The sequence below is a fragment of the Rousettus aegyptiacus genome, unplaced genomic scaffold (genome assembly GCF_014176215.1).
Source record: "Rousettus aegyptiacus isolate mRouAeg1 unplaced genomic scaffold, mRouAeg1.p scaffold_m13_p_3, whole genome shotgun sequence".
NCBI classification, from domain to species: Eukaryota; Metazoa; Chordata; class Mammalia; order Chiroptera; family Pteropodidae; genus Rousettus; species Rousettus aegyptiacus.
Window position 1 is genome coordinate 159368304 of NW_023416306.1, and position 72089 is coordinate 159440392.

The 72089-nt window shown below is 33.8% G+C and overlaps 2 pseudogenes; one reads left to right on the top strand and one right to left on the bottom strand.

Annotated features, from left to right (window-relative positions):
• Positions 1 to 25242: 25242 nt before the first annotated feature.
• On the bottom strand, positions 25243 to 37621 carry LOC107519038 (annotated as a pseudogene).
• A 12406-nt stretch (positions 37622 to 50027) lies between these two features.
• On the top strand, positions 50028 to 50144 carry LOC118600810 (annotated as a pseudogene).
• The last annotated feature ends 21945 nt before the right edge of the window (positions 50145 to 72089 follow it).

Consider the following 72089-nt stretch of genomic DNA (forward strand, 5'->3'; position numbering starts at 1 on the left):
TTTCAGGAATGATGGCATTTTAATTGAAAAAAAAAAAAAAACAACTCAACCTTCATTCAATTTCACCAAGCCACATGATACCACATCCCTCAAAAGATTTCAGCATTTTTATGCTTTTATATTGCATTTCACTTTTTCAACCCAAGAAATCAGAAACTTGTTTTGAAAACAAACCATTTATTACTTGATATGTGGCAATTTATTACTCCTTAGTTATGTTTTGCAGTCATGTAATAGAAATGGCAGTTAACAGATCATTTCTCTAGCAATCTAGGAATGAATTGTAATACCATTGAAAATAGAATGACAGAAAAATAATTAATGGTTTCTAAAAGTATGTTAGTAAATCTGCACTGGAAATAGAGACATATCTATAACTATATTAGATATATTGTATGTGTTACCCATATTTTTCCCAAAAGACATCTGCCAAGCATGTATAAAGTAATGAGATGTGAAAAGAAGTTTAACTGAGCCAGTGTTCTCGTCTTACATGCATATAATGGCATCCTATGGGTTCCAGAGGGTATGATGGGAAGAAACTATGCCAGGTTAGGGATATTAAAGTATGCATGCCAATAATAGTCCCGGTTAGGTAAGGCTTTCTGTAGATCCTGGCCATCTTGAAGTGACTGTGAAGAAAAAAAGGTAAACCATGATTATCTCCCAAGAGGAGATGGATAATCAGTTCTAGTTCTTACATTTTTTCCTGATCTCTTAAGCGGTAAGTAGTTGCTAAGCAGACAATGTTGAATGGAAAAGGAGGTAGAGAGAGTGATGTATATTTATAGGATGGTTTTAAGGACCTACCTTGTCTTCCAGTGGAGGGTATTAAAGCTACTGAACTGAGTGATCTTTCCAAAAGCACTGAAATGCTTCTTACAATTGAGAAGGAAAAATTATATTCTAAAATATGCTTTAATGACTGTGGCAAAGAGTTTTTCTTTTACCCTGCCCTTTCACAACTTTCTTTTTTCATTTTTGGTAGGAAGAGTGATTTTTAGTGTAAATGTTCCTTGAAATGGTGATACGAGAGCAGTATATATTAGTTAAGGAACTGTTTTTTTGGGGCTGCTTCATCCTGAGACATGGAAAAGATATGTGTCCTCTTTCAGATTTTATGGACCCATATACCACTGAGATCCAATGGAGACCTCTCAAAATGTACCCAGGAATATACTCTAAGGCTTTTGTCTCTCAAATATAGAATAGGTGGTTGTAAACCACTTGACAAAGGAACGTCTTGTGTACAAAGGACAATGTATTTCATTATTCCTGGATCATATAGTAGGATAGAGAATTGCGAGATGTAGGATAAGGTGGTAGGCAGAAATGTGCTAATCAAAGATCTGGACCCTATTCCATAAGTGAAAAGGAAAAGCTAGTTGTTTTTAAGGAGAGTAATAATAGTCTCTTGGTGACTAAATAGAAGCTTATACAGAAGGAGGAAAAGTAATACATGAAATAAAATTAGGGAGCATTTGCAGTAGTTTGGTAAGAGCTTTTAAAGACATGAACAGAGATGTGTAGTTGAATACCAATATGGGAGATACTTAGAAGATTGAGTTAGCAGGAACTGATGTTAGATTAAGAATGGCATAGTGGGTTACAAGGAAGGAAAGAATACTTTCAAGTCTTCTGGAGGAAGTTACTGTCATAAATGGTTGCTAGAATCTGAAATAGAGAATACAGAGGAGGATGAAGAAAAGGGATTGATTTTACTTAAGAGTGAAGAGTCTTAGTGGTCTTCCAGCAAAAATAGATATGCAGATGTAGAGTTTATTTGAAATGCCTTGCCCCAAGGTCAAGAGTGACAAGTTAAAACAATGAAACTAGATGCATAACTAAGGAAAAGTGTGTAAAATTATGGCAGTATTTAGATGTAAACAGAGCCATATAAAACGCAACATCAGAATATCCTCCGAACTAAAAAGGTACCAAGCTGAAAAACATTTCAATATACTAGAGATTGAAGGAATGATATATAATATAAAATCCAAAAATCCAAAACAAAAAACATTCTACTATTAATGTAAGGAATAAGGTAAGGAGGATAAAAGTATTTATGAGTAAGAAAATAAATCAAAGTGTTTTTTACTGTGTACCATTGTCATTAGGACGAAGGTAGTAAAATTAAAATCATAAATGTGAATGAAATACATAATCAAAGACTATTCATCTAAAAAGAGAGCATATGCCAATTTTTGTCTTTGCTTCGCTCTGCTTGATATTCTTCAAGAATAATTGAGGGCACAACCTAAGACATCATTCTCATATATTTTTTGATTAAATCACCTTGAGAAGATTATATGATACTTATTACAACAGGATTAAAGTATGAGTATGACTTTATCATCTTGATAAAAAGTAGAAAATCAAAATTGAAGTATTTCAACACGGATATATATATATGTAAAAATTAATGACTGAATATGCAAAATATTCTGGAAAATCACTTACCACTAGTCTATGTGCTTTTAAATATTGTCTTCACAATGCCATCAGGATTGTTTGTTACACATTTCTTTCTTTTCTTTGCTTTTTTCATTCTTCTGCGTCCTCCAAAGAGATTGTGACTGTTTCCTCCATCATGTTATTTTTCCTCATCAGTGACTTTACCTATTTTGCTTTCAAGAGAAAAAGATTGGAGTTAACAACTACTGAGCTCACTGTGTCACTAATTTCCATAGCTAATACCACATAAATTTTAGAAAATGTATTTTACTTCAGAAATATATTGGATTCATCTTCTCTATCTCCTTTTTACTGATGTTACTTTGGATGCACCCTTTATTTTCTTCACAAAGTTATCCTAACTTTTCTGTCCATATTTCTGTACTCATGAAGTATAAATCATGTGTCTAGGGCATGGTTGCCTATATAATTTTAATAAGACATTATTCCTACTCTTAATAAGTTTATAGTCTAGTGTGTAAAATGGATAAGAATCTTCATTAAATTTGTTTTTCTTGTGTTTTTACTTATGCCATCATCCTAGAGACTCTCCTTATTTACTCTCTGATTATATAAATTAACCTTCAAAATATGACTCTTCTGAGGGTGAAAGGTAGCACTAATAATGATTACTCAGGGAAGTGGACATAAACCAGAACTGGCCTGGGAGACTAGGAGAAGTGTTCATCCTACACAGGACACCTCTTCCATGCTTAGTTACCTCCCCAAAATCTAGTACTAATGATTCCATTTTCCTGTCCAAATATATTCGATGGCTTCTCTTCTAAAATATTTCAATCTAAACTACTGACATAGAGTTGTAGAATGAAGTACTGGGCATTTTCATTTATTTAATTTCTGTCTCTAAATCACATAGAAATAGCTTCAGTAAATAAAAAGAAATATAAATTAAAATGGAATAATAAATTTGAGTCACAGAAACCATAGATGCATATCAGCAGTAGGCATGAGAAGGAAGTTACAGTGGGGAAGGATCATACCTCATAACAGAGCTCTAGGGAGGCCCTGAGCCCAGAGTTGGTAAGTACAGAAAGAAGAGAGGGTTCTGGACCAGAACACATGATTAAAGCACTACTTCAGAAGAGACAGATCAGTTCTTCTATCTGCAGCAAATTTTCTCCAAGGACAAAACCAAAACTCTTCTTGCTAAATGAATGAAGTAGTTATTCTAAAGAAGACAGAACTTTCTAGAACCAAGATAGGTGCCTCAGAGTAACACCTTCCTCATTCAGGAATTTGAGGTGGGCAGACTTGGCACAAGTGTTATAAAAATAAAAGCATGGACCCAGAATTTTTTTCAAATATAGATATGTCATTTATTCAATAGTTGCATGCGGGAAGAAATGAGAGGGATTAACCACAGGCCTCATCTGTTAAACATCAGTTTTAGTGGTTTCCTTTTGTATATATGTGGAAACCAAGATCTCTCTTCTCCTTATCTTCCTTATTTTTCAAGAATTCTTTTGCTGCCCTCTGCTTATCTACAAACTATCATCTAAAACTGACATCATACCTCTGAAAAGCAAATTATTATGCTTTTGAAAACAAGGATAAAAATAAATAAGATAAAATAAACATTTGACGAGAAGTTAAAATATACTTTGTGAAAAAGTAGAATTGGTAAACAAGGTAAAATATACAAAAGAAAGATTTAAATTGTCATTTTGAAAAAGGAATCACAGTATTACATTAGAAGAGCAAAGGAGAGTATGTAATTGATGGACAGACGTGTTGTGGATTGCTTTTTAGTAGGATGATATTTTAACTTTTAAATTTCTGACATAAGTTATTTTCATCATGAAGGATCCAATACTGTAATTATATAAACATTTTAAAGCAAATATCAGTAGCCAGACCTTGCTCAAGTACGCAGTGCGGTATGTCGTCTTCCCAGAAAGATTTTTAGGAAAAAGAGACTCACTTGTCAGGAAACTTATAAAATGAATTATCAAATTTAATCCTTATTATTCAGCATAGTCCTTCATCTATAAACATAAACATAAAGCCAAGAATCAACATAAACAATAAAAAGGAAGAACCAAGGTGAACAGGTGGCCCTCGAGATTGACAAAGCATATTTCTGGGACAAAAAGAAACTAAAATGGCTTTTCATAACAGAGAGATAAAAGGACAGATTCTTATGAAAAGGAGGAATCCAAAAACAAAAGGATGAATCTAAACAAACTAATGTGATGCTCACCTCCTTTCACTATATCCCACCTGCAAAAGAAAAAATCAAAAAACAGGATAGAGTAGAAGAAAATCATAGCATTGAGCATATATGCAACTGTATAACTGTATATAATATATACATATTTGCCAAAGCTGAGAGCACACATAAAGGATTGCACAACCATACCATTGAAAAATGTATTTTAATATTTATCCCAAGAGAAAAATAAAAAAGGGAAATTATTCATAATCCCAAATGTGAAAACACATGAAATATAGTGTATTCAATAAATACTTTTAAAAGATAACTGAGTAAACGATTTCATAAATTTCTGCATCTTAATACAATGTTTTTATGGTTAAAGTCCTTTCTGGCTTTTCTTCATTATCTTTATTTCTAATTATGGGTATGACACATTTTACAATAGTTTCTCTTATTTAAAAACAGATTTCCTCATATTTCTATACAACATTCATTATATACTTCTAAAGTGCAGCATCATATAAATTTTCAAGATTCACTTATTCACACTTATTCAGCCTTACAGAACTGTGTCTTGTAGCATATAACTACATTTCACATAAGTTTAAGGCATCATCCTACTTTAGGCTTTTCTTGAAGGAAATTTCAATGATTATTTTACAACTCCAATCTCATCCCAGGAAACATTCTGTCCCTGCACTATGCAAAGTTAAGTGATGCTAATAACAAAGAGGAAAGTTTGTAATCCCGAATTGCCCAGAGCTTTGTCTTGGTTTTGGAAATTCTAAGTTAAAAAATCAGCACATATTATCAGAATTAATTCCTATCAAAAAAATGCAGGAAATCATATTGATATTTTGATTCAATTAGTTGATGTAAATAGAAAAAAACATAAACAAGAAAGTCATTATAAAAATATCTGACCTATCTGTGATATTCCCAGAAAGAAATATCATATGATTTAGAAGTAAAAAGACTGAAATGTTACCTGCTCCTTTGCATTTGTTTTTTCAATCTTTAATATTACAAGTAGAGATACTGTTTGTTATAAACCATGACTTTTTTCATTTATATTAATCTCTATGTTAATTTATTTAACTCTACTTTTTAGTTACAATAAGGAATTATAAGATTTTAAATTATTTTTACATAATGCTGAACTTAACATTTCAGTTCATGTAATTTTTTTTGCTTAAGTTTTATTTGGGAGAGATTTTTATAAAATAACACATGGATAAAGATCTTTTATGATTTAAATTAATTGACTTTTCTATCTCCAGAATTTCATTTGTAGAGACTGACTACTTCTTGGTATCAAGCTTTTATATGATTTTTAAATTCAAGGTCAGTAAATTAATATTTCAATGTTGTTTAAAATTATTTTTATTTATGTTCAATCTTTATACACTACTTCAATTACAAGTGTATTGATTATTAATAATCTTTATCTTTGCCTGGATTAGAGATTTTTAAAACTTTTTAATAATGTTTTAATATAAAATAGCAAAATTATTCAATAAAAATTTTAAGTTCATAACTACTAGTTTTACAAGATCAATAACAATCATGTGAACATTGTACAGATATGGAAAACCACAAAGTAGTAAGTCCATCCAACTCTATAAACATGAGCTTTTCTCTTTTTTTTTTTTTCATTTCTTTATTTCTTAAATTTAAAAACGTTAGACACCTATACAATCCGTAAAGTGATTGTCACGATTACCCTAGCACCCATCCGGCACTGCACATGACCATTACAGTAATATTGACTATATAATCTATGCTGCACTCTATAAATCCCTGTGACTGGTTTGTAACTACTATTTGCAGTTCTTTATCCTTTCACCTTTTTCACCCATGAGCTTTTCTCAAAGGATGAATCCTCTCTTTTTTAGGACAACATAATACAGATATTAGTATCTATTTTTTATTTATTTTTTATTTATTTATAAATATTTTCTCAGTACATGACTTTCCTTTTTATGCATTTTTATTATACTAAAGAAAGTTTATATTTTAAACGTAGTATTACATTTTGTTTTCATCGTAATACTTTTTACATCTTAAATAAGGATATAATTCTTCACACATATTTTTAATACTTTGTTTCCACTAATTTTCATGAATGTTTAACTGGTTAATTTTGTTGGCATAATTTCAAACTGGTGTCTTTCGTTTTCTAACTGAAGACAAAGTAAACTGAGTGATGTTTTAGCAAAGTTTTAGTGTCAGATGTGTGTGTGTGTGTGTGTGTGTGTGTGTGCATGGTATGTGTGTATTCAAACTCTTTAGAATTATTCTACCTAGATATCAAGCTCAACTTATGTCAAGACTGAGTATGGCAGAATTTGAGTGTGTGTATGTGTATGTGTGCTTTGATTGTCATTAGATGTATGTGAGTTAGTGAAAAAAAGGTAAGATTGGGTGACGAAATTGTGTCTGACAGGCACGGAAACTGCTTCCACAACTACCTAACTTGTCATCCTCCCACTCTCAGCCATCTGCAAACAATCATTTGTTTGTCTGATTTCGACAATGGCAGCAAAATCTACTAAAAGTGAAATCAATAATTATCTCCAGAAATCTAAAGATGGGTGGTCCAAGTCCCAACTGTCCTCTTCTCCAAGACTCCTCAGTACTGCTGACTATACTTGTGACATTTCTTCATTTCTAAGTTAAATAATTGTCATGATGAATCAGAATACATATATTCAACAACTTTACTTTAAACAAAATTGCATGTCAGGAAGTTACTTTCCTATGGGCAGTACTGAGTGCTTCCATCTCATAAATTTAAGCTTGATGTTTTAATTTTATTTATCATTCTGACCATTTAGAACTATCCTCACTATTTATGTGGCATGAGATATATCCTACTCAACAAACATCTATAAATTTTGACCTATGACTACCACTTCTAGAAATATATTTTTAAAAAATAACTGAACAAGTGCAGAGTGATATGCATGATATTTTTCAATGCATTGTTTATATTAGTGAAAAACTGAAAATGATATAAATGTAAAATAGTAGTTGTTAGGTCAAGTAAGTTAAGGAATGAAATGATACATACAGACTAAAAGTGATGACTAAAATTTTTCTTTTGCATGTGTTAGCTTTCATAATACATCATTATGTTAATAAAGGTTACAGATAATATGTAGAAATGAACTATTTTTGTAATATATCACACAGGTATTTCATGCATATATTTTTGATAAATGTATAGAGATTTATTTTTTTTGTTTGTTGGTATAGTAACACAAGTTATTACATTTTCTTTTGGGTATACTATTTTTCTCTATAACTGTAATAAACATACAATATATATTAAAAAGAATGTACTTTACAATACTTTTTTGCCTCTACAATCCATGAATAGGCCAGTGTTCTTTATTACACAATATAATAGAGTTGTCATAGTTAAGCACATTCAAGAGGTTAAAGGACATGCTCATAGTAGATAACGGTTAAGGATAAAAATAAAATGCAAAAACATGAAGAATTTTAGACAAAGATGGCCTAATGATATAATTTTAGTTTAGACTACCAGGAATATCACTTCAACTTTGAGTGATGTCTTATGATGTTTAATGGCCACAGGTCACCAGAAACTTGTATGGAATAATAAAGAAATGCATTTCTAAGGAGTTTTTAGTAGGCATTTAATTTTTCATTCAAATTCATCTGTCTACAATTAGCTATAGGAGCAGAAATTAACCTGTAAGTAATTGCACTTGTAATGGGTTTCTTGAGTAATAACTTTGTTACCTGTTCCGTAAAAAGAACGTACTTCTCTCCAATTGTACGTGCAATTACCTCATTACAAGGTCCATTATTTTCAGCCTCAATTTGGCAGGTGCAAAAGATTTTAGGGTCAAAATGGTGAATGTGTAAAGGGCAAACTCTAAGAATGTACTCATTCTAGTTATCTATTGCTGCTGCAATACAAGCTATACAAACTTAGGAACTTAAACAACTGTTTACTGAATGTTATGACTGTGTGGCTCCGGAATTGGCGGTGAATCAGCTGTTCAATTCTACTCCACAGAGCAATAATGATGGTTACTTGGTTTTACCTAATTTGTGAATGTGTTGACCATGCTTTATTTGCATATCTAGCACTTTGATGAAGATGGCTGAATAGTGTTGACACTCATATAAGACCGTCAACCAAAGCAGTAGTATGGTCAAGGTAGTTGGAATTCCCACCTGGAGGTTTACAAAATCAAGATAAAATTTTCCAGAGAACAAGAATGGAGCTGCATATACGTTTGGTTCAGTTTTGAAGGTCCTTAGCATCATTTTTGTAATGTTTTAGTTGAAGTATTTACAAGCCTTCTCAGATTTAAGAGAAGGATAGCATATCAAAGAATTAGTAGCTATGTCTTAAAACTGGCAAAATAACCTAAGAAAGTTGGGAAATACAGTAGAGGAAATATAATTTATAAGCAAGTGCTAAGTGAGGAACTAAATTCTACTTATTAGAGATTAAATGCCAAAATTAAAAATAGCATAAACTACTTATTATAAATACATGTGCAATATCTTTATCATGTAGAAAATATGGGTGCAGAAATAAAAACTGCAAAGAAGTAAAATATCCTCCTATCTCAAAAGTCGAAGATGCTTTTCTAAGTTTTCGGTTTTTTTTTTAATCATGATAGCTACAATTTATATATCGTAGGCTCTATGTTAGTCATGGTATTAGGTGCTTTGAATCATTATCACATCTTATTCTTGAAACAATGTAATGGAAGTTCATTTTAATCTCCATTTTATCATTTAGAAAACTAACATTTGAAGAAATTAAGTCCCACACCAAAAATCATATAACTTGTTAATGGAAACAACCACAGTGCAACCCCAGGTCATTGGACTACACAACATTTTTTTTAACCATGACATTGTGCTACAATTATTAGCTTAAAATAACTTTTAGGTAAATATATTTTCAAGTTAAGTTTTTAATTTTTTTCAAATATGGTTACCAAAGTGTCAAAGAAAAGTGACTAAAATTATGCTCTGAGTTATAGGAAAGAAAACCCCACATTTTATATGTTCGTTTATGCTAGTATTTTTGTAAAGAAGCTACAAATGTCAAATAATAAAAATTCAGAGATGAAGGGAATATAGAAGCAATCTAGTCAAGTACCCTAATTTTATAGTCTGTATAGTTGCAAAGTCACGAAAAAATTTTGAAATGGTACCTTGTAGGGAATAATACAGAATATTGAAGTTTTCATTAGACATTATGTCTTTTTCCAACTCCACCCAGGAGCTTCCATTTCCTAAAATATTTGTGTCTTTCAAGGTCTCTTTCAGTTTGTCCTCAAAAAAAAAAAAAAACAAAAAAACAAAGATGTTCATCAACAATGTTCCTGAAGAAAGCTATTTTCCAGGGACCCTGATAAAATATCGATCCCTTTTCTTAATACACCCTGAAAATGTTTTGGTTACAAAAGGCTAAATACAGTACTAATTATAAGATATGAGGCATATTCAGAAGTAATTTGAACCAGACATGATAAATCTAAGTGATTTTCCTTAAGAAGGAAAAATTACAGTTTGTCATCTGAAATTGTTGAAAACTAAAACCATTTAACCAGGACAGAAAGATATTCCACAATACACACAGCATGACAAAGCTTTGTTTTTATAGTTCAGAAGAAACCCAAGTTCATCGTGGAATGAAACAGGACCTAAAAACTGGTTTAGAGTTTTCATTCTGCAATATTATTTTTATAAATATTTTATAACTCCAATATTTACATATCTACATCTAATTATGTTATATCTTGATAATATAAGAAATATAATTTCCCAGTTTTTCAGTACACCATTCTAAGCTCTTCCTGGAGTAGTATTTAGTATTTTGTTCCCCAAAGCAGGGATCCTCACATACCCATGTAAGGCCACAAAGTTTCACCTTTAATAAATTCACTGAGTATTCTGAAACTTTTGTTCAATCTGAACCATCACATCATGTAGTATCTTATATATATGAACTATAACATGAGCCATCAGTCCAGTAGAACCATATTATCTATTTGCCTATGGGAGACTCGATTCTCTTTATAGGATCATCTAAAAAGAATCTCTTTCCTCCTAAACTCTTTTCTCATATTCTCTTTTAATAAAACTACTTCTTTCTTTATATATTAGCATTGTCTTTTTACAGATCCTTCAGCAAGCTTTGAACTCACTGAAGGAGGGGCAGAGTCTCCCTCATCTTGTATCCAGCAAGGTACTTGGCATTATGTATTACTATGTATTGCTCATCATAGATTCTCAATAAGTTTCTATTGAGGCAGATAAAAGAGAGAAAGGATCAGAAAAAGAGGAGAAAAAGAAAGTGTAAACATAAAATGAAGAATGAGAAATAAGTTCTAAAATTAGAGCTTATTGATACTAGTTTTAGTATCAAACATAGTTCATGTTATGTATAGGGCTGACAGCAATAAAGTTCTCAGACTGTGAGTACCAGGACAAGTATAATGTCTCTCTTGCTCAGAATGTTTTCCCAAGTTCCTGGAAGATGACATAGTAACAAAATTGAGGAGACCTGAAATCTGCAGTAAGCAAGTTGGAGACTCGGGAGACTCTGGACTGTGTTAGTTCCAGTCCAGAAGCTAACAGGCTCCAGACCCAAGAAGAGCCAATGGTTTAGATTTGATTCCAAAGACAGGAAAAGAAACAACTGTCTCAACTCAGCAGTCAGGTAGAAGGAATTCTCTCTTTCTCTTAGGACGATTAGCCTTTTTTTCTATTCAGGCCTTCAACTGATTAGAAGAGGTCCACCCATATTAGGGAGGGTGATCAGATTTACTGTCTAATTACTCAAGATTAATCTCTTACAAAAACATGCTCATAGAAATACTCAGAATGTGTTACCAAATATCTGGGTACACCATGTCCCAGACAAGTTGACTCAAAATTAACAATCATAAATCTACCTCTCATCAACTTGCCCATATACATCTCCTCAAACCACACTTAGTCTTCAAGTAAATATAATAACAAGGTTATAATTCCACCTAATATAATACAACTATCCTGTGTACAACTGGAAATTCACTAAACTCTTGCCCAGAAAATGAGGTAATTCTTAAATTATATTTACTCTTTTCTTTGATATCGTGTAACTTAAATACTACTATGTGCCATGCACACATGCACGCACACACAAACATGTTCATAACAAAATGAATAGAAAATACTCAAAGTAATCATAGTCTTTTAACTAGTCACATGATCATAGCTGGTAATTATAGTTGCCTTCTTCCAATATCCATTAAATATTTCCTTTGGGTTCAGCAAATACCTCAACTAGTTGTGTTTCTTTACTTGGTGGTGTGTTGCACATCTCAATTCCTGAAGGATCTGCATGATTAGTAGTTCTGTCTCATTTAGGTTATTATAGTTTTTCATTGAACTTAATTACAGGGCATGGTGATTCTAACAAACAACCTAAGGGATCCTGTATACCAGGTGTACTCTTCTTTACCTTAGTTGTGGAGGAGTAGTCCAATTTCCCTTTGGTGATCAGGATCAATCATCCTAGCCAGTACATTAACTCCCTTCTTTGTCTGTTGATTCAGAGACATAAGAAGCTCAAAATGGCTGGGTGGCAGTCTTAACTTCCAGTTCAATGTAACCATTGTTGTGTCTCTTAGTGAAAGCATTGCATATACACAGCTTGGATACAGAAGGAAAAATCTGGATCCAAGTAAATGTCTATTCCACCGAGAACAAACATTGACTCTTCCTTGATGGAAACTCTCTATTGTATCAACCTGGCACCAGCTAATGGTTGACCACCCCATAGAATAATACCATATAGGTCTCAATGCAAGTCTCTGCTACTGGTAGACTGGGTTACTGGGAGAATGTAGCCAGGTTGGCTTTGATGAGTGGAAGTCTATGTTGCTGAGTTCATAAATAACCTCCATCCCTAATGCCATGGCCACTTAGTTCATGAGCCTAAAGTGTACTGACAGAAGTGACTCAGATAAGAGGCTGACAAGTATACATGGAATGAATCATTAAATGTACTTTATTGTTAAAATCTTTCCCTGCTGAGGTCTGGTCAGTGAGCATTCAAATGGAACCCAAATATCTTCACACTTTTTGCCCATTCAGAGAGGCTGATTCACATATCTCTTCCCCAAATTTCCTTGTCATTAATTTTTCAATCATCTTCCTTCCAAGTCCCTGATTATCTAGCCAAACCATTGGCTACAGCCCATGAATCAGTATATAATTATATATTTGGCCAGTTCTCCTTACAAACAAAGTAAACAACCATGTGCCCTGCTCAAAATTCTGCCACTGGGAGAATTTTTCTTCATCCTTTCCAGGGATGTCTCAGAAAGGGACTAGAGTGTTGCAGCTGTCCACTTTTGAAGGGTTCCTGCATATCTTGCAGAACACCTGTAAAATAAGTCTGAGTCTTCTGTTCCTTTGCCAAGTTATCATAGGAAACTCCCTAAGAGACCATAGGTAAATGCTGAGAGGGAGAAGACAGTGTAGCAGGAGTGGGAACAATGGACATTTGGACCACTTGTTCATGTAACTCACTTGTACCTTCGGAGCCTACTAAGGCTTGATCATGTAAATACCACTTCCATTTGATGATAGAATGCTGCTGTGTGCCCAACTTTATGGCTTGGTGGATCAGATAACACCCAGTTCATGATAAACAACTCATAACATGAGAACTGGATGGTTTGTGGTTAAATGTTCAGATGCTAATAAGTCACAGAAGCAGGCCAAGAACTGTTTCTCAAAAGAGAAGTTGTAATCTGCAGAAAATGACAGAGCTTTGCTCTAAAATCGTAAGAACCTGTGCTCCAGTTTGCATATAAGGACCTACTAAAGGCTCCAAACAACATTCCTGTCTGCCACTTTAAGTACTGCTGGATATGCTCGATTATGTGGCCCAAATGGCAGAGCAACTCACAGAGCAGCCTGGACCAATTGCAGAGCCTACTGTTGTTCTGGGCCCCATTAAAACTAGTAGCTTTTCAGGTCACCTTGTAAATAGGCCAGAGAACACACCCAAATAAGGAACATGTTGCCTTCAATATCCAGAGGCCCACTGGATATAAATGGGGCCAGATGAAATAACTTATCTTTCACTTTAGAAGGGGTATTTCGACATGCCACTGGGTAGAAGTCCTCTGAATTATAGTCAAGTTTATTTCCCACCCTCTGACACAGAAATGTCTTACCAATAAGTCTAGAATAGTTGTCATTCTTTGATCGCTAGGTCCAATCAGCATAATGCTGTCAATATAATGGACCAGTGCAATATACTGCATAAAAGGCAAACAGGATTCCCGTGAACTAAATTAGGACATAAGGATGGAAGTCAATATACACTTGAGATAGGACAATGAAGGTATATTCTTGGCCTTTCCAGCTCAAAGCAAACTACTTGTGGTGGTCTTTATCAACAGGGATGAAAAAAATGGCAGTGGTCAGATCAATAATTGCATACCAGATACTAGGGAAGGTGTTAATTTGCTCAAGCAATAAAATCACATTGGATTCAACAACTGCAATTGGAGCCATCCCTTGGTTAAGCTTACAGTAATCTACTGTTATTCTCTAAGATATATCTTTCTTCTGTACAGGACAAATAGGCAGATTGAAAGGGGATATGGTTGGAATCACTTGCCCTTACATCTTCAAAGTTCATCAGGTGACATTAATCTCTATAATAACTCCAGTAATGTTATATTTTTTTGGTTTATGATTTTCCTAGGGAGAGTTAGTTCTAGCGTCTATAGTTTGACCTTTCTTAACATAATAGCCTTCACTCTACAGGTCATGGAACCAATGTTTCAGCTGCTGATTTATGTTTGCTCTGATTATGCATTCCAGAACTGGGGAAATAACCACAGGATGGATTCAGGGACTCATTGAGTTCACTATGAGATGACCTGAGCCAAAACTCCATTGATCACCTGACCTTCATAAGCCCCTACTTTGACTGGTGGACCACAGTGACATGTCAGTGCCATTTCTGAACCAGTGTCCAGTAATCCAAATTCTGATTGTGTCCTCTCCCTGAATGCATAGTTACACTACTAAAAGACTATAGGTCTTTTTGAGGAAGGATGGGAGAACTCTTAACCATAAATTTTAAGCAGTATACTGGGATTTTTCCTCCTGAGGGACTAGTCTCTACTTTTTCAGGTGATTCTGCATCTGTAAACTAGCTAATTGGGGAACTGATTGAGGGGTCATGACTATATCTATGATTCATACAGGCTTTTGTTCACTTACTCTAGAATTTTCCACTTATACAGATCAAGCGAGACTTTAATAGACTTCCTATTTCTCTTCTGGGAACACTATGATTAGCTGGCCAAAGTCATAGGTTTGCAAGAAGAGGATGTTCTGATTACTGCTTTGACGCTGCTGCCCATTATGGTAAACCTTGCCCACCTTGCCTTTGGTCATTGAGTGCCTTCACTTGGCCCCTCCTACCCCAAGAGCTAATTACTCCTATTCCATCTAGATTACTCAATTCGGTGACTACAGTCCCACTGTATGGTCTGGCTTATAGAAAAAGAGTGATCTCAGAGCTTCTCAAGAATGTTGTGGCTCTTTCACACATTTATTTCTCACAGTGGTAAAAGGTATGTCTTCTGGGCTCTTCTAGTGTAGATAAAATAGATCTTAAATGACAAATCCTCTCAAACATTCCTGTTTCCTTAAACCTTTGTTTCTCTTATGCTACTTTAAACCATGATAGATCTAGCATTTCCAACTCACTAATATAGGCCAATTTTTGGCTATGTTTCAGCCAAACGACCAATTTTATGTTTCTTCTACCATGATGGTTCTGTTTTACTTATTTAGAAGTAAACCATGCTATATTAATGTTACTACTCCTCATTGGACCTAACCCTGGGTCTAAGATATTAAAGGCACTTAGTAGATATCTATTGATAGAGAAATTAATGAATGAAGGGTTTATGAGTGTTTTTTTAAAATTTTAAGCAGAGGTACTTATTGTGACCAAGAGTTGAGTTACTGCTTCTATTACTAGAATAGGAATGTGTAGGTGAAGTAACAAAACATAAGATGTGACTAAAATTTGCCAGTTCAAGAAAGGTAGGTGTTTGAGAAAGTTAACTCAGACAGGTTAGATGTGACTGGTTCCTTGGCTGCCATTTGTAGTGGGAAGTGGTGATTTAAGACTTGGATTAAATGGCAGCAAGCTAGAGAAAGGTCAAAATTTAAAAACTGACTTTGTGGTCTGAAGGTAGGAGTAAGATTAGGGACTAGGTTCACTCTGTAATTAACCTCTTGTCTAGAGAAATCAAAGGTAGATGCAGCAAGGAAAATAATACAGAAACAGAAAAAGTCTAGGGCAGCTTATCTCTTTAGCCTTAGAACCCAATCTCTTCTATCTTGAGTGTTATTCAGGAGAAAGAAACAGTCCCTTAGTTTCTGTTTTTCATTTTCTATTTTTTGTTGTTGTATGTTTAATAATTGTATTTTTTTACAAGTTCAGAACAATCAAGTTCAGAACAAAGAAAAGAGGCAATTTTGCCCTTGATAAAGAAAAAAAGTGGTGGGGCATCAGCAGCCCGTTTCTCACGGCACATTTTTTTCTGGGGACGGAGTCTACCAAATGAATGTAGACAACTTTGGGCTCTGTGCTGATTTTCTCCAGGTTGAAACTTTATTGATTTTTGGCTGCAGCAATTAGTCGAATAGGTGGCAGCAGGCACAAAGGATGACAGGAAGGCGAAGGAACAATGTTCATCCTGTGGCCCAGAGTCTGGAGGCATCACAGCTTCAACTCGGAGAGAAAAACCCCCAAGGCAGTCCAAAACTCTTTAGTGGAGAAGAACAAAATGTTTTAAAGCATGTTTTCTCAACCACAACGCTGTTGACATTTTGAGCCCAGTAATTCTTTGTTGTGGGACCTCTCCTGTGCATGATAGGATGTTGAACCATCCCTGGCCTCTACCCAATAGCTCTCCCCCACCCCCAAGTCTTTATAAGCATAAGCTTATGTAGATCGCCAACAGTACCCAGGGGATCAAATCATCTCCTCCACCCCCACCCAACAACTGCTTACGTATTAGAAGAAACACAGAGTATTGGACTCAAAAAGTGATAGGACAATCTATATCCTCAAATAAGAGAAATAAATTTTCAATGTAAAGTTTAGTCAGTCATAAAGTTAACATTAGTAATTCATTCATTCATTCATTCATTTATTCTACCAACTTTTTTGTGTGCTAACTAAATGTCAAACCTGTGTACGGATCTGGAGAGTTTAGTCTGATGAGACGGAGAATAAATAAGGGACAATTTTAAAGCAAAGTACAAACAGGGTATTACAGAACCTCTGTGTTCTGAATAGAAGCAGCTTTCTAATTATTTCACTCTATAAAATCTCTTGAAATATTTCTCCTCAAACATGGCAGTTTTGTTCCAGTAACCCATTAACACTCTATTCTCCTCACACCACAGACACCCTTTTTATTATTTTCTTGGTGTCACAATGGAGTTAAAAATAAATCAGATTCATTCCTTGGCATTAGCAGCATAAGGCCTCGTGTGGTTGCAGCTGGAGCCTCTGGAAACGTGGTCTCCCTGAGAGCAGTAGCAAAGGATCAGCTGACTTTTAGGCAGAATCGTATTTGCAAGTGGCCAACAGGTCGGAATGTAACAACAGCCAGCAGATACTTCACAGGGTTTTCTCAATCGAAGCTGGGACACTTCTGTCATACACACACCATTGTTAAGCGAACAAAGTTCATCTCAGGGGAGGCCCTTTACCCATCGCCATCAGGCCTGTTCTCTAGACTAGTTGAAAGAGGAAGGGAAAGCCATATGGATTAAAAGACAAAGATGAATTTAATGTTTGGGACAAATTGCAAGTTTTCCAGACATTTTTCAAAAATAGATGCACTTGACTGTCCTGCCTCAATCTCTGTTTTTTACTTCGTCCCTCTCATTTAGTACACCTAAGAGATTTTGTTTAAAAGGAACGACCAGGTGACATTCTGACTCCACTTTTTGTGGTATCGTTTTTTCTTTTCTTTTTAGAATGTGGCTGGGGTGAAGGGATTGTGTCTGCATTATGTTCTCATAACCGGTTCGTCACTTATGGAATTGATACAGGGAAGAGGCATGAGAACTACACAAATTGATAAGTTGTATTCAAAACTTGCAATGTGCCGTCAAACCTCAGGAAGATTCCAGAACAAAGGAAGAGTCCTGCTGGAATTGCTAACAAACAATCTAATCATACCATGAAAGGAAAACAGGAAAACAAAGTCTTTAAATTGCACCCTACACAAAATACACCAAACCATTCATTACCTATGGCCAAACCATGGGGAACCTATAGAACAAAGGCTGAGATCACTAGCATGCCTTTCATGCTGCATGCCCACCACTTTCAAGTTGTATACCCATACCATCAAAGAAAAATAGGGAAACAAAGTCTTTAAACTGTCATTCATAGAAACTAAAAATGCCTTATAAATTGAATTCCTGGAACACTCAGTCCCTCTCAATCCCTCTGTCTGTCTCTCTCATTCTCATTTTTCCGTTTTTGAGAGGAGACCATGCCCTGTGTATGGAGCATTGTCCCTTCTCTAATAAACTTCCATTTTGTCTCTAACTCTGGCGTGTGCTTGAATTTTTTCCTGTGCACACTCAAGTGCAGGACTTGAGTCCCTACTCAGGGAGATTCACTCATCCCATATCAGAATGAATTCTAGTATTTTAAAATATAAACATGATTTAAGACAATATTTACTTATTTTTAGTCTTACTTACTTCCCTAAATTTTCAATGTTAGGGAATTCCTCTAAGTTAAAATATTTCAGAATATTAAATTGAATATGATGAATGTTAAACATGTTCAAATGAAGATTTAAAAGATAAATAAATAATTCATTTAGATTAAAATAAGCCATCCACTGTATGAAGCCAATCTCACCAAAATGACTTGGTAAGGACTGTGGATGATTTTGTGGATAGTAGAGTAGCCCTGGGTCGAGAAGGCTAAAATAGAGCTGCTAGTGTTTATAGGCATTTTTATTTTTTGAAAATGCACGCTAATTTTATAATTGACAACTATTTTCAAAGAAGAAGCAGTTCTTATATAAGACTGCTCCAGACCCATAATCATTATGAAAACAAAACAAAACAAAAAACAAAACAAAACAAAACAAAAAAACGTTGACCAAGGTAAAGATAAATGTTTACTTCTGAAGTACAAAGTAGAACTTAGACATTTTTAACTTATTTTTAAATGATGTTTCTACCTCCGCTTCTAGTAAAATAAATCTTTTTTTATTGCAAATAAAATGGCATAAATGTAATTTACTTTCCTGACATTTATGTGTTTGTTTTCGTTCCCCATTTAACTTTATAGGAACCACAAAACTGAATTACTTAGAAAACCACGCCTGTGTTTAAAACTGTTTTCTGTGTAATTGTATATTTTACTGATATGAGATCATCATTAATAATAATATTAGTAGATGTAGACCAACATTTATATTTAGCAAAGTTTGAATATCTGAGACAGAGCTATCTCAGAGCTTGTGTAGGTCTGAACCACAGACATCCAATAGTTTTACAGTATAACATTGTATCATTGGCTGACTGGCCAGGGAATGATGGCTACATATGTGGATCCTTATTAAAAGTTTTTAAAAAGATGTGTTATATATGATAAACATTATATATTACAGACCGAAGAACAAAAGAGACTATGGATTACAACTTCCAGAGGAAAATTGTTCTTCGATTTAAATTATTTAAACAAATCATCTAATGTAGTTTAACGTAAACTACTCTGTGAAAATTATTTATTAAATGCCTACACTATCGTGTCCGAATTTAAAAAATAAAAATAAAAATGCAAATCAAACAGCATATGGTATTGAGAAAGTAGAACATCTTTCCAAAAAGCTTATATTATTGAAAGATTAGCTCCGTCTACTTTAGACTATAGACTGGGCCTAGTAAAGGTTATGTACATGCATGAGTGTGCACACCCACCCACGCGCACACACACACACACACACACACACACGCACACACACTCAGCAAGCATGCATGGAAGGAAAAGAATTATAGTTGTTTAACAGAAAGAAATTTTCTGATGGGTCATTTTTGTTGTGGAACTTTCAGTGCACAACTGGGATGAAATAGAGAAGACGAAGCAAGAGCTAAATTGCTATATGAAATAAAATGGAAAGTAGAGATTTTCTGAAGAGAAATGCGAATGAAGGAGGGAGGCATTTAGAAAGAATTTTGAGTAATAGAGGCATATCATAATAGGGAGTAAATATAGTGTAGGCAGAAAATCTGCCCATTTTTCATCAGGTGTTGAGTACGTACCATGTGCTAAGCACAACTTTCAACACTTAGCAGAACTGAACAAAATATATAATGTTTCTTATCACTTACTGATGAGAAAGTCTGAGAGTTGGTTATTAAGTTATAGGTCTCCTATGAAAGGGTCTCCTCTGTAGAATATCTGCTTAGACACCTCTCCTCCTTGATATGGTTTCTCTCATGCTCAGAATCTCTTCTTTCCTGTTATTCTGTACTGGTCTGTTGCTTTCAGAGCCAGTCTTTAGTAACATTTAACCATGTTAGTTTTGTGAGTAATATCTTGGGAAAAAAATAATAAGTGCACTAGGCTATAGTTTTAGATCTCACAAGGAAGTATAAAAGGAAGAAGACAAATTAGAATTTGAAAAAAGATTTAGTGAAAATAGAAAATCATAGCAAAGATGATCATGAGAATTTAAGCCCTAGTTACAGAAATATTGGGAAAAACAATGACATTTTGTCAGTAAGTAAAATCGAATATGAGCATTTTTTTTTTTCAAAGGGGCAAATGCTTCAGGTGATATCTGGGTTCAAATACCTCAAAGGGTTGTAGTTAAGATGAAATAATAAAGTATAATAAAGCAGCTTTGTAGGTCACCAAAAAAGGCAAAGTCTCTTCCACTGTATCTTTTCTCAAGTAACTGGTAATGGGCCACAATGATGATGAAAACCCAGAGGTAATAGTCCTAATGTCTCAAAGTGAATGGATTTGAGTATCTACTTGTAACTAGTTCTGCCATAATAATGCAGATATAACATAAGTGTTCACAAGAGTATTACGGGAAAAAAAAAAAGCTTATATGAGATTTTTAGAGAAAAGACTATCACTTAACATTTCTATTAAATATTTTTCAGTCTGTAGTCTCATAATTGCAGTTCTCGAGAGCATACAAAATTAAAGCTTTCATAAGCCTTGATAAGGACAAGTGTGATAGATATGTCTGGGGGATCTTGCACAGATGTACACATCTAATTGTGCAATGTGACTAGAATGCACACAGCTCACTAATAATAATGATAACTCTGGAAATAACAAGTGGCAAGTTTTAAAATATGTCCAACGTGCTTCATTTGGTGATCAAGTTTGGAGGAAGCCACCCTTCACTTTAAGGTTAAATAATATATACAATTCATCATGAAAATTATCATAGAGACTATGTCCTAAGAAATTTCCTAATGTTGATGTATAAACTCATCACACACACATGCATACATGCGAACATAATATGTAAAACAAACTCTAATGTATAAAATTTAGAATATTTAGGTATACTGAATGGGTGGGGACTTTCATATAAAACATTTGTCCTCTCTCTGATTTGGGGTTTAGAATTTTGCCTAGAGAAATAAAACAAAACAGAAATCCTAAAATCAGAACAAAATGGATTATGAAAAGCTAAAAAGAGATCTTCTATTTCTGAGGTGATTATTTGACAGACAGTAGAAGAAAAATGAAAGCAGAGTGAGTGTGAATCCAGAGTAATATTCACAAAGGTTGAAATAAGGTCTTTCCTAAGACTGTATTGATTATATTATTTTTTGAAAAAAGAAATTATGTTCAATATCCTCAGTGGGTTATTATTAGTGAAAATTAAAGTAACAAAATTTCAATGAGCATAGGTTTATATATTTATACTATCTGTTTAGATTTAAGCTTTCATATTAACTATCGTTTTTGTATGTTTTAATTAAGATGTAGGCCACATCATCAAGTATTTATTAATAGTCGCTGAAAAAATAATGTTCAAATATCTCCTAAAAGATGGTCTTTTGGGACTGAAATTAGTCTATATATCAAGAAATACTTGAATTGTATTTTTTTCAAGGACTTTAAAATGATTTAAATATATTGGAATTTTAAAATACATTTAGATATTTAAAAATTAAAATTGATCTCTAAGGGTAGTTAGATCTGAAAGTAGCCACAAGACAGCTATCCTATATGTATATCATCTACAAGACTCTCTTAATATTTAATGACTGGAAAAATATGTAGTCCATGATGAACACTTGATATGTATTTGTTAAAATAAATATTGAATCTCTGTGTTTGTACTAGGAAACTGAGGCTTGGAAGCTTAAATAACTTATCTTAGGGATTCAAACCCATTTCTTTCTGATTCCAAATTTAGATCTTATAACCACAGACAATTTGGGTTAGCAGGGTTGCTACTTCAGATCACAAATAATCTATAAATGCAAGATTGTTTTTCCTTCTATGTCTGAGCATCCTGGATTTAACAGATGGATGAATCTCTAGATTTGCCTTAGTTGGTTTAGTCTGCTGAAAGCCTACACATGTGCCATTCTTAATAAAAAGAGTACAAATGATAAATATTTGCATATTTTCATCTAAATAATGTGACTCACTTGTTAAATATTCACTAAACCAATAGTCTTAGAAACTGCCTATTAATTCTTCAGACATTTTATAATTTAAGAAATAAGAATTAGGCAAACTACTTAAATTCTTATTTTGTCTGATATAAAAATAAAATAAATGCAGGTTTAAGTTTTGGCATTGAAAATATTGGTATCCTCTAAAACTCTGTAAAGTTAGTTTTACATTTTTGCAAATGTACTTATTAGAGATTGTGTCTGCAGGGCTCCAAGACCAACCCTCAGAATCAATGGTTTGCTAGAAAAACTCAAAGAAAAGTTGTTATACTTACAGATATAGTTTATTGCAGCAAAAAAAAAAAAAAGGGATACGGATTAAAACCAGCAAAGTTAAAAGATGGGTAGGGCTTAGTCCAGGGGAGACCAGGCTTACAGGAGCTTCTAGTTGTCTCTCCCAGAAGGGTCATATAAATAATCCCTAATTCTTCCAGCAATGATATAAGACAACATACATGAAGTATTACCAACCAAAGAAGCCACATTAGCCTTTGTGTTCAGAGTTTTCAGTGGGGTTGATCACACAGATGTGACTATGCATGTGATTGATATTAATCTCAGTGGTCAGCCCCTCCAGACTTCAAACTGATACCACGTGGCCCAAGGCCCCCACCCTAAATCACATAGTGTAAACGAAGGGACATAACCCAAGATCTCAGGTAAAATAAAGATACTCTTATCATGCAGGGCTTAAAGGTTATCTCGAGGAGTCAGCAGGGCCAGACTTTTCAAAGGAATGTGCAAGGTTTGGACGCTCAATCCTGCTAATTCTTTACTGCAAAAGGATAGAGCAGTAGGTGAAGCAAAACTGACCGCTGTTAATCTTATATATGATGTTTACAATTATATCCAAATTTAATATATGTTGACAGCAATATGCACATTATCTAAATCACTGACTTCCCTCCCTGTCACACCTTCCTTTATTTCTACATATTTCTCACTGAAGTCTGATATTCCTTCTATGTGTGGTTGGGAGAACTGGGATGTGGCTCCCAGGTAAATGGAACACAGTTGGACAAAAAGCATTCTGGGAGAAGATGATGAGTTGGAGGTGTCAGCACCAAACAAGACAAGAAGATACAGATGGAAAATTGAAATGCAATTTCAGAACTCACGACTAAAAACTGATCTTCGAATAATCTGCATAAAAATGACAACTGAAGTTTAAAGATACATAAAAATGGATTATCTGGAAGAGAAAAGGGGTTAGAAATTATTGCTGTTAGTTTCCTTTTGTGTATTTCTTATTTAATTTATTTGAGTTAGACTTCAAGACTGAAATCTCTCCAACTGCTGTTCCAGTAAATGCTGGCCTTTTGTGGAAACGTGCTGCTGTCTGCTGCCCTCACAGGCTTGAACCTGCCCTCATTTGAGCACTTAACTTCCCTCCACCTTGTTTGTATTCAGTTGGGGACTGCTTCTATAACTCTAAATATATTTATCTTAATTATAAATGGACAAATCCATAGTGCTGAGATATAATATATATTGCATCTGTATACATGTATATATACATGTATATGAAAACTTATGCTCTTGATCATTTATCTTCAGCAATAATGTTCATTTTAATTTCTCAGCTATATGCGTGATGTAGTATCTTATTCAGGTTTCCAAATGTTGGTTTCCTAGATCAGTTTTGTAAAACACAATTGTATCAGTGACTTAATAACTACAATTATGGAGAAGTCACTTGTGGTAGGCACTAATTTAAGAGCATAACCATTTCTCACACAGAGCTAAGAAGACTGTTGTGAAGTAGGTAATATCGATTGCCTTTTTTGCATGTGAGGAAACTGAACTTTAGATAAATTCAGCTAATAGCTGAAGTCCCAATCTTGTCAGAGGCTGAAATAGAACTCAAACCCAGGTTTTCTGATTCCAAGGTCCTTACTGCCAGGATTGATGCTGTATTCAGCACTGTTCCTCAGACCACGGCCTCCAGCAAAGAATTTCACTGCCCTCCTGCAGGATGATGCAGATGTTGATGCCTCTACTGCAAGAACAATGCATCAGAAAACAGGCCGGTGCGACCATACGTGCTTGGTTTGCCTCAGTAAGATCAAAAGTCTGTGAGATAATGCAGTTCTGATTCTTCATCTTAAGCCGTTTGCTTACTCTAATAATGTCAGCAGATGATGTTTTGTGTGCTCGTTGATGCATGCCAGTGTTTACCATAATATTATATGTTTTTGCATAATTTTTCCCTCATGGAGTGGATTATTACAATTTCATCTTATAAGGCCTCAGGCACAAGCATTGTCACATGGTCAAGTATAATGCGTGCCTACCAAGGCCATATGGGACACAGAGTGGGGAATGAGGCTAGCATGATGAGTCCCTAGAGAGGAGCCTGGCCTCCCCAACCTCATGGCAGGACAGGAAAAACAAGGTTTGTACTCCTTGTAAAACGCTTATATTGGGGTACTTTCTTGAAAAATAATGAAAAATAAACACATGGTTAAAAAAGTCTCAGAAAAGTAAAGGAATAAAACTCTTAGATGGTTAGAGGTGGGAGGCCATCAGAAGCCTGAGCATGGTAGGGCACCTGCCCCTTGCTCCTCAGCCACCTCCCTTCTTGTTCCTTCCAGTGGGTCTCCCGAAGCCCCACAGGTAGGTCCATGAGAGAAGGTGCCAGGCCTAGTCAGGGGCCCTGGAAGGCCAGATAGAGTTCAGGTTGGAACAGAACAAAGAGACCCACTGGCTGGCCCACTGGTCTCGGTTCAAGTTTGAGCCCAGTAAGAGTTCAAGGTCTTCAATCTATTCAGGTTCAGTTCCCACAGGCACCAAGACTTGGTTAGAGACTGGCAGTCACAGGGAAGCTAATGGGTTTTGAGGTGTGCAAGCTGCTCAAAGTACTTCAGAAAGGAGAGCCAGGTGGTGGCTTCCAGTTGCCAGGGATCTTTACAGCGTCTTAGGCAGCAGTGGCTGGCAGTTGTAGGGGGACTCCATCTCTTAGCCCTGCTCCACTCCAAAGATGATGTTTTTCAGGGGTGTTCTTGGGCAAGGCATTTGCCCAAAGGTAGATTTCGCAGAGATCGATTCCGAAATTCCACACATCAGACTTGGTGGAGAATTTCTTTTCTCTCGGGGCCTCGTGGGCTGTTCACTTGACCTGCAGTTTGCCCGTGTCCCGGTGCTGCAGGCCTCCTTGATGACACCGAAGTCGCTGACCTTGGGCACGTTGTCCTCAGATACCAGCACGGTGCATGAAGCCAGGTCTGGGTGCACGAAGTTCTTGCCCTTCAGGTATTCCATGGCCTTGCAGACATCGAGTGAAAACCCACCATGCTCCCCTTGGTCGTATTCTCCTCCATGTCACCCCTAGAAGCTGTATCAGCTTGCTGTGGCGAAGTTGTGCTGTGACCGAGGCTTCAGCCAGAAAGGCCTGGGCAGTAGCGTCATCCTTAGTGCACTTGAGAGCTTTCCTTTCCCTCAGTGACCCACCAGCATCACCTCTCCAAATTCCCTCCTCCCGAAGGCCTGCAGCAGTTTCGGGTCCTTCATGCCCAACGCCCCGCCGCCGCAGAAGCACTCCACCTGCGCCTCCACTGTGGCCTCCCTGGCTTTTGGCTTCGTGAAGAGAGTACAGAGTGCCCCGTCTGTGTCTGGGGTGTAGAGCTCCACCAGCAGCACGAGGGTCGCGAAGTGCACCTCCCTCCGCGAGGATGCTGCGCGTGCTGGCCTGGCACAGGATGCCGCAGTGGTCCACCCTCCCGTCGCAGCGTACACACAGCCTACAGTCCTCAGGGCGTTGGTGCTCTCCCGCCCCGGGAACAGGCCTGTCTGCTGCGCGCTGCAAGGTGCTCCCAACCAGGGGCGCGCGCTCCCGCTGGGCCTGTTCCTGCTGCTGCTGCTGGTGCTGCTCCCCACTGAGGGTGCCACCTCCTACGGTAACCGCTTCCAGTCTGCGCGGGGCGGGCCAGCACCCTGCCCCTGGGCCACCACCCTGGAGATGGCCCTGGTGGTTTTATAAGTCTTTTCCCACTGTTTTCTGTTGATCTCTTTTATATATTTAAACTGAATGCTGGGACCCTACTGAGGTTTCATAGGAGTTTTTTCCTCCCTCCCTCTTTCACTCCCTCCCTTCCTCCTTTCCCTCCCCTTCCCTTCCTCCCTTCCTTCGTGTGTGTGTGTGTGCGCGCGCGCGCGCGTGCTCATGGATTGTTTGTTTTTGTTTCTGTTTTAAAAGAGAATTGAATTCATTATACCTCTGGGGTCCTTACTGGATAACCTGGCCTGTGCCTAGCCCTGGCTGAAATTTCCCTCCTCCTGGCCCGGGTCCACTTTGTGGAGGACAGTCCTCGCGAAGGAAGCTTCCTCTTGTAGGTTGGTCACATGGCGGGGAAGCAAGGAGATTGCTGGTCACACTCCTGTGTCTATGATGCCACGACAAAGAGAAAATCTGGTGGAGCAGATTTCTGAGGGGTGGGGAGAGCACCATAAAAAGTTAGTTTCAGAAAAATTACATATTACATACCAGTTACATATTTTCCTATTAGTCAAGTTTTCACTATGGAAATATATGCTTGAAGGTATGATATATATACACACACACACACATATATACATATACATATATATATAAATTTATACACATGCGCATGCGCGCGCGCGCGCGCGCACACACACACACACACACACACACACACACAATCCGAGTATGAAACTAAATTGAATATCATCAAATATTTTAAAGTAAAATACAAGAAAATCTTAGTTATAAATATTTGGAAAGGTTGCCACATAAATTCTGTACTTGATCTTTAGATGTCTTGAAATGTAATTAATACATCAGAGTTATGCACTAAAATAGATATATTTCACCTATTGGCAGGGAATTTGAGATTTAAGCTAATTCTTATAATAGAATTATTAGTACTTCTTTTCTTAATAATGGTTATTATTAAGATGGCAAAATTTCACTCCCCCCAACAAAAAAAGATTGCTGCAATTTTAAATGTGATGATTTAAATTTATTTATTGTTATGGTCTTATTAATTTATTCAGTAAAATTTTACTGACCCTTTATTATTATCGGCCAAACTGAATGCTTGGTTAAGAAAATAAAATACTTCATACAAGAGATAATTTCTGATTTCATAGAGGCAATAGAAAATTCAAGAAGACATACAGGTTCCCAGGAAATCTCAGGTTAAATATGATGACTATTGAGAATGTAAACAATGTCTTAAAGTAGTTCAAAGAAGAGGCATCAAAATCCGCATTTTCTTTCCAGCTTTACTGAAGTATCATTGACACATAAAATGCATAGATATTTAATCTGTACAGTGTGATGATTTAATGTAGGTGTACATTGTAAAATAATTACCACAATCAACCTAATTAACACATTCATCACCTCACCTAGTTACCTTTTGTGTTAGCGTGTGTGTTGAGAATACTTAAGATGTACTCGCTTAGCAAATTTTACATATAGATTACAGCATTATTAATTGTAGTCACCATAACAATACATTAGAGTCTCGGATCTTATTCATCTTATTACTGCAAGTTTGACCAAGTTATTTTAAGTGGCCATTTAAGTTGTTGTTATATATTCTCAAAAAATATACAAAAATACCTTGTATCTAATTTGCATCTGTTCACATTTAGAACTTATGTTTTTGTCCCCCAGGATTGTATCAAAAAGAGAAAAGTTAACATTTTGCATGAGTCACATCTAATATAGTAAGGTAGACCTCTTTCTTTTATACTTCCCCCAAAGCCAAAGAAGTGAAAGGCGATAAGCTAGGATGAAAATTACAGACAGGTATATTGTGAGGAGAATTTCTCATTCATTTCTATATCAGCAAACCCTCATTTTCCCCCCAAATCTTTTTGATCTGCCATTTAGCAAGAATCCAATTACTGAGCATGAGTTTACTGCCTCATAAATAACATCCTCTTAGCTTTCCAATCACACCGTTCCTATTCCGTATTTTGTCAGCAAAAATCCTGTTTTTAAAAATAATACTTTGGCCATCTGCTTACCCATATGTGCTACACATCACTGAATGTTAGATTCTCTGCAAATTTTATAGATGGAGGTACCACAAACTTTGAATGTGTTTTCTCTCATAATTAGCATTTTATAACCACATTAAATTGATCACAGGTAAACTGTTTCATTTTGGTTTGTTATTTTGATTGTAATCAGACTACTTGCTGGAAAGTAATTTTGTAGCCAATATATTTTAGTTATAAAGAGTTTTCTTTCCTCTTTTATAGCAAAGACATTATTTTAAAGGTCACACTTGTCAGACCCATAAACTAACTCCCAGACTTGCAATGTAAGGCATCTCTCGAAGGATCTATCAGTGTTTACACTGGGGTGAAGAATGTTATCTTAGCAGCTCCATCAATTTCAGTGACTGATGATGTAATCTGCAATCTCTACATTTGGCTCCTCCCAAACGAAAGGGAAAACTTTTGGTCAAATATTTGTTTTTCAGTTTTCATGTTCTCCTAAGTCATATATACAGGTATTTTTTGACAAATTCCTCTTCCCCAAAAAAACAAGATAAACTGCAAATAGATGTATAGTGAGATCTGAAATTACTATATTCCTTCAACTAAAAAACTGTTCCATTTATGAATGAATTAGGGAAATTTTAAATCCCTTGGCAACCTGCCAGACTTGGACTGCGGTACCTTTGTAATGCAATCATGAGAAATAAAACTTTCAATTCTCATTAATAACTTATGTTTTCATAGTTAAAATGTAAGTTGAATAATTACACAGGAAATGTGCAAGAAAAATGTTATAGTCCGCAATTATTGATGCAGTTTTTTCAGCTATCATTCAGTTATAATAAGTAAAATTCTCTTTGTTTTATGTTTTGACCCATGAGAGTATTTCATGAATGTCAGCTTCTAGTTATCTATTAGCAAGACAATTTTTTTCCCCTTCTTTCCAAAGCTTTGTTGTTGTTGTTGTTGTTGTTGTTGTCACTGCTGCCTTTTTCCTGGAGATTTATTTAAATTTTATCCTAACAAAATTGGAAACTGTGTGATGTGTGTATTTTTCATTTGATTTCTTACCTTGAGCTACCTTAGATATACTATCCTAACCCCTTACCTGGCACGTATAGGTAAGAAAATGTTCAAAGTTTTCAGATTTCATTAAAAACCTTCATGGCACATTTGCTTTGTATTAAGTACTCAGGGTTTCTCCTTCATTTTAAAATTGTCTTCCATGAATTCTTAATTATCATTTCTGGTCATTAATACAATTTAAGTGATGACCTTTTACATATCTCCCCAGTTTTTCATGATTTCAATGTTTTTTATTGGGATGGTTGTTTATAGTTTTTATTAGTCATATTTCCTGAAAAGTAGGAACAAGTAACTGAGTAGGGTTACTCTTGAGAGTATTTCGTTATAAGATTATAATATATTCATTCTTGACATATTTTCCCAAGTAAATTAATAAGAGGTTCTTACTATGTACAACCTCTCTCAAATGTGAATTTTAAAGGACAGCCTAATGGAAAGGCTTATATAACTTATCTTTAGCTATAGTAGTTGCTGAGAATTCTTAATAATTCTGATCATAGCTAGATTGTAATAAATTAAGACTCTTAGATCTTGAAAGTATTTCAATGCTACATATAGAGAAACAGTAGTTGTACTGTCATGAGATTTCTCTGTGGTTATACATCTAGCTAATGACAGTGAATAAACTCTAATTCAGGACTTTTCACTTCCATTTATCATTCCTTTCATTACTACTAACTTAAATATTGTTTGCTTAAACATCACATAAGCACCGTACTATGTACTTTGCAAACATTATCTTATTTAATCTTGAAAACAGAATAGTAGCTCTGAAGCAGCAACTGTTTTATTCTTATTTTGCGGATAGGAAATTGAGTCTTGGAGAAGTTAATATATGTCTTTCTAAAGTTTATATGAGAGAGAGTAACATGAATAGTTTTAATATCTATTGCTAGATTCTCCAAAAGTGTGAGTGTGTGTGTGTGTGTGTGTGTGTGTGTGTGTGTGTGTGTGTGTTTTAATGGCTATATTTACAGTCTGTCCTATTACATGCCCAAAGGCTCTTAAGAACCACATAATTAAAAAGTCAGTTTGTGGTGATGAGGTTTAGACTTACAAAAAGAGTCTTAAGGAAGTTGGGTTTATTCTAATTAAGTAAACTACCAGGGTGCTAAATGAAATTCTGTGCTTGGCAAACTCTCTTTGCTTTTGTATGGAGTTATATTTGTGGAGGAAATATTCTGAGGATAAATGTTAAAAGCCCTTGTGACACCTAGACCCTCTCCAGAATTATTTTCTGAAAACACTCCACAGTTTGGCAGCTGCTTTGCAACCTAGGAGTGCATTTTAATTGGCATCACATAACTTTATGACTGTGAAGGATTTATTCCTCTCTCCACAAAATCCCTCCCCCTTTTTAGTCCATTAGCTGAAATGTTTGAGTTAATATCACAGGCATTTCTCATTATAAACTCTTCAGGGCCATAGTGTAATGAAATGTCCAGTTTACCTTCAGAAAAAAAAAAAAAAAAGAAACAGTGAGTATTAGGCTTTGCCAAAAAATAAAAATTTTATTAATTTTTAAATTTTATTTTTTCTTTCATGTTTTTGATTTTGGTCTCTGCCTAGTGTTACTCACCTAATATGAGACAGTATTCATTTTGATAGTGATACTCTGTCAGTACCAACCTATCAATAAAAATTTCAAAGAAATGTTCTCTGTATCATTGTCTCCTTGATTTATCTAAATAGTCCAGACAATTTGAGGCTTTCAGATAATTTTAAGCATCCCCACTTATTTACCTGAAAGAGTAGCTCACATAATTAGCAACATACTTTTTTTTCTTAAGTCTAATTATCTCTTCCATTGCTCCATGTCTTAATCTTTAATGAAGTACAAAACGTGACGTGGAAGAATAGTGACTATAAACCTGGGTTTTGAAGTCACATGTATCTGAATTCGAATTTCACCTCTGCTTTATGGCTCCATGTCTTGGAAAAATTACTTGTCCTTTTTTACATTCAATTCCTTTATCAGTTTAGGATAAGAATATTAAAAGTGAATGAAGAAATATAAATAAAAAGCTTAGCAGAGTGCTTGTCAGATACTTTTTATGTAGTAAATTAACAGTAAGCTATTAAAATAAAATAACATGATAACTGAGTTAATAATACTATAAGCCATGAGCTGACAAGAAATGAGCTTTAGAGAAATTGTCCCAATTTTAAGGAACTGAGAAAAGAATCAGAGATTTGTGTGGTATTTTGGATCTGATATTTGGCTATTAATTAATAATTAAAGAAACTTACAAGTGAAAGAAAATTTTAAGAAGGCCTATAGTTAATTAGTAGTTTCAGATAGATAAAAATGTTATTTTAAACCTTTAAAATATATTATTTTATAAATGCAAAGAAGGCATTACATTTCATTCAGATTTTGTGAAAAATTTTAATGCATTTTTATTAAATCATTTGATACCCAAGTAAATTTGAAGACAGGAAAAATTATGGTGCTTCTTTTTTGTTGTTGGTATATAAGTTAATTCAGAAACAAAATAAACTAAACCAATGTTTAATGGAAATCTTGTAGACCTTTGCTGATTTAGTTTAATGGTAGAACACTACATTTCTTAAATTCAAGATAAACTGTAAAACTTTTTCTCTCTGTAATTATATTATTTCTGATACTTATTGTATTAATTGGGCAGAATCTAATCCCTTGATAGAGTAGACCAGTTCTAAATATGATACAAAATTTTGGAGTAATAGAACCTGAATTAAAGGTATATGTACCCTAGGAAATTCTTTGGGCATTATATTCCATTTCTTTCTAACAAATCTCTGATAAAAGGTAAACTGCATAAAACAAAATATTATATTAAATGAAAATTATCCTGGTAATAAAAAACTTTTTCTCAATGGTTTTGATTTGTTAATCTAGCTATTTTAAATGACATTACTATATAATTTATATACATATATAAAATTATATGTATGTGTGTGTATACTTACACACACCAAAATGCACAAATAACATAGATAGATTAATCACAACTGTACATTATATTATAACCAATAACTGAAAAATATAGCAATTTTATTATGTAAAATTATTTAAATGTTTTTCAAGAAAACTCTGATTAAAAGAAAATAAATTAGCCACTTTAGTCTATATTATAATATTATGGGAAAAGACACTAAGAAAACTTTTTAGTTTTATTAGATTTTCCACCAGTTCTTCCCATTACAGTGTAACACAGAATGTGTTGGTTACCTTTTATATGCCTCAAAATATGAAGATAAATTAAGAAATAAAATATGGTTTCTATCATTTAGATATTCACTGTCTGGATAGAACGGATGACATATATGCGATCTTAAGCTTTCCTTGTAAACATTAAATGATGAGAAAGAAATTGTGCTGTGCACATGGATTACCTGCATTGGAGAGGATCTGGACAATGTTAGAAAAGATGGGATTAATAAAGGAGGCTATAGGAAAAAAAAGAATAGTTGGATTGGGAAGATACATCCGTCTTTGAATGAAATAAAAAATAAATAAATAAAGTAAGTAAGTAAGTAAGAAAGCGTAGGGGATGGAAAGCCAGGGGAATGGAAACAGTTTTTTTTAAAAGTTATGTTAGAGGAAGAAATGACTATAACCTAATTTTGGAACAGCCAAATTAAAGGTATTGCCTAATTAAGGGTATTATGTGAATGAAGAGTAAAGAAAAACATACAGAGTGAATATTGAGAGGGGAACTACAAGATGAGACTATGTGCTGCGGTTACCACCAGCATCCTCTGCATGTGCTATGCTGTTACCAGGCAGATTCCAGGGCCCGATCCACGAGCTACTGCACCATGTTCTAACAGGCTCATTCATCCTTTACTATTAACACTGCTTGGGTATTCTTTATTTTAAATTTTGAGATCTTTAGTATGAAACATTCCAAAGGCCAGTCTAATTTACGCTTCAAGTGGTTTAAATATGTAGTAATGGTTACAATATTCATTTGGCTATACGTTTACAGTAGGACAAATAAACCTTAAATTATACTGATAGATGAGTTAACATTAAAGGAAAATATACCACTATATTCTGTACTCATAATCTGTAACAAGAATTATAGTGATTTTTGTACAATGTTGTGTAAAATAAATATTAAGAAACTAACATGTACCTAAAAGACTATGACTATTATGGCCAAAGCCTCCTGCCTTTATATATCTAATTTTTCAGGAACTCCTGAATCAATCGCTGTTGCTACTGCATGGTTACAAAAAGAAAGATGTTTGGAAGATCTTGTATTGACAAATAAAAGCACAGATTTTTGTGAGAATGAATAATTTACATTATAATACGGGAATCCATAAGTAGAAAGCATAGACCTGGTTCTGTTAGAAATTACTAATAGCATATTAGAGACATAAACAAATACAATTATTATAAGAAGTTCATCTGAGATCACACTTTATATACCAAAGAAAACCTTTGAAGTCCTAAATTATCTCTCTCTGCATGCATCATATTAACCTCAGATCTCATATCCTATGTAAGAATCAAAGATCAGTTTTGTTTTGGTATACATGTTAGTATATTAGATAATTAATATCCACAAGGGCTGTTATGTACATGTTAGATATTATGTTTTTTTCCTCTGAATCACTTCTATCTCTTTTTTATATTTTCCATATTCGGTCTCTTCATACTTTATTATAAATATTTTCCTTTGACCCTTCTTTTCGAGCAATAAGTCTATCTTCAGCTGTGTCGCATGTTTTTAAAATAATTCATTTATTTCTAAATTTTATTTACTCTATATTTCAGTTCTAGTTATTCTATTTCATTATTTTTTATAGATTTCAGTTCTTGGCTAAAGTTTTTAATTTTTTCACTTCCTTAATCTAAATGAGGGTACTTGTTTAATGTCTTTTTATATAATGGTGTGTGTAATTTATTTTCCTCCCCTTTTTTGAAACTTGATCTTTTCTCCTGCCTTTTGGTTATTATGTTTTTATCTAATAAAGAAAAGTTATTTTAAAGCCTGAGAGTATAAATAATTTTATTTAAAAAAAAATTCAAAGCTAGTTCTTAGCCCTTGTAATTCTACCATTTTCTGGTTAACTCTTACTTTCAGAGTATAATCTCCTGGAATTCTAACTCCTGGGGTGTAATCCTTTGGAATCCTAATCTAATTCATGAGACTTTTACTAGGCTTTCCAAATCTAGGACCCTGGATTCTGATTGTTGTACAACTAACCCCACAAAGTTGTCAAAAGTAATGTGTAGCCTTTCAGCCTCTTAGTCATCTCTTCTGGAAATGGCAGATGTCCTTAGGATAAAAGCCTATCTCTGATGCTGGCTTCAATTTTTCAGGTTTTTTTTTTGGTGGGGGGGAGGACAGTGTCTAGCAATTATTTGTACACCATAATTCATTTGTGGTTTATTAGCTCTGCGATATCTTTGTCTTGTTAAAAAAAAAATTTTTCCAGAAGCAGATAAAAGTATTTTGGTTTTCTCACTATTACAATTTCTAGATCTAGCACAATTAAAATAATCAACATTTATTACATGCTTAATATGGCATAAGCAGTGTTCTGATTTATTTCTAGCTAAACAATTGTGAAATAATTTAATTTCTTTTATTTCTATTTTAACCTACATGGAAACTGAGGATTAGAAAGTTTAAATAACTTGCTTACAGTTGCATAGCTAGCAAGTGGTACAGTCAAAATTTAAACCTGGGTTCTGACGCTAGAAACCAAAATATTAAGTACTGCAGTATAAATTAAGAGCATAGTGGTTTGCAACGATGTCTCTTGAATAAACTAATTTGTTTTAATTTTATGCTTTTATTCTAAGGATGTTTAAAAATATTCTAAACTCTTGTGTTTTTACATTGTGAGACAATGTAAAGTAAGTTTCAGTCAAGTTCTTAAAAATCTTTGGCATTTATCTTGAACAGGTGTCAAAATTATATGTATTTTTATTGTTATTGGAGTAGGAATTTAGGAATTTTTACTAATTCATAAGCAAAATCTTGGATTGAACCATTAATAATATTTATTTCCTTATCATTTTGTACATTGTGTTAAATTTAAATATAGCCAAAAAAATTTCACTTAATTAAAGCTTTCTGTTAGTTGTTTTTTGATTTTACAAAACTGCTGTGATTATGTGCTTATCATTGCTAAAGGACCTTGTGTTTGTAAAACCATAAGATTACTGTTGCTAATTAACACTTATTGACTGTCCATAGGTTATGTTTGACTATAATAATAAATATTTTCTTGACTTGGAGGTATATTCTTTTATATTTAAGATTGTATTTGACACAAAGGAAAATAATATCTGTAAATACAAAGTGCGTTGGGCATTAAAATACTTATTTCATCACATTACACATTACATCACATCACATGTACAAAGATTAAAAAACTAAACCACAGGGCCTGGTTAGTACTTGGATGGGAGACCACCTAGGAAGACCAGGTGCTGTGGGTGTAAAAAATAAAAAAAAATAATAAGGGATTGTAAACCGACAAGGTCCTTACATTCTGTGAGGTCAGCCAAGGGTTGCCTTACCTAAAAAAAAAAAAAAAAAAAAGACCAAGCCACCATCACGAGTACATTTTATTTTCTATCATCTATCTATCTATCTATCTATCTATCTATCTATCTATCTATCTATCATCTATCATCTACCTATCTATCATCTATCTATCTATCTATTATCTATCTCTATCATCTATCTGTAACCTATTTATGTATGTGTGGAAAAAGCCAAGAACCTCTTCACTTGAAATATTCTAATTAGTCTTGGTCTTTACAACAATTTATATGTAATTTTATGCTTATATATAACTGACACATTTATTTTGTTTCTGTTTTATATTTTTTGCTTTATATCATTTTCTATAAAATTTAATCAAAATAATTATGGAACTTTTATAATGTTCCATTTCGACATACTGTGTTTATGTACAGTATATGTTTATTATTTTTACAGTTGCAGTGCAATTCATCAAAGAGATGTATAATTTACCTATTTTCTTTATTAGAATATATATCAAGTATTTCTAAATTTTACAATTATAGTTAGTATATTGGAAACAATTTTTACATTTTTAAGGTTACTTACCTAAGATAAGTTATAATATATGTAATTACTAAATGAAAAGTTAAGACAATTTTGATAGTTATGAACAAGGAATGATATGACTTTCTAAAGTTTGCAAGTCAAAAAGCAGCAATAGTTTTACTGCCTTCTGGCTACTCATGGGTGTTCTCACACTTCAGCATTTTTTATTTTTCTTTTTTATTATCATATGGAAACTATTTATAATAGTCATTTTTATGAGCATTTTTAAAAATAATACATAGGATGTTTATGTATTGCCATGGAATAAGTTTAGAACACCAAATATTGCAGAAATAAATCCTCTCTAATAATCTAATGAGTTCTTCTAATTCTAAAGTAAAAACTTGCCATTTCATGGCCATTTCATTTACAGAGATGTGAATAACTAGCAGAATTAGAAGTTAAACAAAGAGAATTAATTTGATCCCAACTGGTGAATGACATGGTGATGTCTGATGTCTGATGCTGATCTCTGACCATGGAGCCCCATAAAATTTCATCCTCAGCTCTCCCAACTGACTAATAATTATAGTGGATGCCTCCACTTTTCATGGCTTTTCCTTGGTAACAAATTGGTACGTCTATGCCTGATTTATTTCGATTTCCTTGTCAGTTATATGTCATTCCAAAGAGGCCTTACATCACCCAGGGTTCTTATTTCAAGTGGCTATAATAAGGCGATCATGAATCTGTGGGTTCAGAACAGAGGTATAAAACAAGAGGTGAAGTTCAATAAGTCCACGTCAGATTTTAACAGGTGCCAGAATTCTTCCCAGGTTTAGCAAAGTTGATGCATTAACTCTTGTGGTCTTGCTTCTGATTTCGGAAAAATATTTTTTCCCTGGCATATACCAGTTTTCGTTATAAATAAAAAAATTATAAGGTGGCTCAGTTACTCTTTTTCTTTAGGTCACAATACTAATAAAAGTGTTTTATCTAACATCATTAGAGCTTCCAGAGGAACAAACTCTTTGAATGGTGCTTCACTTACCTGAATCCTAACAGCTTCTTTCCTGATGGTAGAGGAGGAGACCTTGGTGACTGGGGTGGGGTACATTAAAGATTATGCTGACATTAATTTACTTTGAACTAATCAAATCCAGGTGGCCCCAAATTTTTGCTCGGGCCCCAAAGTCATCAAAAGTATGTCCCCAGCACTCACTTTGATGGTAGAATTTAGAGCTGATCCATTCCAGGATACATTCTCTTTGGAACTTAGCCCCCAGAATAAATTGTCTGTAGTTACCTTAAAAAAGTACACATTAAAAAAATATGACTCTGCACATGTCACTGACACCAAAATATCTATAAATCAATATCTAGTGAAATCATGGCCAAATAATTTTTACCTCTGTGTCTCATTTTTCACATGGCTAGATGTCTAGGCTAAAATATATTTCTTTCATAAACTCTTTTCTTCCATATACTAAAGATTAATCATTTTGATACTATTTAGACATTTATAAAGTGTAAGGACAAGTGAAATTTGCATTTCTATATGAAGCTGTTAGCCATGTACTTTAATCAAGGATCTGTTAAAAATTTTATTTTAAAAAAGAGCTCTTGTCTACGACCATGCCACCCTAAATAAGTCTGATCTCAGAAGCTAAGCAGGGTCAGGCCTGGTTAGTACTTGGAAGAGAGACCACCTAGGAAAACTAGGTGATGTAGGTGTAAAAAATAAAAAATAAGGGATTGTAAATTGACAAGGTCCTTGAAATCTGTGAGGTCAAGCAAGGGTTGCTTCACATAAAATAATAAAATAAAATAATAAAATAAAATAAAATAATAAAATAAAATAATAAAATAATAAAATAAAATAAATAAAATAAAAAAGAGCTCTTAAGAGAAATCAGCATTGTCTTTTCAGAACACTGCTTGATGATTGCACGACACTAAGCATATTAGAATACAACCTGCAACAGTGAATGAATGACAATTGAGATGAAAGATTTTGATGTGCCAGATATGACATATATCTCATTTCAACAACAAAAGAAAGATGATTCAAATATTGTTTATCTGAGTAGTTAGTCCCGAATGGGAATAATTTATGTCTGAAAATGCTTCAGAGTTGTAAGGTAGTAAATAACGAGAGTGTTAATGATGGAGGGGAGGGGAATGCATGTTGGAGATTATTGTAAATATGTATTTTAGTTAAACATGTTATTGAAATGCTCACAGTGGTCTCTACCCAGGATAAAGTCGCAGTGTCTTTTCATAATAAGGTAAAGAATTTTCAATAAAATTCCATAGAATCAAATTGAAGTAATCTTTCCTTTTCCAAGTCACCTTCTAGAGCCAAAAAGGATGGAGCAAAAAAAGCAAAAAGACCTCTCATAGTGGAAGAGATGTCCAATTTAATGGTTACCAATATTGTATCTATGCCCTGATGTTGAGTTCCTGTTACAGAAGGGAATAGAGTGACTTAAGAAATGTCATGAGAGAAGCAGCCAACCCAGCTACAAGAGAATAAAAGGAGGAGGCCTTAATCTGACATCTGTATAATGAAAAGGAGTTAATTGGAACAAATTAACTCTGGTGTGTCCATAAGGGACATTTCTGTACTCTTATTGCTTAGGCATCATCTTATGTAACCCACCTGGTTTCTAGCTTTGGCAATGATATTTTATGAAGTAGATAGCTATTCAAATTAGTTTTAGTTATAAAGGCATTAATATATTCATTGATTTGTCTTCCTTACTCCTCTGATATAGTAATCCTACCCCCAAATTAATAAGATACAGAAATATAGAAGGCCTGTAGCTTGAGTAAAGAGATGTAGCTAAAACTAATATAGTACATTAGATTTTAAGTGATTTATGCATTCCCGAGAATTTTGTTTTGCTTTGGTTTTGTTTAATAGTGTGAGTCAAATACTCGGTCTTTTTAAAACTCTGAAAAATTGCGTTATTTATTCTCCTCTTTCCCTATCTCTAATGTTGCGGCTAGGCTTTTTATGGCATGGGGAGAAAAGTGATAGAAAACTAAAGTGATATTTACTATTAGAAGCCTAAAATGATCATCTTTGTAAATAACTTCCTCTCATTACCTATTGAGAACTATTTTCATGGTGATGGGGAAGGATTACTTCCAGGTCAGAAATTTCATCCATGGTGCTTTCACAGTGGTAGCACTGATTAAATAACTTGAAAATTTTTACAATATCCCACTGTAAGAGAATCAGAGCCCAGAGAAAACTTCAGTTCATTCATTGTATTGCAAAGTTATTGGATTCTTTTACATACATTTTTTACTCAAACAAATTTAAGCAATAATGTTAGTGCTTAACTTATGGAATTGTTTTGTGGATTAAACATGATAATGAATGGAAGGTGGTGATCACGATGTCTGGCAAAGTCTGAGTGTCCATAAGGCTAGCCATTGCTTTTATGGATGCGCTAAAAGTATAACCCCAGGTTGTGGTTGATGTTTCTGTTTCAATGAGAATATCTTGATTCAGAGTAAAAATATACAGAATGGAAGAAGAAGCAGGAGAAAAAAATTGAATGGCCTAATGCTTTTGAGAATTGCAAACCATCATTAGGTAATGATGGTGTAGGTGAAGCAGGTTATAATATATTTGAACTCATTCCAGCAGTGGTGACCCTTTCTCGAGCCCAGATGTTTAAATGACTGCTCAATGGGGATGTTTGGGATTATAAATATGCCCCATCTGCTGCTACCGTCTGCCTGCTTTTGAAAGGTGGAAAATCCCGCACTGCACTCAGCATCGGGAGCAGTCCCCATTCCAATCCATAGGAAAATTAAAAGGTGACCAGAGAACTTTGTCATGGCAAACCTTTCAGCATTTGCCTAAAGGTAATAAATGAAGGTCAAGGCAATCACTTTGTTAATGTGTTATTGGATAGGAGTGCTATGGGAAATATTTTGTGATTTAATTAAGAAATACATCAAACTAGATAATCATAAAAAATGAGAGTACACTCAAATTTTCAACTTTAGAAACCTAAAGACATGTTTTCAACACTGCCTGGGACACATAATTCTTTTCATCAAATAGGCTCTTAGTCGAAAGTATTTTAATACCTTGGAATAATAAAATCTTATGCCTTAAATATCTAATACTAAGAGCAGTATTATTAATAGCCATGATGCATTTAGGTTAGGCAGTTCCTCTGCTTTCCATTATTCTGTATTTTAGCACCCCAATTTTTTGGGTTATTTTCTTCATACACTTTCGCACTTTGTAATTATTATGTATCTGTTTACTTATCATCAGCTTTCTGCTTCATTAGATAATATTCTCCAGGAGAGGATGGACTTTATTTTTCTCATCTCTTTTTACTAAGTACCCAGCAAAATGACTGATGTACAGTTGACAGACACACAATACAATAAATAGTGTAAAATATGTTAAAATTAATAAAGATTATTTATGTTGTATAAAATTATACCAGATACAGTAAACTAATATCGTCCAGATTTTCAGATACTTTAATTCCCTCTTTAGTTACTTCTTGAACAAAACACCATGTCATATGTATGTACAAATAAACCCAGAAGGCAACAGAGAAGTAGGCTTCATGAAAAGTATACTTCAGACCTTGATTTGTGTTGTGTTCTCTTAATTTAAGGAGATTATACATGGAAGCAATTCTGTTAACATCGAGAAGAATCACCATAAATAGAAAGAGACATGATGATAGGTAGATCTTGCCGGTGAATGCCCTGTAACAGTGGCCAGATGTGGATATAAAGAACCAAAATCTCAATCTCGTTAATCAGTTACAAGCTTGATCTCGAGCAAGCCGCTTGGTCTCAATTAAATACACACACTCTCACTTGTTACTTAAGATAAAATCTGGCATGTGATTTTCATGAGCATCATATGACGTATGAAAGCAATTTGTAAACTGTGCAGAAGGAACCCAATACAGACGGGATTGGTACCCTCAATTGTTAGGCTAGCTAAAAGACCTTTGATGACCTGATGTTCAGAAAGATAGGAATGGTTCGACGGAGAAAACAGAAAAGTCAAAATATTAGGTTTGACTGAAGGAAAGGGCTGAAATAATATAATACAGGAAGCCACAAATCAGAATAGAAATCTAGCTACTTACATTATAACTACTACTTCATTTTACTTATAAAACGAGGTGCAGTTTCAACTAATATGTCTCTAATATTGGTGTTTCTCATATCAGTTTAATTAAAAGACAATTTATTTTTAGACTAATTATGTAATTGTACTGTCTCTTTGTTCTCCATCAATATCTACTATTTGTGCTTTTGAAACACAAATATGCATAAGAATCACCTGAAGAGTTGATTGCAATGCATATTACTGGGTTCCATTTCTAGAGATTCTGTTTCAGTGGGGTTTCAATCTTTGCACTTTTAACAAGCTCTGAGATGATACTGATGATGCTGTCCTGCTGCAACACTGTTTAATTTTTTTACCATGCATATATGCAAAAATGTATTTTAGAATGTGTGGGATACAATTCGGTTTTCTCAGGTATCAATCCCTGAGGCAGAGAATTGCTAAAGGAATCTTAACAGACGGACAGTATTCTTACAAATGACACTTTTTAGGGAATGAGAGAAACAGAACTGGGAAGAGCAAGAATATTGAACTGTGGTAAGGATGCACCATAGGACATAGGAATTCTTCAGCTGCTGTGGGTCTTCCAAGTTATTACTATTCCAGGAAGAAGGTCAGGACTTTTTACCTTCACATCAACCAGTAATTTGATATAGGCATATCCTAGGAAGGGAGTATAATATTGGATAAAGTGATAGCCTTCTGAAAAGCTATAGAAGAATTCGGTGAAGGGGTTCAGCTTTGAACCCTCAAAAATCAACATTTCTAGTAGCTTAGGACAGTAGTGATTTGCACTGAGAGAAGATCCTCTGAGTGTATGACCCAATCCAGTAAAGATTGTTTATTTGTTATTTTGAATTAGTTACATCTCTCTGGGATCCAGGTACTGAAGTTTATACTTCGGTTGTAGATTACTTGGATAAAAACATATATTACTTCCAGTCTAAAACCTCTAAAATACAGAGTCAGCAAAAGTAAACCAGAACCTCATAAAAGTATGTACCCCATCTTGCAATATTTTTGTTGTTTCCTGCTTTCTAATGAACTGAAAAATCTTGTATCAGCACTATAGTTTCAAAGCTGTCAGTATAAAAATTGTGAAATGAAAAATGGTGAGGATAAAATGTTCCTTGAACTATTTCTCCTTTTCCTAAAAGCAATATAGTAATTGATTTGGCCTGGAATTATTACATTTGCCCTAACCTACCCCACTAATCCATTTAATACATTAATTAGCTATGAATCAAATAGAATGATTTAGACAATTAATTTGGGTGAAATACTTAGACTTGTCAAATTATTTCATTAAAGTATACTATATTATTTTATTGGTGTGAGAATAGACAATATGGGTTATCTGGCTCTATTCTTTTATTTTATAGATTAATAAACTGAGGTTTTGAGAATTATTGTCATTCATTCTTCCAACTAGTATTTATTGAGCCTCTGTACAGTACCAGGCATCTGGCTAAATGTAAAAGGTAAAATAGAGACGAAAAGTGACCTTATCGCTTATTCATGCATCTAAAGTTATGAGGGAGGTCTGACGAAAAAGAAAATAACAAAACCATGTAAATGAAGAAGAAATAATTTAATGACATGGTGGAATTAATAATCACACTATGATCAAAAGGACAAAAACAGGGCTCCACTTGAGTAGGAGTTTGGGAAATTCTAAGATCTGTACAAGAAACAAGGAAATCCACCAATGAGTGGTCAGGAAAGCATTTCAGGCAGAGAAGAGCTTAGTGTTTTTTTTTTTTTTTTTTTAAAAATAACACAGTTCTTCGAATTAGGCAGAGAGTTTAATGTTATGCATTAAAATTTGGAGTTTAGATTTAAATGTTATTGTAATTATGAAGGAAAGTTTTTAAGATGCTGTAACTGGAATTGGTTAAGAAAATAATGATGTGGCCCATCGAAATCAAAACTTTCTGGAAGCTGAATATCCAGGAAATTGAGATTGCTATGAATTAGGAGTGGGTGTTGAAGGTCAGGTACAAGGGTTATTTTAGCTATAGGTGCCAAGGCAAGAGTGATGACTCAGTTCATGATGATCACTGTCAAAACACATAATGCAGAAAAATCAGTTTTGAGATAGGGTTGGCAGGGCTTAGAGATGAGCTAAAAAGAATTAAAGATGGGCAAAAAAGAGGAGGTTTAGAGGAAAAGAGTTTGTGAGGGTGAGGTTTAGATATTAAGAGCTTGGTTTGAACACACCAAATTTGAAATGTAATTTATCCAGGCGAAGGCCAGAAAGAGGCAATTCGGTATACAAGTCTAATGTATCAAGTGGAAATACAACATCTTATGGTCCTCACCGTGAAAACCTGACCTTAGCAAAGAAATCTTAGCTAACCAAGATTAATCAAGAAGAGCTTTATTGAGGTATCTTTGACAAATAAAAATTCTATAGTCTATTTAAGGTGAGATAATTACCACAATAAAGATAGTAGCATACTCTGTTTTTATTTTATCTATTTTTTTCTTTTGTAGTCTCTACTCTGCTCAGTACCACTATTAGATCTTAAAATATTTGTTTTATAGATGCTATGTTCTTCTCATTCTATATTTTTTTCTCTGCAGTCTCAGGGCTTCATAGTTTCTCCATGGTCCATCATTTATAAATTCATTTCTCTGCCCCAAACATTTTCTCTGAGTTTATAACTCATATATTCAATTGCTTACTTGTCAAAATATCTTAGAAATTTCAAGTGCAAATTAAGCCCAACATATCCAAAAGCAAAGTTAATGATCTTCACTGCAAACCTATGAATGACACCCTATGAATGTATGCAATATACAATCTTTTAAGATCCCTTTATCTGTGAATGTACTCAGCAAGAACCAAAGTTTAATCTTGACCTTTACCTCTTTTCTCCATATTCAGTTAGTTATTGGGTTTTGCCCCTGTATTATATATTTTCATAACTTCCATGCCTATCTTACATAAAACTTAAAAGATTTAATAACAAATTATATATTTATTTGATGATATAATTAATATTAAGCTCCACTACTATAGCACCATATTGCCCACAGTTAATATACAATAGATGCTAATAGGTACTTTTTCCATGAGTTAATAAAGCATATAAGTAAAACAAAAATATTTATTGAAAAATGTCTCAAAATTTTTTAAGCTTATGTAAACCTTCTTGAGATTATCATCTATTCATAACCATAGCTAGATAGTTCCAGTGATTTTTTGTTGTTGGAAATGCAGTTACATTTACTTTGAATGAGCATTAATGAACAAATATTCTGTTTAATGAATGCATTTCTACTCCAATTATGTGGGGGAAATAAACAAATTAGATTAAAAAACTCACTTATTTCAAATATTTAGATATAGCAACAGATATAGGCACAGAGGACATTGTTTAATAAATTGCGGACAACTGATAAATGTTTTTGGAAAGGTACATAAATACTCAAATATTTAAAAACATAAAACCCACCTATTTCAAGTTGACGACTTGTATGCCAAGTGATAAAGTAAGAAAATCTATTAAATGGGATAACTAGCAGATTCTTAATCGATATTCTGTAAATGTACTCCTCAATAATAATAAGGCAGCATTTACCAAGTAATTGCATTCTAGTGTTGTATGTGATTTGCCATAACAAGTTTTTAGCTTATTGAAGTTTTATTTAGGTGGTTCTGATAAAATTAGTTCTGAATCCATCTAGGTAATATCAGCTATTGGAACACATTGCTTCTTAGTCTACTTGAAACTTTTCACTTCCATTTAGTTCAATGACTCATAAGCAGAAACCAATTTATAGATTTTTATATTTTCAATAAAAGTATAGCCACATGCAAAAAAAATGTTATTATTTAAATATAAGTGCAACTAATGTTCACAGCAGCATTATTCACGGTGCCAGGACATGGAAGCAATCAAAGTTTCCTATAAAAGATGACTGGATAAAGAAGATGAGGTACATATATATAATGGAAGATTATTCAACTATAAGATGAAATACTGCCATATACGATGACATGGATAGACATTGATATAATCATGCTAAGTGAAATAAGCCAGACAGAAAAAGTTGAAAACCACATGATATCATTTATACATGTAATATAAATCTAAAATCAACTAACAAACATAGGTTCATGGACATGGACAGTGGACTAGTGGTTATAAGAGGGAAAGGGGAAGGAGAGAGATAGATAGGGATAAAAAGAGTCAAATATGTGGCCACAGAAAGAAATCTAACTCCAGGCGGTGAACACACAATGTAATATATATGACTTACTGTTCACTTGTACACTTGAAACTTGGATTTTGTTAATCAATGTCACCCCAATTTAAAAAAAGAGACAGGTGTAAATGTCTGCTTAACTCTTTGCATGAATATCAGAAGGTCCTTTTATATCTTTAGTCTTTATTGAGAAGAAAATGTTTGCATATAAATCACCATTTAGCTAGAAATAAGTTTGACTTTCAATATGAAAAGAAGTTGTAATTTACTGAGAAGACACTTTATAAACAATTTTTTTTCTCAAATTTCCTAACAGTGCCCAATTTTCAGCATGATATATATCTAATCTCTCTCTATATGTACATATCTATATTGATGTCAATATCTCTATTTATATCTATTTTATAAACAAATAATGCATTTTTACTGACATGAGATTTAAAATGTAATTCTAATTCCAGCAAAAGTACAAAGGTCGATTATAATTAAACCCCATCCAAGAGTATAATTGGATTTAAAGCAACCAAGCAACAAAAAATACTGCAATATTAGAACAAAAAAAAATTCTGCATTTCTCCAAGAGAGCAAATTCTCTAAAAATATTTTATTTAAAGGTATTATGATCACAGTGGACACAAGTGATGTAATTAAGTGGCTCTTTATGTAAGTATATGTAATAAACCAGCATGACAAATAACTGTATCTGAATAACAAATACCCAGAGCTGGCTTTCAATCAGCAGCCTGATCTTTTTCTAGCTCTCTGCAATTAACAGAATATATTTCTGAGCTGGGAGTCATGAGACCACTGTTCAGAATTGGAAGTGCAACTGTGACCATGAATGTTGCTTATTTAATAAACAAATCAAGTTTCCTACTTCAGTCTTATTAACAACCAGGGGTAGACATCTAGTCTTTAAAGGCTGGCATGATATTCTTAGTAGCAAATTGAAAAAAACAAGTACTCCAGTTTGTTAACCTTCAAGGTCTTTAAAAGCTGTAGTTATGTATATAATCAAATGAATATTTTGACAACTATACTAACAATTCGGTTTTGCTTTTATATTAAAAATAAATGTGTGGCAAGATGATATACAGCCTGGCATGAAATAATTTGCCCATGGGAAATAAAACCTATGAAATGTATGAGGATTAGTCTCATTCTGTTTTCTACCAAATTAACATATGCTACAATAAGGCCAGGAGAAATAACCAAACCTGCAACCTATAGTGTCTCCTACTAGTTGGATTTCCAATTTTGTGTGACTTTGGATACATTACTAAAGCCTTTAGGCTTCTGTTTTTATCATTACCACATACAAATAGGGGTCAAAACCATCCTATATCCATTTATTAAAAGACTTTCAGATTAATGTGGTCAGCTACTATATCTGATTTATTCTTTAGCACTTTACAATTGCAATGCACATTGCAGCAGTCAAACAACTGTTTTCCTTACGGTCAAAAGCATTTCTGACCCCTCCTCACCCTACTACCCTGTGGTCTATTTCATATATCAACATGCATTTAAAAGCTCTGATAGTGTAACATCTCCAGGGACAGAAATAGACCGAATACATTGTATTGCAATCTGAGATGTGAATCTGTAATTAGAACTGATGTGGATAGTAAGGCAATTGGGAATGAGGCATCTATGCAATAATGAGGAGAATTCCCAAGAGAAAAGGCAAAGAGATTAAATTAATAGAAAAAATGTCATCTGTGGAGAATTTATCTGTACTGGCTATTTGTGTGTGTGTGTGTCTGTGTGTGTATTTGTATGCAAATACGGCGTATATAATACGTTTATATAGATGCATACTTGCATAATATTTTTGAACATTAGAACAGAGGAAAAAGATGTACAAAGTACAATAGCAGAAAATTATCCAGAGCTTGACACATACATCTGCAAATCAACAGTTTCACCAGACTCAAGGAAATTTAAACAGATAAACTCTTAAACAGCAGTTCTATGAGATTTTTGAGTTCCAAGGAAAAGGAAAACTCTTTGTCCTGATTATTTCAGTTCTGAAAATTAACCTGAGGAAGTATTCAAGAATATGTACAGAAATTTCTATATGCATATGGTTTTCATCATAGAATTTGTATAATCATTAAAATAAGTAACCAAAAGAGGCACAGTTGAAAAGATAAATAAATCGACTTGAAATACTATTTAAAAACATGACATCCACACATATACATGGCACACATACCACTCAACACTTTTCTACAGAAAGTATTTACCATATGTCTGAAAAGAAGTATTAATAATCAGAGTGCTAATAATTAGTTCTATCAGAAAATGGAATTGTCAATTTTTTCTTTCTATCTGTGTATAGTTTGTGTTTTAAAATAGATATATATGTTGCCCTGATGATTTCAAAACGACATTTCAGGTGGTGAAATATTTGATACAAATATTTGGATCACAATGAAACTCTATTTCTACTTCAAATAAAAATGAGTTGCATGTATGTTAAAGAACTGGTTAAAAATTAATGCTAGACAGCAGGATGAAGATGGGAAAATTAAATAAAACATAAAAATAAACATACTTTATGTCTGAAAGAGAAAAAAGTTTGCCTAAAAAAATTAAAATGAAAAAAAATTGTTGGATGAACTCTCTCCTATACTGTTGGTGCAAATATTAGCAGTTCTGGAAAGTGATTTGTACATAAAAATTAAAAAGTCATTACATTTTACCTAGTAATCCTACCCCTAGGGATCTAAAGGAAGTACATAAACAGAAATTCACATAAATTTTTATGTATAAGAATGTGCATTATGGAAATAGTATAATATTCAATATATAGAAATAGTTTAATTACCATTCATTGGCATGACAGAAAATGTTACCAAAATTAAATTATTATTAAATTACTTCTTTCAAAGAATGGCATATGAAATCACCTATTATACAATATTGATAAAAGTACAAGGTGCAAATCTGTGTAAACTACACAGTTAGATCCCAAGTCTTATTAGTTTCCAAAACACAGTATATACCTTGTCAAGACAGTTTTTGATGAGAAAAACAGAAGCACAAAGAATTTACTCTAAAGATCTGCCCTTATACGATTGTGGGAGCTCGTGAAGTCTAAGCATGAAGTCATTACAGGTCAGCAGGATTGGGGATCAGAAAGGAAAACTAGATGTAAAATGAAGGAGAATAAGAATAAATGGAGTCCAAACGGACAAACTGAACTTAAGAGAACTAACTGGAACCTACTAGGACACTGGAGCCTGCATGTATCTCTCACAGCCCTTACCCTCAATGATACTGATGACCTGTGGGCGAAACTCAAATTCTTTGCTGTATCCCCCTGGCCCAGGACTCAAACAGCTAAAGGAGAAAATCCGGTAGGATCAACCAGCAGATCACCCAGCAATTGCATGAGCCATCACCATGTTGTAGGCCCCAGTCCGTCCTGCAGAGCATAAAAATGTCTGCTGTCACTTATACTTTTCAATTTTGTTCAGATTTTTCTGTAGTGAGATCTAAACTTGGAATCATGCAAGCAAAAGAATTCTAGATCCGATAGCTCTGGCAGAGCGGAGCCGACTTATGCATATGTATCATGATACAGGAAGGTGATGGTGATATTAAGAAATAGCTAGAAATAAACTAATAGAATATTTATTTTCTTCTTTATGTTTCCTACTCATAGATCATATATTTTTTTCTCTAATCAGAATAAAGTAATGTTTAAAAGAAATATATAAGTCCATGAAACACTAGATGATAAGTAATTCATAATTATATTAAAATAAACCATCTTGAATTAACGCAATTTCTATAAAGTAACAAAAAATCAAAATCTGTTAAAAGATGAAAAGTCTGGACTAAAACAGTGATTGCTAGGCCTAGGGATAGGGGGAAATGAGGAGGTGTTATTCAAAAGACACAAAGTTTTAGTTATACAAGATTAATATGACATAAAGATCTACTGTACAGCATAGTGACTATAGTTAATGATACTGTGTTATATATTTAAAAATTTGCTAAGAGAGCAGATCTTATGTTCTGTTTTTATCACACAAAAAATAATAATAATTAATAAAGAAGATAGGTGGAAACTTCTAGAGGTGATGGGTATGTTTATAACGTAGATTATGGAGATGGTTATCTTCAGACTCTTCAATTTGTATATATTAAATATATACAGCATTTTGGAGTCTATGGCCATGCCATCCTGAACAAGCCGGATCCTATTTGATCTCAGAAGCTAAGCGGGTTGGGCCTGGTTAGTACTTGGATGGGAGACCACCCAGGAAGACCAGTGCTGTAGGTGTAAAAAATAAAAAATAAGGGATTGTAAGCTGACAAGGTCCTTGCAGTCTGTGAGGTCAACCAAGGGTTGCCTCATCTAAAAAAAAAAAAAATATATATATATATATATATATATATATATACACACGCACACACACACATGTGTATATATACACATATGTATACATACATACACATTTTGCATAAAATATATATACTATACATATACATAATTTTGTATAAAAATATATATATACTGTGTGTGTGTGACATACAGCATTTTGTATGTCAGTCATACCACAATAAAATGGTCTAAAAATTCTAGATTTATGTCAACAACTGTGACATTGAGCTCATATTCTAATAATACAAATATGTAAGTATTAGGGTCAGGATGAATCCAAAAAATTAAAACTGAGATTTTTTTTTTTAACCAATCAAATTGTAAAAGGGGATGTTTCAGGTTGATGAGGATTTGGTGAAATGAACACACACTTTCATGAGTATTATAAAATAATGAAAACCTTTGGCTTGATGTAAACTATTACATGTTTTTAACTAAGATACTGGGGAAAATGATATTATCAGGGATGTGGAAAGGACATTACATAGTACCTTATCTAATAAACTCATTTTACAAGTAGCCTATTTGGACCAAAAAGCCATAAAGTAACAACAATACAACAGCTAAGACACTATACAAATTCATTCAGACACACTCACACACATAATTTTTTCAGAATGTTTACATCATTGTATGTAATAAAATTGAAAAAAAAGAAATAACAAAATATACATATGTTACTCTTCAATATTTAAAATGAGCAGAGTTATTATACCAGAATGTTTTTATTGTATTTTCTAATTTGTATTGTTTTATTGCTAAGAGCACTTGTTATTTCAGTGAGAAATCAGCTGTTTTTATGAAAAAGCATAATTTTAGTTGCCAAAATTCAGAACGCTCTCAACACTCTAGATTGCTAACTGCTTAGTAGATCCTTCCATAACACAACAATTCAATATAATGCTTAATTCCATCCCATTACCTGAATGCCAATCTTTTCTCATCTCCTTGCAGTAGGCACTGGCTAGCTGTTGTGAACCTGGTTCGGTGCCTGCAGTCAGATTCTCTCCCCATTGAGTTCCTGTTGAGCTACTGCCCAGACAAATGGCTTTACACCTTGGAGCCGCCAAACTCCAGCAGGATGGATTCCAGGACAGGACATGGTTTGCTGGCATTGAACCAATCAATTATATATAGCTGTATCAACAGTAAGGGCAAGGATTTCATGAGACTGAGGTAGAGGATGGGTCACAACATATTCTACTTGGCTGCAACCAAACTGGAAATGTCCCTTATTTCAGGGACTCTGACCTTTTAATCCAGTCTCTTGTGACAAATATTTAGCCTGTTCTGCTTGCCATTGGTTATTACCTTAATCAGCAGCCTCTGCAGAAAAATCAATAACTGTGTCTCTTGTTATTAGCTGTGCACTATTATGTTTAAAAAAAAAGGAACAAATAAGATCATATTTTTGTTTTATTTTATTTTATTTCAGATAAATGTTCTACCAATTTATTCATTGAGCAGCCCCTGCTTACCAATTATGGCTTAATCGTGTTCTTTGGAGCTCACAGTCCTCGTTAGCGTTCTGCACTCTCTCCTTGAACTTTGATGTCAGAACAAAGCTGCATCCCTCATACCTGGAGGTCTAGCAAATGTCTAAGTGGGCTCAGAAAAGGATTTAAATATCAAAGGCAAATCAAGAGACTGGCACACTGTCCCAAATCCTTGCTTTATGTTACTTGAAGTCAAAAGATTTCCTTTAATTTACAGGCTTTCATGGATTAACCACTGCTAAGGAAATGCTGTTTTTCAGGAGAAGATAATCTCGTACATTGCTCATGACCCTGTTCAAAAATCTGGCTGACAATGAAAACAGCGAAGAGTAGAATAAGGGTGCCTCCAGGTTTTTGGAGGATGTCTGTAGCAATCAGGCCAGAGTGAAATCTAATTTGGGTTATGATACCCAGCAAGAAAAATGTAGAACATGGAGCAGGAATTTAGCTACGTTATTGTGCCTTTTCAGGCTTTGGGTTTTTCTCTGAGTTTTAGAGGTTGAGTACCAAGCACATAGAATAGTACCAAGTACGTAAAATTATATGCCCTTATAACTTTACATTTTTTCAATGAATAATTTATTTCACCAATATTTAAATATTCTTCAAGAAGAAAATTTTAGGAGCTACATTGGATTATATCAAATAGCTGAGGAGTTACTGATGCCTAGATCCTCTTTAAGCTTTATATTCATTAGATCTATGTTTTTTTAAAATTATTTTATTTTTAAAAACCTTTAAAAAATAAAAAAAAAACATTTTAAGGTGGCCTTTGGATAATTCTTGACACCATTAATAAACATAGTTAAGGCCAGACATTTTTAATTAAATTTTTATCATTTTATTTCATTTTAACCAAAATAAACCTATCACAAGAAGACAAATCATGTATGGTTTCCACTTATATGAGGTACCTAGAAGAACCAAATTGATAGAGATAGTAGAATGGTGGTATACAGAGTTTTGGGAAAGGGGGAATGGAAGTTATTGTTTAATGGGTATAGATTTTGAGCTTTGCAAGATGGAGAGGTCTGGAGACGGATGGTGGTGGTGATTGTGCTAGAACATGAAAATATCGAATACCACCAAATTGTACTCTTAGAATGGTTAAGTTAGCAAAATTTATGCTATGTTTATTTTACCACAACATTAAAAAATGTTTTATTTTTAAAAAGGGGGTTCTGTGGACTTGTTGTTTGGTACAACCTTTATTTCAGTTATTTGTAAACATGTAAAAATATTTTCTTTTTAAGAGATATCCTATTTATTTTTCACTATGCCATTTTAAAAAGTAGCCAATTTTCAGAATGAAATAACTAAATTTTAAATTTTAGTCATCTGAAGTGACATGATTTTTATTTTACTGCACAGTGATTGTGAGTTTTCAGTTCTTTTGGGACCACATACTCAGCTAAAGGGCTATTTCTGTCATATTGCTATGAAAATCGTTGCATATTCACTTTCATCTTTAAAGAGGATAAGTAAATAAGCAAATAAATGAAGTGCCTGAAAATGTGTTCGCCTTTGGGCAAATATATAAAATTTAAGAAGAAAAAAATGATACTTGTATCTCTATTCAAAATAGTCTCAACTACTTTTTTCTAACACATCTTTTAAAAATGGTCTCAAATTTTATATGTCAAGAAGTATGTATACATAAAACTACTGACAGAGTTTGTTTATGTGGAGAGAAAATTGTGACTTAGTTAAAAATGCAAAATTGACCAAAGAAATGATATAATTAAGCTAAAATTTCCTTTGTACGAGTCCATCTAACTTTTAACCTTCTTTACTTCTTAAAATAATAATTATTTTATTTAAGTATATTTCAAAGAAGTATTGTCACTTTTTAATGACAATCAAGCAAATCCTTTACAGAAAAATCCACAGCATCTTTCCTAACACATCTTACAAAAAGGTGACTCATGTTCATGCCATGATTAAAGTTTTATTCAGATTACATCTTTATATTTTAGCAGCACCCAAGGATGACATGACTGTTGAGTATGGTCAGTGAACCGAATCACATAAAAGATACTACAATTTTTCTCCCAATGAGAACTGTCACTTTGACCACATAATTTTCATCTTTTGAAAATTATGAGAATCTAAATAAAGCAATAGCCAATTAAGGTTACACAAGCAGCCTATTTTATCATAGAGTTTTGATAAATGTATTTTATTAACAATAGACATAGTTAATGTAGATACCTTAACAAAGAATTATATCGAAGCTTACAATACCACACATTTTTCTGAAACATAAAGCATGCAAAATAGTTTTAATTCTGTATGAGATAACTTTTGGAAGGAAACTGAAGGCTATCATAAATCATATGGGAGAAAAGAATTAATCACCTTTGCTTTTTGAGGTAGAAATACTAATGGGTGGCTTTTATGTATTTAGATTGTAATGACAGATCATTTAGGGTTATTTTCAGTTGAAAATTAGAGAAAAGCCAATCAAATTGGCTTGGGCCAAGAAGAGAATTTTATTGGCATGATTCATTGCAATGTCCAAAATAGCATTCAGGTGGATCTTAATCAAGTGACTAAAATCATATCATCGGGGCTGTGATCTTTCCATTTCTGGGCTTTGTCTCCTACACTATTTGCTTCAACTTGGTAGTTTCAGTGGTTCTAGGCTTATGTCATTCTTGTTGCCAGCAGTCCCAGAATAGGGAACAGTCCCTCCTTTAGAATACTGGTTCTGGACTGGGGACAACTTTGCTCTCTGGGGGGACATTTGGCAATGTCTGCACATATTTTGTTTGTGACAACTGGGGTATGAAACTACTGGCAGTTAGAGGATAGAAGCCAGGGATACTGCTAAACATCTTACAATGCACTCCTAGACATAGACTTATCCATCCCAAAGTATCAGTAGTGCTAAGGTTGAGAAACTCTGCCTAAAGTCTAGATCTATACTATCCAACATGGTAGCCACGAATCACATGTCATTATTAAACAATTGAAATGTGACTGATCCCAATTGAAATATACTTTAAGTATAAAATACATACCAGATTTTGAGGACATTATGCAAAAAGAATGAAAAATCTCTAATTAACATTTTTAAGTAATACTATTTTAAATTATTTGGTCATATAAAATGTTTTATTAAAAATATTTTTACCTGTTTTTTTTTTTTTTTTTTTTTTTTTTTTTACCTTTTTATGTGGCTAGTAGATCATTATAAAACTGCCATTATATCTATATGGGGTGATGCTAGTTTAGGTAAACTGCAGTAATACTGTCCAATAAAAATTTCTGCAGTGATGAAAATGTTATTTTATCTGCATTGTCTGATATCATACCCAAGTAACTGTGGCTATGGAGCACTCGACTAGTATAGCTACCATGATTGAGAAATTAAATTGCTAATTTTAATTTAATTAATTTCAATTTAACTACTACATAGTGCTAGTGCCCACAGCACTAGATGGCACAGATCTAGAACCACATTCCAAGCAAATGTTAATTGCTATTATTGTCTCTGATTAAAACGTATCCACTCACAACTTAATTACAGGACTAGCATACTGTATTGTTTAATTGTTCAGAGCTTAGTTATGGGCTCAACTTCAGAGTGGAAGCCACTGACTGAAGTGTAGATACTGGTGTGGGAAGGAGGATGCAGTATGCAGTAGTGACAGCAAAGGTCTCTGGGAATGATAATCTGTAAAAGGTGTATATAGGAGGGAAAGAAAGAACATCTTATATTCCTACATTGCTATGTATTATTACTTCAGAAGATCTATCCTTATCTAGTTACTTATTTTTAAATGAATTAGAAAGGGAATTAGGTCTTCTTTAGCACAATAAATGCACTATGTGAAAGCACTAGTCAAGTGTGAAAGTGTTCAACCTCATGAAAGCAATAGGATCTAGAATAGTAAATACGAAATTTCAAAACATTATTTGGCATTATTTAAAAACAATTATTTTCTTTAAACAAGGGTAATTTTGAATCTTAAAAAATTGTTCATTTCTCTTAAATAAGTAATTAAAGATACAGTTTATATATTTATATTTTAAATGCAACATAAATGTAATTTATGTATTAAATAATGCTTTGTTTAATTGACAAAATTAATATGAGATAAAATGCATTAGTTAAGTTAGTTTAAAGTGTACAGTTCAGTGGTTTCCAGAATGTTTGCAATGTTCACAATGGTTTTTAGACTATTCGAAGCCATCATTACTAATTCTGGAATATTTGCATCACTGACTATCTATGTAAATATTTGTAAAAAGAAACCTGGTACCATCAATTTCACCTTTTCCCCCATTCCCAGGTGACTACTAATCTACTTTCTGTTTCTACAGTATTATCAATTCCGGATATTTTATATAAATGGAATCATATAATAAGTGGTCTTTTGTATATAGTTTCTTAGCACAACGTTTTCAAGTTTCATATACATCATAGTATGTATCAGTACTTCATTTCCTTTTATGGTTAAATAAGAAATAAAATATTGAATGAAGATAGCACATTTTATTTATCCATTCATAAGTCGATAGTCATTTGGGTTCTTTCTACTTCTTGGTTATCATAAATAATGCTGCTAAAAATATATCTCTTCAAGTTTTTTTTTGAACATGTATTTTTGATTGGGTATTTCTGGATATGAAATGGAATTGCTAGGTCATATGGTAACTCTATTTTTTTTATTTTTTATGATGATTGTACCATTTTACATTTCCCCATCCTCACTAACAATTGTTACTTTCCATTTATATGTTATAGCTTTCCTAGAGGGCATGAAGTGGTATCTCATTATGATTTTGAATTGCTTTTCTTAATGACTAATGTTTTTAAGCATCTTTTTATATTCCCATTTGTACATCTTCTTTGGATACATGTCTATTCATATCCTCTGTCTATTTTATTCTGGATGCTAGACCTTTATGAGATATATGATTTTCAAATATTTCATCTCATTTTGTAGATTGTCTATTAACTTTTTTCATAGCATCTTGTGATGCACAGGTTTTAATTTTTGTAAAATCCAATATATCTATCTCTTTTTGCTTGTGGTTTTGTTCTCATATTTAAGAAACCATTACTTAATCCAAAGTCATGAAGATTGATACTAGTCTTCCCTTTTAAGAGTTTTATAGTTTTAGAGCTTCCATTTACATGTCAATCCACTTTGACTTAATTTTTGAATATTTCGTATATATACTTGTATATATTATTAGCAAAGGATCCAACATCATGCTTTAGCATGTGGATATTCAGTTGTCCTACCATCATTTCTTGAAATATCTATTCTTTCCCTGTTGAATGGTCTGGGGTACACAAGCTCTAATTATTACCAGTTGTGAAATCTTGGGCAAGTTATACTCTCTAAGCTCCAGCTCCACTATGTTAAAAAAGTAATAATACTACAATTTAATGTTGTAGTGGATATTAAAAATAGTAAATACATATTAATAGCTTAGCATAGTGACTGGCAAATTTAAAGTTCTCAATAAAATTAATAACTTATTGAGCTGGCAGAAAGTATTTTTCTATCTTAGAAGTTGTGAAGATAGAATGTAGCTATCTTTTAAATAGCTTATTTATACACACTAAATCTCCATGGATTATCTACAAAATTCTCCAAAATTAAACATTCCAACTCACCTCATTTAATCACCTACAGTAACATAAAAGAAACTGAAGTTCAGAGAGGTGTACGGTTGCCCAAAATCCCACAGAAAAGTAATGACAAAGTAAGTTTTCTCTGTTGTCTCTTTTCAGTTCCATAGTTGAGAATAAGACAAGATGGTATATAAATTATTTTTCTGACTTCATGACTGAATTTAAAATACAGATATATTTGTCTTCTCATAGAGAACCTGACCTTGTAATACTTTGGTTTTTAAGACCTCTTTTATTTTTACAGCATCTTATTGCTATAAATTTTTTCCATTTTATTCTATCTCATGCATATATAAAGTTGGAAAGTTTAAATGCAATGGTTAAAATTTATCCACCCAAACTCTATCATCAGTGATAATATAACCTGGCTCCTATCCTGGCATTATTAAGTTTCAGCTTCACACTAACAATTTAAACACGCTTCAGCTGGAGAGCTGCTAATTTAATACAATTTATCTTCATGTTTGGCTGATGAAGTATAGGAAAAATCATCACATTACATATTCTCACATATCCTGATGCTGTTGGCTTAATCAAACCAGCTGCATCATTGTTTTTGCAATAAGCACTATTTCACATAAATAGTGGATATAAGACATGGCATATTTCAGAGTACATTGACTGCAGTTTTACACATCGTAAGTGTTTATCTCTAATATAGATCGCCATCCCCCTGCAGAAGTAAGAATCATCAATGGAGGATTTTTTCCTCATTATGATGGTGTTTAGGTTCTCTAGGAGTGACCTATATGCTATAATATGAAAGTAGAAGAGAAATAAAAAATCTGCACAGAACTTCAAATCTCTCTCATCATGAGCTGGAAAATCCAACATGAAAAGGATAAGTCACTGAAAGGTAACATTAAAAGGTAAACAGTACTGGGGAGCCTTTTCTCCTTCAGTAGCACCTTAGCTTGAATGCGATATTCAGATTAGTGCTGATAAAATGCATGGCTCAGACAGTAGGCATTGCCTATGATCCCACGGGGGGGTGGGAAGAATGGCAAGTGGCTGTGCTTGCTTAAAATACAGATTCTCAGGATCTCTCTAATCATTTTGATGTACCAGTTCATGGAAGTAGCTCCAGGATATAAAGTTTTACGACCATCCAGGGTGAATCTAGCATATTTGATCCAGGGAGTACACTCACATTTTCCAGAGGTGGACTGAGACCTTGCATGACAGTGTGATATTACTTAGGATTCTTTGTGATATTACTTAGGATTCACCAGGGATGATTTTAGCAGGAAGCAATGCTCATCGTATAAGGCAGTAGTTTACAACCCTGACAGCACGTCAGAACAACCCTTGGAAATTATTCTGCTGTGGGAAACTCTGATGACCTTCCAGATCTGAGGACAGGTGGTGTTTGCCCAAAGACCAGAGCAAGTCTGAAATTTTCTGTTCACCATTTAAACGATAAACCAATATTAAGTCTCCATTCCATACTTTAAAAAAAATGTTATGAAATGAAACAGCTTTTCGTCATTGTTCATCTTGACTGATGTGATACCGTCAGTCACAAATTACTGGACAAAATCAGTAGAGGCGAAATTTTACTGTAAAATTTCCTTTATTTTATATTCAATAGGGATAATACTTCAATGATGTAATTAATACTTCTCAATGAAGATTTAAGGATATGGCATGTTTCTTCTCCCTAATACAAATTTCTCAGATAGAAATGTTTCCAAAAGTGGCTTCATGACCAGGGGGCATTCAAGCCACTGTTTAGGCCTGAGGTCAGTGCTAAACAGGGCTTTTGTTCTAAGTAGCTCAGGGAAGAAAATTTGCTATAGGCTTTATATTTTTATTTTCATATATTTAATATATTGCTGTACATCTCAAAATTCTTTGACAGCTATACTTTATACATCTTACCATTTAGTTTCAGGGATAGGTCTTACTCTGCCATAAAATTGTTTAAAACGTAATCGTGGGAAAATGTAAATAGAAAATCAAGTGAAAGAATATACTCTCCTAAAATCCGTGATGCATCCTATTAAGTAGAATCAGTTGAATTTAGATTTTACTTATTTTTTCCTTTGTCTTTGTATTGATTATGTGCTATTATAAAACTAAGCTATCACAAAATAAAGTAGCTTAAGGTAAAAACAATTTATGATTTTTTATGACTCCGATGGTTAATGGGTCTCAGCTGAGCAATTCTTCTTTTGGTCTCTTGTACTTGTTGTGAACTTGCCGGTGGGAGCAGCTGGTCCTGGGCAGCCTCAAAATGGTCTTATTTACATACCTGGCATTAATGTTGGCTATTGGCTGGGACATCTAGATTTTCTTCCATGTGGTTTTTCATCTTCCAGAAATATGGACGTTTCCTTACTGGATGGTTTCTAGGTTTCAGAAAGCAAAAGAAAAGTTACCAGGTCTCTTAAGACCAAGCCTCTGGAACTTACATTACATCACCTCTATATTCCGATGGTCAAACCAAATTATAAGGCTAGCCCAGGTTCAGTGGGTAAAAAGTCTCCAGCTTATGATTGAAGAAGAGGTATAAACACACAAAGATGAAAATAATTTTAGTGACCCTCTTTGTTGGCAAACTATCCAATCTTGAATGAATTTATATAATATATTTTTATGTATTAGCAAATTTATCATTAGAAGTTAATCTAATTTACCACTAAGTAAAAAATATTAGACAAAATTTAACACATGCTTACTGTATAACACTTAATTTCTAAGAGAATTCATAGTTAATACTTTTAGAATTCTTAGTTTTAGAGAATATAGGAGACCAGAAATTAGAGCTAAATATTTACAGAATAACATATTTTTGTGTTTTCTATGAGAAAACACAATGTGTCATTTTCTATTTTGAAACAGAATGCATAAATTAAAAATGTACTTAATGCTCTACTTCATTTATTCACTAATTTTAAAAAGACTTTGCAATAATGTATGAGACAAATAGGGTCAATGCATGATATTAAATTTAAGCTTTATTCGATATTTTTAAATATCTAGAGAGAAAAAGAATCTCAGGATTGAATAATTCTGCGTATAGGTAAAATAAAACCCCTAGATATGAAGAAAATACTTATATACATTTCTCATCAATATTTTGCAATCCCTTCTTGATATTTTACAAATTCTATTCCCATAACTCTTCTCATGGAAAAGGAATTCTGATTGTATACTGAAAAAATAAAACATGAACATAAAACGACTTAAAAGATATCTGTTGATGGCCATAGTTGGTGAAATTGTTCTCTTCATAAATTTGACATGTATATTTAAGAACCATTCAAGGACTCTAAAAACATTATTTTAGCTTTAACACAATTAATAAAAAAACCGAAGGTAATATAGCATTTCGACTTTGTAAATTAATATCTGTCTGTCTGTCTGTTCATTTATCTGCCTGTCACCTGTCATCTGTCTATACTATCTATCCATTTATCCACCTATCTTTCTAGTGTTTATTGTTTCCACCCATGCTCCCTATGGTGGTTTGGTGTTTCTCGGAAGGCTTTTATCATTAAACAAGCAAAAGATGTTTATCATCTATAGATACATCATTCTTTTTTCTTCTTATACAAGATTGTGTTATTTTATTTTATAGTGGTATATATGAAAAACTTGTAAATGCTAGAGTTTTAGTAATTGCATCTTTTGATACATTATTTTTATTGATGGGCTGTAGAGAACTTTTATACTCAGAAAAGTAGCTAAGATGATGGCTGGGTTGAAGCTTTCATGCTGCGTTTTACTCCTGTGCGCAACAAAGAAGATTCTATTTGAACAACTTTAAACAACTTAGCATGAACTAATCTCAACCTTTGCAAGTAATATTAATGGCATAACATTGAATAAAGTGACACAAAGGGGGGTATACTCTTGGAATGGAGAATAACAAAGAATGATAGAGAAGAAAAAAATTATTCCTGTTATATTGCTTAGAGAGTTACCTTCTTTCATTAAAAGTCATTTTTATGATTGTTAAAAATGATCACAAAAGAGAAAAGCATTTTATTGGAGTGTGTATAGGCTCATTTGTGAACAAAGGCAAACATTCTGACCTTGAATATGTATTTTCAATAGGCATTCTGTGAATATCATTTTAATCAGCATTGATTGGGCTAAGAGGTTTTTAAGATTTGGCAGTTAAAAAATAAACATCTCTTTAACTAATGGTTGTTGAGAAGAAACTATGTGCTAAATACCAAATAAATTCTGGGCATACAAAAAACAGTGTCCCTGTCTTTAAGGAGTTTAGAGTCCAGGTTGGTAGGAGAAAAGTTCATTGATCACTAAAATTTAGTAATTTAAATGTTATAGAAGAAATTTCGGGGTGTTAGGACACCCACATTATATCTTACTATAAAAAATGAAGACACCTGCATCAGATCTTATATCATAAGGACTTCTAGAAGAGGTATCTCTTGATATGAATTATGAAGGATTAATTGAAATTTAATAAATTAAATAAGAAATAAGCAAGATATTCCAGTTGGAAAGAATAGTATACACTTTCTCTCATTGCACAGAAGACCAAGACTATATCAGATCTGTTAGTGCGCCACTCATATCCAGTCTATGCTCAGTTTTAGTATGTGAAAATGCATTTTACATTTAGCTAGTACCTGTGACTGACTTTATTTTGCTTTTGAGGGCTCGCTCTTGACCTGTGCACCATGTGGCAGACAGGAAGTACAAGGAAATTAATGCCCCAAGGAACAGCCCTCAGGCAATAGTGAATTGGAATTGTGTAATCAATACCATGACTTACTTGCATTTTTGATGGGACAACTCTGTGGTGTGTATCCCAGAGTTCTATATGAGTATAGTCCATCATGATACCTACCCTTTTATGCAACCTGTATTGGCTTCTTCTCCTTCCTTATCTTGCATATCCACTCCCCTATAGATGCCTCCTGGGATAGACTCCTAAATAAATCACTTATTCTTAAATCTTTGTCTAAAGGCTTGCTTTTGAGAAGAGTCAGCATAAAACATCAACTTGTAACAGCCCAGTGTAGCTGGAATGAAGAGGGATGGGTAAAGCATTGCTAAAAATCTCATGCAATTTTCAAACCTAAAGGAAATGGGAACACAAATGCACAGTTATACATATATGCAAACACACACACAAATTAAATTGTCAAGTCACACTGTATATATAATAAGAGTCAAGCTTTATTGAGAAGTTGCTATCTGACAAACAGTTTACAAAATATCATATGTAGACTTTCTGTTTAATCCTCTCACAATTTTTGGATATAAGTTCCATAATTTCCCCCCGTGTTATTGATTAGAAAGCTGGTCATGGAGTGATTAAGAACTATATTAGACAAACGGTAAACAAGTGGTCCAGAAGATAAGTACCTCAGTTGGATATTTTGAAAAATTTTGAGTCTTGCAAAGTAGAAAGAGGAGCAAAGTGAGGAAGAAAGAAAAGTTTGGGGCTGTTTTCGAAACAATGGGCAAAGCATAATCCTCAGACTTATAAACTGGATGAAAGAAACTACATTAAAGGAAAAATGTCAATAATTATGCAATTATAATGAGTCATAATAAAGTAGTTATAATCATAACATGTTCATTTGGTGTTAGGTAGTACACTCTCAGACATCATACTGTGAGAACATTTTTTATTACAAAATTATTTCGTGCAATTATTATTCCCATTATACTGAGTTGGAAATTGAAGGTTGGTAATTTTAAGAGAGGACAGATGGACCTGTGAGGAAGAATGGAACTTTAGAGCTTTTGAGTTTATATTATCATCTATAATATATTTACATTGCTCCACTCTGAAAATTCTAACATATCAACATATATAGTTGATAAACAAGAAAAAAAAATATAATTTAGTAGTAGAGTTATATATTTAAGTAACAATTTTAGCATAAAGATAATTAAATGAATTACGATAATCTCATTGTACACCGTCTTTGTTCCCTGAATGTGTATTGATCAATGAAAAAGCCTAAAGAAGCAATGGAAAATTTTCTGGAACTTATAAGCAAATATATCAAAATGGTAGGATACAAATTTAATATACAAAAGTTAATTGTTTTTTTTTATATTTCAACAACGATCAATTAGCATTTAGATTTTAAAAATTGGGTCAAAAAAAGGGAACTGCTTAAACACAGACCTAAAAAACTGTACAGGGCTTTTATGTGGAAACTATAAAACTCTGATGCAATAAATCAAAGAATATCTAATAAATGGAGAGATTCTCTGTATTATCAGCTTATATTTCATTTTCTTAGATATTCTGTATTCAAAGTCAATATTGTTAAGATGTTAACTCTTCTCAACTTGACCTATAGATTTATATCAATCCTTATCAAAATCTCAGCAAGCTATTTTGTGAAAAGCAAAAAAAAAAAAAAAAAAAAGTAAAGTTTATATGGAAAGGCAAAGAATCAGAATAACAAACATGATACTGAAAAAGTAGAACAAAGTTGGACTGACATTACCCTATTTCAAGACTCACTATAAAGCTACAGTGATCAAGACAGTGTAGTATGGGCTAGAGGATACACAAATACATTCATGGAACAAAATAGAGAGGCCAGAAATAGATTCTCACAAATACAGTGCACTGACCTATGATAAAGGAGCAAGTCAATTCAATGCAGAAAAAAATAGTTTTTCAATAAATGATGCTGGAATCTAGATGAATCTAGACACAGAGCTTTCACCCTACAAAACAATTAATTCAAAATTAATTATAGACATAGCTGTAAAGTGCAAAACTATAAAATTTCTAGAAGATGCTGTAGGAGAAAATGCTGGTAATGCTGAATTTGGCAACGAGCTTTTAGATACAATATCGAAAGCACACTGCGAAATAAACATTGCCCAGTTGGGCTTTGTTGAAACAAAAAAAAATATCAGCTAGGTGAAACACTGTTTAAAAAATAAGGAAAAAAATAAGGAAAAAAATCACAAACTTGGGGGAAAAAATGTGCAAAACACATATCTGATAAAGTTCGAGTATCATATATATATATACACACACAAACAATTCCTAAAAGTCATTAGTAAGAAAATAATCAATCTGGAAATGAGTCAATGATTTGAACAGACGCTCCACCAAAGAAAATATTCAGATGGCAAATAAGCATATAAAAAGATGCTCAACATGATTTTTCATTATAAAACAAAAAATTAAAAGAGGAATGTGATACCACCACCTATCTACTATCATGCCTAAATTTTTTAAAAACTGAGAACACCAATTTCTGGCAATGATAAAGAATAATAGGAACTCTTATTCACTGCTTATAAAAATACATTTTATACACTCACTCGCTTAGGAAGACTGTGTTGTAGCTTCTTACAAAGATACATATATTTTTGTCATTTATCCATTAATATGGCCGAGGTGAATATATTCTTGCCATAGGATCCAGTAATATCACATGCATAGGTATTTACCAAAATGATTTTGAAATATGTTTCTATAAAAACTTGCATGTGAATGTTTATAGCAGCTTTATCTACAATTGCCAAAAATTGGAAGCAACCAAGTTTTCTTTCAATCAGTGAATGAATAAACAACTAGTGTATCTCTACAAGAGAATACTTTTTCAGCTATTTAAAAATGGGAGCCAACAAGCCACAAAAACATATGGGTGAATATTAATTCACTACATGTAAGAAGTCCATCTGAAAGGTTACATAATATGTTTCCAATTATATGACATTCTGCAAAGGGCAAAACTGTAGCCACAGTAAAAACATCAGTGGTTGCCAGGGGTTGCTGGGGAAGTGGGGTAGGAGATGAATGCGTGAAATGCAGGGGATTTGTTATGGTGGTGAATACATTTGTCAAAAAATAGAGAGCTTTAAGTCATGTAGAGTGAACTTTAATTTATGTAAATTAAAAGAGTTAATTAGGAGGTTTGGGGATCCAAAATAGAATGCAAAGTATGATAAAACAAGCTAACAATTTTGCAAATGTATAAAACAATCTCACTAAAGGTGGTGGGGGAAAAGGTTGCTGACCTAAGTAACTCTGGAAATAAGTGAAGTCTATAAAGATAAAGATAAAAGAGACTACTTTAGGATGGCACTCTTGTTGATAAAATTATTCCCCATACATATATTAGGTGAAAAGTTTTGATATTGCTATACATCTATGCTAGAAACAAAAAGCTAAATGAATGGCAGATGATGAGAGCCAGATTTCTTATGAATGTACTGGGAAGTAATAGATAAACAAGGGATGCTAAAATGTCCACGTGATAATGCATTGCAGTCGAAGACATCATTATGAGCTCGTGTTTTATTTAGTATAAATACATTTGTTTACACATAAGCATATTTATAGATATGTGAACATATACAGGTTAATATACATACACAATTTTTCTTGCTCTTTTCCCTGAGAGAGCCTGGAAACAAGGACATCCCAGTAGCAACGAGCAAACCTAGCTCTCAGATCTTTTTTTTTTTAGTATAATTTTCCGATAAAAAGATCCAGTTCTTCCTGGAGAAATGACTAATTCTAGGACAGAGGAGGAAATACACAAGATGAACCTGGAGCATCTTATAGTCCAGACATTAAAGAAGTTCTAGAAATACACACACACACACACACACACACACACACACACACACACATAAATAAATGATTTAATTAACAAATAAATGTAGAAGAGAACAATCTTTTGTGCAGAATTCCAAACAATTTATGTAGATATTTTGCTCCTTAGGGAGGTGGACCTTTTTACTCCCTAAGTGTGGGACGAAGTTAATGTACACATACGTAGTAATTTCCCTCTGACAAGCACAATATAAAAAAGAAGTAAAAAGAGAAACTTTACATTGGGAAAAGCATGGCAAACCTAACCTCATCTAGGTGATCAAGGTTAACATAAATAGTCACAAATTGAGTTTCTAATATGTACCCTTACCATTATGTGATAAAATGATATTTTACCTGTACGGTCTTCCTCCTCAAACTCATATCCCTGGTCTCATCCTGTGAGAACATCAGATGCATTTTAGTTGAAGAATATTTAACAAAACACTTGGCCAATACTTCTATTAACTGTAAAAGTTGTAAAACACAAGGAAAGTTTAGGAAACAAACACCAAGAAACCTAAGGAGACATTTCAATTATATGTAATGTGGTGTTCTGGAAAGGATCCTCAAACAGAAATATGACATTAGAGAAAAACTAAGGAAATCTATATAAAGTATGGAGTTTACTTAATGATAATGTAGCAATACTGGTTCAAATATGTGATAAATGTTTCATACTAATTTAATGTTATTAACCATGAAAATTGACTCAGTGTACTTGGGCATTCTCTCAATTTTCTTTGTAATTTCTGTCAATCTAAAACTTCTAAAAATATAACATTAAAAATTACATGGGGCTTAAAGAAAATAGATGAATAGGGATGCAGTATTTAAAAATGTTGATAGTAACACATAAAAAATTAGGAAACTAATGAGAATAGCAGTACTATTTGACACAGGTTAAATGGCTAAGAAATGGCTAAATGCTACAATAAATTAGTCTTTATTTGAAAAAGATCTAAAGTTTTGTTATGTAAATGGGCACTCATTCTCTCTCACTGGCCTGCCCACTCGGCTCCCATGCCTGCCACCCTGTGAGCCAGGAGAAAGGACAAAAGAAAGCTAGAAGTAGAGAGAAAAGGGAGAGAAAAATATCAGTGAAAAGAGAGAAAAATATATAGGCTGAGAAGAAAAGCAAGACGAATTAAAAAAAGGAGAGAGCATAGGGCTGTCTGAAGGGTTGAATCTTGTGTTATATTTAGTGGAAGACAAGTTACCTGATATCAGATTGAAAGTTATAACACCAGATGTGGACCAATGTGGTTCCTAACACAAGAGGTGAATGAACATGGCTGGTTGTTCATTACAGCGACTGAAGTTGTGTGTGTATGTGTGTGTGTGTGTGTGTGTGTGTGTGTGTGTGTGTGTGTGTGGTGTACAGATTTTGTACATTCTTACTTAGTTGGCTGAATGCAGTTTTCTGCATTTCCAAGTGTTTCTTGTAGACAAGATCATGCGTAAGCAAATGTGAAATTCACATTATGCTCAAATTGTTCCCTAATATATTAAGCACATTGGAACAAATTCACATTTTCAAAACAAGTATTAGAATACAACTGACTGTACAAGCCAATACAAATATGAATATATAGTCTTATCCCCCTTTTTCTCATGCAAAACTGACTTACTTACCAAACACAATTTTTTGCTCCTTTGTTTCTTCTTTGAGAGTGTTCAAAGTATTTTTTTGAATAGAAAGATCTTCAAACTTTACACTAGCCTTCTTCAAATTTTGTTGACATAAAAAAGTCTTGGAATATTTATTAAAAATATATATTATCAAGTCTTTCTCCAGAACTACTAAATCAGAATCACAGAAGATGTAGGTGAAGCCCTGAACCTATGTACTTAATAAATAAGCAAGGTGATTTTTATGCCAAGTACATTTTAGAACAGTTATTTTGGAACCCCTGAATCAGAGTAGCTGGGGCTGGAGCTCTAATGTCTACATATTTAATAACCACAACCGATAATTATCATGAGCATCTAAATTTGAGCACCATTTCTTTACATCAAGAATTTAGCTCAGGAACATTCTGACTGCCCCGAAGCAGATAACCATGATCCCTCTGACAACTGTTTCACTTGGATGGCCATTTAGCAGAATGTTGGTCAGTTTTAACAATCTTCCAATGAGATCCAGGGTGATTGAGAACAACATGTAGAAGCGTATTTTAAAACCATAGAGTAGAAATGATTTTTCTAAAACTTAACTTATGAAAATCAAAGTTAAAAAAAAGTTCAAGCATAGCATCTCTGAATTGTGTGTACCTTCTCTGCTTCACCCGGAATTTTATTCTTTACGGTCCTGGATTGCTTGGCTGTCTCTGTGATGTTGTTCGATCCATTGTTGGCGGAGGTCTGTCTACGTGGGGTGCTGATACTGAAATCACACCAGCTGTTCAAATTTCCTTGTCACCCTTTTAAAACCTTCTCTGTCTTTCTCTCTTATTTCTCTTCTCTCTCTTTCACACATTCTTTTTTCCTTTTTTTCCTTTTTTTTAAGCCAGCCACCTATAAAGAATGTGAACTCCCACCTCCTTAGACCAAGCAGAGGCTAGACCAGATGTGACCTGCGAATTGCTGAATGAGAAACAAACACAAGGGAAGCAGCCATCTGCCATCTGTTGATGCAGAAAGCAGCAGGGCGTGCCTGGCATTTCCGCAGGGCTCCCCCGCTGGGAAATTGAAAGAGAAAAAGCATTTGTTTCATTTTTCCCCTGTCTTGACCTGACAGCTACTTTGAGCAAGGTGAAGAGGAAAGGAGGATGTCTTACCATGAGACAGTGAAAGCTTATATCTAAACATATCTAAAAGTTGGAGCTCAGTAAATAAACTCTAATTTGGGTTAAAAGTTGTACCCTTGACAGGGTTGCCTCTCCCGGGTGGTACTGAGCATCTAATCTCTGTAGTCCTCAGAAACACAGCAGAATGGCAAATTCCCTTTTTCCAAATTCCTAATCAGTTTTTCCACTTTCTTTTTCTCTGAACCCCACATAGAAAGCTCTTGTGGGAGTTAAAGGTAATGAGGTAGGTGTTAGCAGCAAATACAAACAAAAGGCAAGGATTTCTCCTGGATGCCAAATCCTGGTCATACGAGGTCAGAGAACATCTGGTTCATATTTACAGAAAGAGATGAATGTAAGAGAACAGGTTGCCCTGGTGACAGAGACCTGTTAACTTGGACCCCTCTCTCTCCCTGCCCGATTGTGTGAACTGTGTCATTCCGTTCAGATACACAACACTGAGATGGCAATTTCCTCCCTTGATGCATACTCTTAGTAAAGGTCTCTCTTGGTCACTGGGGTGAACATGATGGATAAAACACAGGCCCTGGTCACATGAGGCCCGTTATCAAAGGAAATAAGTGATTTTTAAAATAAAGAAAGTAAACTGAATTTCGAAGATGTCTTTGTTTGCTAATGAAAGTAACTGGATTAAAAGTGTTTTCTTCTAAGGAGGCACCTGGATTTTCAAGCTGCATTCAGCCCTTTACATTACTAAATGCAACTTTAAATTATTTCAAAAATTGACCCTTTTGTGCCTAGAATTATCATTTTAATCAACACCAACTCAATGTAAATTTGCTATTGAGAGTTTACAACTTGAATTAGTAATGACCCTTATTTTAAATGGGGACGCTGTTCCAAATGAACAAAACTCACACATCAGAACTCTAGAGCCTATGAGTTCACCTCCTATTACCATAGCACCATGCTATACAATAAGCTTTTGTAGTAAGGGGCAGGCAAAATAAGTTTTTTAACAAGATATAACTTTCAAACAACAATTTGCTAAGTGACAAGTACTATAACATGTATTCGGTTGCAAAAATAGGAGTGTCTCTCTTCCCTAAAGTCCTTGCCATTCCCCTTCCAGGGGAAGCTGTTAGTAAACACAACTGTGTATAGATGATGATATTATTGATACCTGTGAGTTTAGTAAGAGCACAAATTCTACACAAAATATAAGAAAATTCTTTAAAGAGTAAAAAAATCATAATCATAGGTAACATCATAAGAGGAGACATGATTTAGCATTTGTTTTAATACTTTTGTTAAGGAAAAAAAAATTTGCAAGGAAAAAAAAAGGATGTGAAGCAATTCTTTGTAAGATAAATATCTTATAGTTATGGACTATAATTCTAATATGAATTCCCATAAGTTCTTTATTTCTTAAATAATGAACTAAATACAGATTGTTGAGGAAGATGGCAATTTTTCAACTAATTCAGGCATTTTGAAAATTCACTGCACTTTGATGGGACTGACACCCCCAAAGGCACAGTGCCAGCTTGTGTGCAGCATTCCTGCCTCCGGGGGGAAATTCCTGGGCATGGCCCAGGTGACGTAGCCTAGGCACTAACATCACTTGTATTCTCAACTAAGATCTTTACTTATAGAAAAATCAAATTTCAGTGAGTCTATATAATGTGTAAAACAATTTTCACTGGCCCAAATTTCCCTTATCTATAAAATAAGAGCACACTCCCGACTCATTCCTAAACTAGAGCGAACCCCACAGGCTATATTGTAGGAGACTAGCCACCCTTCAGGAAGATAACAGTTGTTTCTAAGACTTCCAAATTAGTGTTTCACGTGTGCCAAGATACAGCTTGTCATTTGCAGACCCCATACACTGTTTCTTCTTTTTTCTTTCTTGCCATATCATATTCTCTGCTCTTTAATGTAAAGTACAAAGCTCATTATGGTCACAGTTCACCTAAAATGCCATTTTCAAAATAATTCTGGTCCTCGGCATTGCCAGATAAATTGTTTGGTCTGCAGGAAAGCAGGGAGAAGAGGCTTCTCTTCAAATGCGTCATGTATTGACACGTAGGTTCTGTAACACCTTGAGTCTGCTATAGTAAATACTTCAGAAAATCCACATTAAATTGAAAAGTTCTGTCTCTTCTTTCCATGAGACTCAAAGTTACATAAAGACTACTGAATGGGAGGCAAATAATATTTCTATTTATTTATTTATTTATTCATTCATTCATTCATTCATTTAGAGAATATTTATTGAGTCTCTACTACAACTAGTCACTGTTCTAGGTGGCATTATGGGTGAACATCAAGATACAGAGGCAAACACAAGAGACGGAATTCCTGCTCTCATAAAATTCACATTAGTGTAGGAGACAGAGAAAATACTTTTAAAAAAAGTAATAACATGTATAGCATATTAGATTGAGATGAGTATGAGTTACTATAGAGACAAATGAGGGACTATGCTAGGGACAGCCTGGGGTCTAGTTTTATGTAGAGGATAAAAGAAGTCTTTATGAGCAAGCGCTATTGGCAGAAAGACCTGGAAATTGTGAGGAAGCCAGTGAAGTGCATATACAGGGAATGAGCGTTTGAGGCACAGAGAACAGTGAGGTGCAATGGCTTTAGGGCTGGAACATGCCTGTTATGTTCAAAAGAGAGAAAGGAGTGAAGCTGGTAGTAGGGTATGAGTCAGCCAGGAACAGAGGTCAAGCCCTGGAAGCCTTTACACACCATGGTAATGACTTTGGTGTTTTTTTCTCTGAGTAGGATGAAGAGCAATTAGAAGCCATTGAGCAGAGAGACAATACGATCTGACCCAGGCTTAATAGAATCATTCTAGCTGCAATATTGAGACCAGACTAGAGGTGCTCAAGGGTAAAAGCACAGACATCAATTTGGAAGCCAGCAAAAAAGTGAGTGAAAGATCATAGTTTATGAGAATGGGATGACAGTCTCAGAGATGGCAAAAAGTGATAGGAACTTTATTATATTTTAAATAACAATCCACAGTATGTGCTAATTGATTAGATGTAGAATATAAAAGAAAAGGAAGGAAGGATGGATCATTGCACAGTTTTCGACCTGGGCAATTAGAAAAAAGGAATTGATGCAAACTGAGACAGCAAAGAGTATAGAAGGAATAGATTTAAAAGAAGGGAGCAGATTTGAGTTTCGAACTTGTAAAGGTCTGAGGATCACACAATTAAGCAGAGATTACCATCAAGTAGGAATTGGGTATGGAAGTCTGGAGTTCAAGGGGAAACTGATCTTGGCTATATGTTTCTTAGTTATCAGCATGTGGATGGTATCTAAAACAAAAATGTTAGATGAGATTGACAGAGGAGTTTATGTATG